Here is a 72,089-nt window from a genome sequence, read left to right as displayed (position 1 = left end):
TACTTTATTGTGATAAATCCTAAGTATATATATTTAAAGGAAGAAAAAAAAAGAAAGAAAGAAAGAAACCAGAGGAGGGATCAGAAATATTGGAGATGGAATAAAGTTTTCTTGCAGGCTGGCCAAGCAGGCCTCAGTGAGAAGATAGGAGATGAAAGGCCTGAGGGAAGGGAGGGAAGGGGCCCCACAGGTATCCAGGAACCTCCCGGGGAGACAAAAGGAGCTGGAGGCCAAAAGCAGTAACAACAAGGGGGCTGGACCAGCTTTAGAAAGGGAAGTGAAAGTAAGATGTAATACCAGAAGGGTAGCAGGGTGCCAGGTCATGTGAGGCTTTATAGTTTATAATGAGCTAGGCTTTCACTCTGAGTCAAATGGAGAGCCACTGGAGGGACTGAACAGAGTATTGGCATGTTATTTACATTTGGACAGGGCCACTCTGGCTGCTATTTTGAGGAAGTCCCCAGCAGGATCAATAATAGCAAGAAGGAAACAAGTGAGGGAGCCACTCTTGTCATCCAGGAGAGAGGTGGGGGCTTGGACGGGTTGGTAGCAGTGGAGGTGGTGGTTGGTGGTCAGATGTGGGATGTGTTTTGAAGAGACCACATCCCTACAGGGTTTGTTCCACACTGAATGTGGAATGTGGGAGGAAAGAGAATGCCTGCAACATATATTGGACATTTATCTAACTTATTAAAAGTATTTAAATATAGGAAGAGATGCCCTCTCCGTGGAGGATGTTCTTTACGTTATTCTTTCAAATCTTCTATATGTTTGAAATTTTTCACAATGGAAAGTTAGTGGGAAAATCTGTCTCATAAACATTTCCTAAGCAATGGTCCAATCAATTGCATTTTAATTTTCTGTGATATCATTTTTTTTTTTAATGTAACAGATCCTCAACAAAAGGCAAAACTGGAAAAGGACCAGATCTGTTCTGCCTACATCTTTACTTCCTCATACATAGATGTTTTCCAGGACATGACTCTTGCAAATTTTCAAGAAAAGACAACTAATCTAACAGCTTGAGATCAAAGCACCTCATAAAGACTTATTTCAGGTTGCTGATATAAACAGGAAGTTTTCAGAAAAGCCCTGGTAAGTTTCTAATCATTAAAGATACCTGCTTCATCAACTTGCTTTAAAAGTTTTCTTTAAAAACGCATTCTGAAAACTAAAGCAGAATTTTGAAAGTGAATATATTTTCAAGTGTACATGAACTACTTTTAATGAAACAGTTCTAAAAAGAATGAGAAATCTTGCTGTTTTCACGTTTATCTATCACTAGCTGTAACTTACACTGACTGTAGAATTCTTTAAAAAATGGGTGGCTCAGTCAGTTGGGTGTCAAACTCTTGATTTCAGCTCAGATCGTGATCTCAGGGGTAGAGTCATGCTCTGCACTCAGCATGGAGTCTGTTTCTCTCATTCTCTCCCTCTGCCCCTCCCCTACCTCCCTCTCTTTCAAATGAATATATAAATCTTAAAAAGAAAAAAAAAGGAAACCTTCCAGCAACTGTGGTGCAGAGTGTTTCTAGATTTGGAACACTCTGGAGATGAGGCTAGAAAGACCTAACCAAGACAACACTGGTTCTATTCCCACGTTCTTATACAATTAAAACAGGTTGGCTGAGAGGAGACACATTTGATCGTGATGTTATTTTCCTGATCATGACCCCTTCCCCTTTATTTACACTATGTAGCTTCTTGCCAAACATAAATGTCCCTCGTGTTTAAAAAATATGCCAACACTCCAGGATGTAAATCTAATCAAAGAATGTTCATGAAAGGCCTTTGAACAGTGAAACACATTAAATTCTATATAAATATTCACAAATCGTCACCCAAAACAAGGTTGAAGACACTGATTGGGCCACAGAGTTACACCAAAGCATTATTAAAACGTTTTTGCCCAAATCCTGGTCACCTTGAATTGAATACATAGTTCCAAGCCAAATATGGATCATAGATTAAGATGCCTGTATAACTGACAGAGTGGAAAATTCATGTGACGGTGTTACCAAATATATAGTAACCTCAAATCATTATGTATCTTCTCAGTTCCCATCAAAGCAGTGAGCAGCTGAGAAATGTTTTGATGTTATAAAGAGTCTTCATCTTTGAACAATGGGGGAACCTGTGAGATAGAGATAAAAAGACAGATTTGGGGAGGACAAATGCCATTCCAATTTGAGAAGAGTGCTCCCATCGCCCTGTGGTTCCTAACAGAATTCAAACAATAAAGGAGAAAACGAGGGGGATGCTGTCTCCCTGGGAGGTAGCACAAAGACAAGCCCTCCCACCATCCCCACATTAAACACACACACACACAAACACACACACACATCTCTGAGCATCTAGTAGCTGATAAGCAGGAAACCCTTCATATGTTGCTTCTTGGAGAGTGCTGGAGTCTAGTGGAATTACTGTAATCACTGGCCAAATCAGAAGCGAAAATCTACAGCTTTTCCTTATAATATTTGGGGTGCCCAGAGGACAAGGTGAGAGAGGACTCTGACTAAGAGAAGATATTGCCACAGACCTGGACAGAGCAAGTCTGTGGAGAGTGATGAGAACATCTCCAGAGGAGATGCCCAGAGATGTGCGGATCTCCTCTCCAGAGCAAGAGGTATGGACAGTCCACTCAGAGAACAGAAACTAAAATAGAATGTATGGACCTAGTAACAGAAGAAAAGTCAAGAAGCAGGACAGTGGTAGATATGGTTTTAAGAGCTCGGGGAAGCTCTCTCCTGATTGCTTTAATTTCCCAGTTAAAATAGGAAGCAGGGTTACAGTGGAAAATGACAACGGTGAGGAGGTGTTGGAGATTTGATGAGAGACGAGAATGTGTGGCAAGCTAGTTACAAAGGAGAGGCAGTGAGGAGATGCAGGGACAGGGGGACAGGAGTGAGAGAGTAATAGAATCTAGAATCAGTAAGTTATAGGTCTTGGTGTTAAAGAAATATTAGAATTTGAGCACTAAAGGCAGTGAGTCTAGGGGTGCCTGGGTGGCTCAGTTGGTCAAGCATCTGACTCTTGATTTCAGTTCAGGTCATGATTTCAGGGTCGTGAGATCCAGCCCCATGTGGGGCTCCCCGCTAGGCAGGGAGTCTGCTTGAGATTCTCTCTCTTGCTCTCCCTCTCCCTCTGCTTCTCCCTGCTCCCTCTATCTCTCTCTGTCAAATAAATAAAATCTTTTTTTTTTTTTAAATAAATAAAGGTAGTGAGTCTAAGGGGCAGGAGATCCTGATGAGAGGGAGATATTTGAATCTGAGATGCTGGAAGGCTGGTAGCCACTGGTGATTCTATTAGTTTCCTAGGGCTGCTGTAACAAAGTACCACAAACTGTGTGGCTTAAACCACAGAAATATATTGTCTTATAGTTCTGGGGGCTGGAGTTCTTCAAGATCAAGATGTTGGCGGGGTCGGTTCCTTCTGTGGGCTGTGAAAGAGAATGAATTCCCTGCCTCTCCTTTAGTTTCTGGTGGTTTGCTGGCAACCTCTGGCATTCCTTGGCTTAGCGATCACCCCCCAATCTCTGCCTTCTTCCACACGTGGCATTCTCACTGTGTCTGTGCCTCTGTGGCTAAATTCCCCCTTCCTATAAAGATACCAGTCATACTGAATTAGGGCCCACTCTAACAGCTTCATGTTAACATCTGCAACGACCCTATGTCCAAAAAGGTCACATTCCAAGGTACTGGGGCTAGGACTTCGTCACATCAACTAAACTTGGCAGGAGGTGATCATTAAGCAAGAGAGTTTATTTGGGATCAAAGAGTTGCAATTTGGAGTACACAGATTTGGGTAACAACCCAAATAGTGTCCCACTAAGCAAAAGTCAGGGATTTTTCAGACAAAAAGGGAATGCCTGTATACATGCTTACAAAGAATTTTTGATTGGTGTTGGCGGCAGAAAACTAATCTTGACTGAATATAATTGATTGCTGCGGCTATCACTAAGCAAAACCTCTTGCTAGCAAGTAGCAAATTGTAAGTGTTAGGACTGAGTCCTTGGAATATTTTCCATCTGGCACAGTTTAAAAGTTCATGGTTCAACCAGTGAGGACATGTGTAAGGCCCATCTCCTTAATGGCCTCCTGACTCCATCTTAAACCCCTTGACATAAGTGACTCCATTTCAGCCTATCACAAACACATGAGTTTGTGGGGGGGGGGGGTCACAATTCAACCCATAACAGTTTGCGATAAGGTCAATGGTGTGACCATAACAGTGAAACTGGGGCCAGGTCGAGATCATTGGACGAGAGGCAGTCAAGAGGGAGAAAGGCCAGTGTATTGAAGGATCATCTAGGTGTCTGTGGAACCACCAAAAATTGTGATGAGAATAGCGTCTGAAGCCATGAGTACCTCTTCCCCTCAGCTGCCTACAGAAAGGGGGTCAAAATATATTAAAAGATATAAAAAGCAAGTATTCAGCAAATTTTTAAGGTACGAGACATTTTAAGACTAAATTTAAAAATAATACAACAGTCATTTTTTTTTTTTTTAAAAAGATTTTATTTATTTATTTGACAGAGAGAGAGATAGCGAGAGCAGGAACACAAGCAAGGGGAGTGGGAGAGCGAGAAGCAGGCTTCCCGCTGAGCAGGGAGCCCGATGCGGGACTCGATCCCAGGACCCTCGGGATCATGACCTGAGCCGAAGGCAGACGCTTAATGACTGAGCCACCCAGGCGCCCCAACAGTCATTTTTTTATCCAGCCTTTTCTCCGAAGTGACTTCAAAAAATCTTTCATTAGGAATATGCTTATTAATAATTGTTTATCCTACTGGTTCCATATAGTACTTGTAAAGAGGTAAGGCAGAATCTCTCCCTTCAGTCTTATCCGAAATGACACTTAGGGACTCTGCAGAGGAGACAGGAGGATCAGGGATGAGGCTCCAGTCTCCTGGGTTCGAAGAGTCATCTCCTGGTCAGTAATTCCCTCTGCCCAGGAATTCTTTTTGGCAGGGCCAGCACCTGGCTCTGGGGGCAGAAGCAGGGACAGCCCACGGCGGAGCACCACCACACCCATTTCCTTGGACCCACTAGATAGGCCCTTGGAAATCCCACCAGGTAGACTATTCCTTATTCCCTTCACTCTGTCCCGCAGACTTGCTCCCTCTACCTTCCTCCTACCCTACTCCAGAAGCTCCACTTTAACTTCACCTGCACAGTGTCCCCACTTTCCTCCTAGTGACACTCACTCCTCCCCTCCTCACAGATCCCAATCCTTTGCCCCTTACTGTGTCTTACACAAAGCACTGTCGCAGTTTGCCATGATAAACTGTTTTGAATATATGTGTGTATGGTTCTTCTTTCTTTTTAAAATTTTCTCCACTGGACTCTAAGTCCTACGAAAGAACTTCATATCTCTTTTAGTCACCACTAGTTCTCTTGAGCATGATGCCTAATACGTGCTCAATAAATATTTGTCGAGTGAATAAACAAATGATATTTATCTCTGGTTGCAATATGTATGCTAATTCTAAGACCTCTTCCATCTACCGTGTAAGTGAATGGAATTGATAATCCGAAATATGTTTATAATGTTCATTGTGCCAGTTGCTTAGTTCTGCTAATTGGCTCAGGACTAGGTGTGTCCTGCAGAATGAAGCCAAAGTGACTAAGAGGATTCAGGATACTAAGGCACTAGGAAAAGTCTTATACAAGCAAGCAGAAGCTGCTATGCCCAGCGGTAGCATGCCTATAGACAGGGTAAATTATTCTGAAGTGCCTATGGTATTCACACCATAAATGACTGGCATGGGTTTCTTCTCTGGCTGGTCACAAGGCTATAGGCTGAGGCCTCAGTTTAGCTCATCCTTCACATACAACCTCAAGAAGACCTTCTGGAAAAGCTTCTGCAAGAAACCCCAAACACAGATGGGTCAAATTTACAATTTAGCTAGACTTTGTGACTTATTATATAAAAACCTAGGATCTATAAATCTTTCATTTAAAATGATCTTTTTTAAACTGGGATCTGTAAATCTTTCATTTAAAAAATTACAGATCTTTTTAAATGTTTGTATTTTCTCTTTATAGCTTAATATTTTTGTTTGTTTGATACTTAATACTTTTAATCTACTTATCCTCATAATATTTTCACCTTCTTGTTTTCCCTTATTTAAACCATCCTATTGATTCCCTTTTTAATTCTGATTCACTAGGTTGGGGGTGGGACCTGAGAATTTACATTTTTACCATGCTTCCAAGTAGTGCTAATGATGCTGATCTGGAGACTACATTTTGAGAACTGCTCTCACCTCATCTGCACAAGAGAATGTCACTGACAGATTTTAAAAAGTACTATGCTTGAACTCTACTCCCACACACTCAACCAATTAAATTATCAAAATGTGGAGTCCCAGGTGATTCTAATGCTCAGCCCAAGTTGAGAATCCCTGCTCTAGGGTGTTCCAGGATATTCAGTTCTTGCAATTCAGCAAAGTCCCACAATTATGTGGGACCTTCACTAGTCTCACATCAATAACTTTGGCTGAAATTGTTTTTTTTATTTTAGTTTAATTACAGTATAATTTTAATTCCAGTATACTTAACATACAGTGTTATATTAGTTTCAGGTATATACTATAGTGATTCAACAATTCTGTACATTACTCAGTGCTCATCATGATAAGTGTACTTTTCATTCCCATCACCTACTTCACCCATCCCACCTCCCACCTCCCCTCTAGTAACCATCAGTTTGTTCTCTATAGTTAAAATTCTGTTTTTTGGGTTTGTCTCTTTTTTCCTTGTTCTTTTGTTTTGTTTCTTAAATTCCACATATGGGTGAAATCATATTGTATTTGTTTTTCTTTGATTTATCTCACTTAGCATTATACACTATCCCCTCTAGATTTATCCATGTTGTTGCAAATGGCAAGATCTCATTCCTTTTTATGACTGAGTAATATTTCATTGTGTGTATATACCACATCTTCTTTATCCATTCAACTATCAATGGACACTTGGATTGCTTCCATAATTTGGCTATTATAAATAATGCTGCAATAAACATAGAGGTGCATATATTTTTTCAAATTAGTGTTACCATATTCTTTAGGTAAATACTCAGTAGTGGAATTACTGGATAATATAGTAGTTTTAATTTTTAATTTTTTGAGGAACCTCCATACTATTTTCCAGAGTAGCTGCACCAGTTTGCATTCCCACCAGCATTGTAAGAGGGTTCCCCTTTTTCCACATCCTGACCTGTTTCTTGGGTTGTTTTAACCATTCTGACAGGTGTGAGGAGATACCTCATTGTAGTTTTGGTTCCTATTTGCTGGTGATCAGTGATGTTGAACATCTTTTCATGTGTCTGTTGGTCATCTGGATGTCTTCTTTGGAAAAATGTCTATTCATGTCTTCTGCCCGTTTTTAACTGGTTAATTTTTTCACTGTTGAGTTCTGGAAGTTCTTTATATGTTTTGGGTACTAACCTTTCGTCAGATAGTCTTCTCCCATTCAGTAGGTTGTCTTTTAGTTTTGTTGATTGTTTCCTTCACTGTGTGGAAGATGAAGTCCCAATAGTTTATTTTTGCTTTTTTTCCTTTGCCTCAGGAGACATATCTAGAAAGAAGTTGCTACAGCTGATGTCAAAGAGATTACTACCTGGGTTCTCCTCCAGGATTTTTTGTGGTTTCAGGTCTCACATGTAGGTCTTTAATCCATTTTGAATTTATTTTTGTTCAGTGTAAGAAAGTGGTCCAATTTCATTCTTTTGCATATGGCTGTCCAGTTTTCCCAACACCATTTGTTTAAGAGACTTTTTCCCACTGGATAGTCTTTCCTGCTTTGTTGAAGATTAATTGACCATATAGTTGTGGGTTCATTTCTGGGTTTTCCATTCTGTTCCACTGATCTATGTGTTTATTTTTGTGCCAGTACCATTACTGTTTTGATCACTATAGCTTTGTAATATAACTTGAAGTCCAGAATTGTGATGCCTCCAGCTTTGCTTTTCTTTTACAAGGTTTCTTTGACTGTTCGGGGTCTTTTGTGGTTCCATACAAATTTCAGGATTGTTCGTTCTAGTTCTGTGAAAAATGCTGTTGGTATTTTCATAGGGATTGCATTAAATGTGTAGATTTCTTTGGGTATTATAGACATTTTAACAATCTTTGTTTTTCCAATCCATGAGCATGGAATGTCTTTCCATTTCTTTGTATCACCTTCAGTTTCTTTCATCAGTATTTTATACTTTTCAGAGTACAAGTTTTTCACCTCTTTGGTTAGGTTTATTACTAGGTATCTTACTGTTTTTGGTGTAAATGGGATTGATTCCTTAATTTCTCTTTCTGCTGCTTCATTATTGCTGTATAGAAATGCAACAGATTTCTGTACTTTGATTTTGTATCCTACAACTCTACTGAATTTGTTTATCAGTTCTAGCAGTTTTTTGGTGGAGTCTTTTAGGTTTTCTATATAGAGTATCATGTCATCTGCAAATAGTGAAAGTCTTACTTCTTTCTTAAGATTTGAATCCCTTTTACTTCTTTGTGTTGTCTGATTGCTGTGGCTAGGACTTCCAGTACTATGTTAAATAACAGTGGTGAGCGTGGACATCCCTGTCTTGTTCCTGACCTTGGAGGAAAAACTCTCAGTTTTTCCCCATTGAGGATGGTATTAGTTGTGGGTTTTTCATATATGGTCTTTATTATGTTGAGGTATGTTCCCTCAAAACCTACTTTGTTGGGAGTTTTTTTATCATGAATGGATGTTGTACATTGTCAAGTGCTTTTTTTGCATCCATTGAAATGATCATATGGTTCTTATCCATTCCTTTCTTTTGTTGCAGGGGGAGGAAGGAGGGGTAGAGGGAAAGAGAGAATTTTAAGCAGGCTCCATGCCCAGCTGAGAGCTCTATGCAGGGCTGGATCTCACAACCCTGAGATCATGACCTGAGCCAAAATCAAGAGTCAGACACTTAACTGACTGAGCCACACAGGTGCCCCAGGTATCCATTCTTTTATTAATGTGATGTATCATGCTGATTGATTTGCAAATATTGAACTACCTTGCAACCCAGGAATAAATATCACTTGATCATGGTGAATTATTTGGGTCCTTTTTGTTTTCTTTTTGATAAGTCTGGCCAGAGGTTTATTTTATTTATTAATTTTATTAATTTTTTCAAGGAACCAGCTCCTGGTTTCATTGATCTGTTCTATTGTGTTTTTTGTTTCTATAACATTTATTTCTGCTCTAATCTTTATTATGTCTTTCCTTCTGGGGCTTTAGGCTTTTTTTGTTGTTCTTCTTCTAGCTCCTTTAGATGTAAGATTAGGTTGTTTATTTTGAGATTTTTCTTGCTTTTTGAGATAAGCCTGTAGTGCTATTATTTCCCTCTTAGGACCACTTTTGCTACATCTCAAAGGTTTTGGACTATTGTGTTTTCACTTTCATTTGTTCCCATGTATTTTTTAATTTCTTCTTTGATTTCCTGATTAACCCATTCATTGTTTAGTAGCATGTTATTTAACCTCCAGGTATGTGTGATCTTTCCAATTTTTTTCTTGTGGTTGACTTCTAGTTTCATAGTGCTGTGGTCAGAAAAGGTGCATCGTATGATTTGAATCTTTTTGTATTTGTTGAGGCCTGTTTTGTGACCTAATATGTGATCTATTCTGGAGAATGTTGTGTGTACACTTGAAAAAAATGTGTGTTCTGCTGTTTTAGGTTGATTCCTGGGATATTTAGGATGATTTGATAATTATCCAGTTGTGTTCATGGGATCTGACAAACCTAGATCCTCCTATTCTGCTGCCATCTTCCTCTTCTTTCTCATTAGAGTTTTGATTTTCATTTCCCTGATGATGATGAGCATCTTTTCGTGTGTCTGTTGGCCATCTGTATGTCTTCTTTGGAGAAATGTCTATTCATGTCCTCTGCCCATTTTTATTTTTTATTTTTTATTTTTTTTAAAGATTTTATTTATTTATTTTGACAGAGAGAGAGACAGCGAGAGAGGGAACACAAGCAGGGGGGAATGGAAGAGGGTGAAGCAGGCTTCCCGCCGAGCAGAGAGCCCGATGCGGGGCTCGATCCCAGGACCCTGGGATCATGACCTGAGCCGAAGGCAGACGCTTAATGACTGAGCCACCCAGGCGCCCCCCCATTTTTAATTAGATTATTTGTTTTTTTGGTAATGAGTTGTATTAAGTTCTTTGTATGTTTTAAATATGAACCCTTTATCAGATATGTCATTTGCAAATATCTTCTCTCATTCAATAGGTTATCTTTTAATTTTGTTGATTGTTTCTTTTGCTGTGCAGAAGCTTTTTATTTTGAAGAAGTCCCAACAGTTTGTTTTTGCTTTTGTTTCACTTGCTTCAGCAGACATATCTAGAAAAATGTTGCTACATAGGCTGAATGGGTTTTAACAAAGTTAAAAACTCATATTATTTTCCTTATCTAATTTCAGTCAGGCCAGGCCAGTTTGAACTACAGCTAACTCTTTTGGTACCTCTGAGAGCCACAAGAATTAGCAAACCAAATTGATTATCCTGACATTTTGCTGCCACATCTCTTTCCACCTTGGTGGCCTAACAGCTTGAATTCCAAAAGACAGTGGGTGATGAGGTAACTGGTTGCTTCATCACTATGTAACAAAGATGGCCATCTTCCTAGTTGAGAAAGGAGGTTCCTGTTCTCCAACCCACCTCCACTTACCCAGTTTTTTTTTTTTAAGTTTTCTTTAATTAATCTCTACACCCAATCTGGGGCTCAAACTCACAATCTGGAGATCAAGAGTCACACACTCTCCCAACTGAGCCAGCCAGGCACCCCTCCCCCCACTTACCCAGTTTTATATTTTAAAGTTTATTTGCAATATTCAGCTATGGGAACCAATGCCTGTGGTACTTAAGATTCTGGGTTTAAGTTACAAAAACCCAACCTTCACCAAGTTAAGCCTAAACAGGAAAATTACTATGTGAATAAAGGTATATGTCACCCTAGTTAGCAGCTACTGCTCATTTCACAATCACAATTATAATCATCTAGGGAATAAGGGCACTAATTGGGACTATAAAACATTAAGAATAAGTACCAAGTAGTTTTAAAAGTCAGCCTTGAACAATATTTTATATATGTTGTTTATATCAAATTACATACATAATTGAATATGTGATTTCCATGATAAAGTATAATACTAAAATACTTATTGTATTACTTTTTCCAAGGAAGAAAATTGCAAGTTGACATGAGTGAACAAGTAAATCTACCTGAAATTATCAACGACTGGACCAAAGAGCATGTGAAACAATGGGTAACAAAAGACCTTAAGATTGATGAAAAATATGGGCAGATTCTGCTCACTGAAGAAGTAACTGGATTAGTCCTGCAGGAATTAACTGAGAATGACCTTAGAGAAATGGGACTACCCCGGGGTCCAGCACTTTTGATAAAACGTAAATATAACAGATTGAATAACAGTTCCTCTGAAAGTAACAATCAGGATTCTGGACAATTGGATCATACAAAACCCTCCAAAAAAGAACACCCAAAAAAGCCACAAAAGACAAAAAAGGAAGAGGAAAAATCAGTGTTATCCAATATTGATCATGATCTCAGAGAGACCAGGGATACCAAAGAACAAGAATCGATTCTTATGAAAGAAGATGCATTAAATGAAGGAGCGACCACTGAAGACCAAAATGAGGATAGGCTAGAAACTGAACAGTTGACTTGTATGCCATATCCTTTTGATCAGTTCCATAACAGCCAACGTTACATAGAACATAGAATTCTACAACCTGAAACTGGCCCACTCAATCTCATAGACCCAATACATGAGTTCAAAGCCCTCACAAATACAGAAGCAGCCACAGAAAAGGACATTAAGATGAAATTTAGCAATGAAGTCTTCCGATTTGCATCAGCTTGTATGAATTCACGCACCAATGGCACTATCCATTTTGGAGTCAAGGACAGACCCCACGGACAAATTGTTGGTGTGAAAGTCACCAGTAAGGATGCCTTCATTGACCACTTTAATATAATGATCAGACAATACTTTGAAGAAAATGAGATCAATGAAGCGAAGAAGTGCATTCGGGAGCCAAGGTTTGTGGAAGTCCTACTGCAGAACAATACACCATCTGACAGATTTGTCATTGAAGTAGATGTTATTCCAAAACATTCTGTATGTGAAGAAAAATATTTCTTAATTAAGATGCAAAGTTGTAAAAATGAAACATGGAAACCAAACCAAGATTTTTCACTGTTTGTGAGAGATGGGCCCAGCTCTAAGGATCTCCTGGCCAATGTCAAACAACGGGACGTAGCTCACAGAAATTTTTTACAAAATCTTAAGTCAGTAGTAGCATCTAGAAAAGTGGCTGAAGAAGAATATGAAATGAAGGCAAATAAGAAGGAGAGTGAAGGACAAAAGCTGGTTAAACTTCTCATAGGCAACCGAGACTCACTGGATAATTCATACTACAGCTGGTACATTCTTGTAACAAATAAATGCCATCCAAATCAAACGAAGAACTTAGATTTTCTAAAGGAAATGAAATGGTTTGCTGTGCTGGAATTTGATCCTGAATCTGTGAGCAAGGGGGTGGTCAAAGCTTACAAAAAAAGCCGAGTAGCAAATCTTCACTTTCCAAATCAGTTTGAAGAAAAGACAAATAACATAAGGGAGAAAATTTCTAGTTTGAATCTTTACGAGCAGACCAGCTGGATCTTCTGCAATGGCAGGTCAGACTTGAAAAATGAGAGCCATAAGCCTCTAGAACCAAATTTATGGCACAGAGAAAGAGCTTCTGAAGTCAGGAAGTTGATTTTATTTCTCACAGATGAAAATATAATGACAAGAGGGAAATTTTTGGTAGTGTTTCTATTACTCTCTCCAGTGGAAAGCCCAGGAGATCCCCTCATTGAAACTTTCTGTGCTTTCTACCAAGCTCTCAAAGGAATGGAAAATATATTGTGTATTTGTGCAAACCCACAGATTTATCAACGATGGAACGATCTGCTACAAACAAGACTGACAACAGCAGATGAATTAACAAACCACAGTATTTCCACTTTAAATTTAGAACTGATAAACAGTACTATCCTTAAACTAAAACCAGTGACTCAGTCATCAAGAAGATTTTTGCCCTCCCATGGACTTTCTTCGGTTATCTTAGAGAAAAAGGAAGAGGATATCTTGACTGCACTAGAAATCCTCTGTGAAAATGAGTGTAAAGACACAGACATAGAGAAAGACAAAACTAAATTCCAAGAATTTAAGACATCAAAAGAGGAACACTTTTATCGAGGTGGCAAAGTATCCTGGTGGAACTTCTATTTTTCTTCTGAAAACTATTCTTCAGCTTTTGTCAAAAGGGATATTTATGAAAAGCTTAAAGATCTGATACAGTGCTGGGCAGACTCTCCTAAACCAGTATTTGCAAAAATTATCAATCTTTATCACCATCCAGGCTGTGGGGGTACTACATTGGCTATGAATGTTCTCTGGGACCTAAAGAAGAATTTTAGATGTGCTGTGTTAAAAAACAAAACAACTGATTTTGGAGAAATTGTAGAACAAGTGACCAAATTGATTACCTATAAAGCAACCAGCCATGAAGATTACTTTCCTGTTCTTCTCCTTGTAGATGATTTTGAAGACCAGGAAAACGTTTATGTCCTGCAGAATGCCATCGATTCCATTTTAGCAGACAAGGGTTTGAGATATGAAAGAACACTGGTTATTATCTTAAACTGCATGAGATCCCAGAATCCTGATGAAACTGCAAAATTAGCAGACAGTGTTGCCCTAACCTACCAACTTTCTCCCAAGGAACAAAGAGCTTTTGAGGCCAAACTGGAAGAAATTGAAAAGCAACACAAGAACTGTGAAAACTTTTATTCCTTCATGATCTTGAAGACCAATTTTAATGATATGTATATAAAAAAGGTAGTCCAGAATATCCTAAAAGGACAGAATGTGGACAGCAAGGAAGGACAACTCATTTCTTTCCTGGCTCTACTCAACTCTTATGTCACTGATTCTACAATCTCAGTATCACAGTGTGAAATATTTTTGGGAATCATATACACTAGTACCCCCTGGGAACCCGAAAGCCTAGACCACAAGATGGGAGCCTATTCTACACTTCTAATAAACACGGAAGTCGCAGAATATGGGAGATACACAGGTGTGCGCATCATTCACCCTTTGATTGCCATCTTCTGTCTGAAAGAACTGGAAAAAAGCTATAACTTGAATACGTGTCAAATTGCACTGAAGATCTTAAAGGAGGATTTATTCTATGTTTCTGGAATAGGAAGAGAAAAATTTCAACATGACGTGGAAACTCTTCTGCTTACAAGACAGCGCAAAGAGTACGGGGATGAAACAGACACTTTGTTTGCTCCATTAATGGAAGCTTTACAGAACGAAGAAATTGAAATGGTCTTGACCGCCGGGACTCATCGATTCCCACAAAATGCGTTCATTTGTCAGGCCTTAGCAAGATATTTCTACATTAAAGAGAAGAATTTCAGCAATGCTCTGGATTGGGCAAACCAGGCCAAAAAGAGAGCACCTAAAAATTCCTATATCTCAGATACACTTGGTCAAGTCTACAAAAGTCAAATCAAATGGTGGTTGGATGAAAAGAAAAAAGCCAAGGATATTACAGTTAATGATCTAAAATACCTCCTGGAAGCCGCTGAAAACGCCTCAAAAGCTTTTAAAAAATCCCAAGAACAAGCCGAGAGGAAAGCCTATGAAACGGAGGCCTGGGCACCACAGAAGTTGCAAAGAAAATACGACACATACAACACGGCCGGTTTCCTGGGTGAAATAGAAGTTGGTCTTTACACTATTCAGATTCTCCAGCTCATGCCCTGTTTCCTCAAAGAAAATGAATTATCTAAAAGAGATATGGTAGACTTTTTATCAGGAAAGGGGATGATTCCCACAAATCCAAAATGTGAATATTATTTGGCTCTTAGCAAGTTCACATCCTACTTAGAAAATTTACAATCAGATTTGAAAAGGTGCTTTGACTTTTTTACTGATTATATTGTTCTTTTGAAAATGAGAAACACCCAAAAAGAAACAGTAGAAATCTCATTAAAAAAGAAAATCACTCGTTGTTTCAAGAAATATGGGGAACTTTTCTGCTCTTTGGATTTGGGTTTGCTACAAAGCAAAGAGAGTCAGTTACTCCAAGAGGAGAATTGCAGGAAAGGTTTAGAAGCTTTGAGAGCAGATAGGTTTTCTGGACTCCTGGAATATCTTAATCCAAATCACAAAGAGGCTGCAACCAACATGGAAAATATAGTGAGCAAGTATCTTTTCCTACTGAAGCAAAACCCAAATAAGCAGCTGACAAAGGAGAAACTAAATTTCATTTTAGCCAACATTATTCTTAATTGTCTAAAACCCCACTCCAAGAACATCCAACCGCTTAGCATGCTGAAAAAACAGCTCCGAGAAGTGTTGCGATCCATAGGACCAACTCATCAACATCCAGACCCTTATTTTTTGGCCTGCCTTCTGTTCTGGCCAGAAAATCAAGAACTAGATGAAGAGTCCAAACTCATGGAAAAGTATGTTTCATCCTTAAACAGAACCTTCAAAAGGCAGTACAGGAGCATGTGCAGGTCCAAGCAGGCAAGCACCCTGTTTTATCTGGGGAAGAAGAAGGGGCTCCACAGTCTTATTTGCAAGGCCGAGATAGAGCAATACGTTGATAAAGCACAAAATGTAAATTCCCTCTTGCCGAGTGGAGACGCGTGGAAAAAAAAAGAAGTCAAAGACCTCCTGTGTCGTCTAACTGGTCAGGCGGAAGGCAAGCTGATCTCTATGGAATATGGAACAGAGAAAATAATTAAAATACCAGTGATACCTGTTCATTCGGGTCCACTCAGAAGTGGTGGGAACATAGAAAGAGTGTCCTTCTACCTAGGATTTTCCATTGAAGGCCCCCAAGCATATGACATAGAAATAATTTAAGAAGCTACATTAACTTTAATATGTTTATTCATAATCTATGATTTTATTCCCTCTCTCTATTCCCTTGGCATTTGGATAACATTATTGGCTTACCTGTAAATCACAGATTTTGCTTTTGTGTCCCTGAATGATTTATAAGGTTTTTGAGGGCATGAAATTTGTCTACACACAGAGTTTGGCACACAGTAGAGTTGATTGCTCAATGTTTTAAAATGCATTTTCAGACTAACATATTCAGTTGGTATCTGCTGGTCACATCATAACTGATTATAGATCAATAAAATCTGTTATGAATATTCTGAATTGTGAATTATTTAGTCACTGTGAAAGCAGAGATTTAAATAAGATGAATACGGAAGGAAAAGCCCCTCCTCAGTTTTTGGAAATCAAACTGAGGAAGCCAGACCCGTGTGCCACTTACCTCATCTTGGTATCAATAAAAATGTATGGAAGGTAAGTATTTTGTTCTCTTCCTCCATCCACCCCTCCACCTATACACAAACATACACAATTCCTTGGACTCCTTACCCTTCTCCCAACTCCTTGCTTCAGGAGGGGGAAGAGAGCAGAAAACAAAACAGTCACAAGCCTGGACTCCCTCTGCCCTCTCCCTCCCATTTCCAGATACATCTCTTTCTTTGGCCATTCTTGCTTCCCATCAATGTGGTCTTATCTCCACCTGTTCTTTAGAGCCCATCTCTCCTGTCTTCTGTTTTCCGCTGCCCTCTTTTCCCTTTTTATTTCTCAACTTGTGCTATGTGCATGCTCTTCTCTCTATCAAATATTCCCTTATTTTCATCCTTTCACACTTTCCATATGGCTCTTCTGCTTTGTCCATCACAACTCAGTTCGAATCAGCTCCACCAGAAAATTTTCCCTGGCCCTTATAACCTATGCCTGACTTCCTAAGATGACTTCCTTGTGGCAGTATGCGTTCCCAACTTTCCAGTGCCAGGAATGCCATCCCAGAACCTTGTCCCTTAGACTTACACGAGCCAGAACAGCCTCGAGCTTGGATTTTAAAGAGATATCCATTGCCTATAAAGCGAAACACATGTTAATGTAGATTAAGTCAAATACTTGATAAATAGATGTTTATTTACCTACTTCTTCATATCTCCTTATAAGTAACTTAAGTATTTCAGATTTCAAATGCAATTCCTCCTGTCATCGAGATGTCTATTCCCTATCAGGGTTCTTCTCACCAGTATTTCTATGAATCTCTGGGGAATGCTCCCATGGTCCATGACCATGTCTCTGTTGCTGGAAGCCACATCTACTGCTGCTCTCGCTCCAAACTGCTGCCTCCCTCTTCCACGGCCCACCTGTCCATCTGGTAGCAGCCTGTCCCACATGGCCACACCCCCTGGACACAGGCCCAACCCTTAAACCTTCACAACTCAGCTAAGACTGGGCTACAACATTTAGCAAGACTAAACTAACAGCTTGACATAAAAGAAAAAGGTTATAATAAAAGGAGGAAAAATTGTTAAATATCCCTGTTATTCATGAATATCCTCCTAGTTCACAGGCCCAGCTCCTCTACAAGGTTTTTTAGGGAGCTTCTCTCTTCTCAGCCCCCTTTCAACAGCCACGTCATAGGATGGCCCTTGCTCAGCTCTCCCACATGAGACAACCCCTAAACAGGAATCATTGACTTAGAGATTAGGCTACCAACTTCTGAGGTCTCCAGAAAGAATTATGTTTTTTCTGAAAAGAACTATAGTATGCAGAGATGTCACCCACACACAAGGGGGACAGAGTTTTACATGATTATATAGAGAAGTTTAACTCTCTATTTCAGAATAGATTATTTGCTTTACCCTTCTAGAATCAAAGAGCCCATTAAAATGTTTTCCCCAAAATAAATGCCTAGTCTTCCTTCAAAGGTGAATTTGTGTTCTACCTATAGAAAATCATGAAAATTTATAGTAGCCTTAAATTCCAGTTTACCCCATATCTACCATCTATGTTTCAAATATACTGGGATCCAAGTTCTGCTCAGGGAAGTCCACTGAAAAATAAAAACAATAACTTTTAGCATATTCTTTTATTCAAACATCCTCCTTTTTTCTCTCTCTCTCTCTTTTTTCCAAGTTGCCATCAGGGAAAACTGAGTGTAAAAACAAACAAAAAAAAATGTTGGGTTGAGCACTTATCAGTTTGTGATACTGTGTGTTTCCTCAGCTCCCTACCTATGAGGACTCCGTGCCCTCATGTCATCTCCTGCCTGTTCAGGGTTCCACCTAGTTCATAAATCGCTAGCCCTACCCACATAGGTAAATTACCTCACCACTAGTAGCAACGCAACAAATGATTACCCAGTAGGTCTTATCACTTGGAAGGATGATTCCAAGACAGCCACTGATGAACCAAGACCGCCAACGGGAAAAGCTCATACTTAGAAAGTAGACAGGCTTTCAAAGCAAACCTCATGGTGCCAGTCATTCCTCAAGTCAGTGTATACAGGTGCCTCAGAACCTGATTTCTCATTTGTTTGTTTGTTTTTTACAGTTGATACAGATACATTTAATTAAAGGGAAGCAGAATTTTATTATTTTTTAAATATTTATCCATTTATTTTAGAGAGAGAACATGTAAGTGGGGGGAGGGGCAGAGGGAAAGGAAGAGAGAGAATCTCAAGCAGACTCCCCACTGAGTGTGGAGCCTGCCGTGGGGCTCAACCTCAAGACCTCGAGATCATGACCTGAGCTGAAGTCAAGAGTCAGCCGCTCAACCGACTGAGCCACCCAGGTGCCCCAAAGTGAAACAAAATTTTAAACAAGGTAAAGAAAATTCTGAGTTATAAACTTAAAAACTATGTTTAGGCCCCTGGATTTATATCTATTTTTGCTATGAATTTGTGGTTGATCTAAGACAAGTTATCTGCTGTTTTTAATTTCAGTATACCAATTTACAAGTTTATCTTACTGGGGTTTTATGAAAATTTCATAAGGATTTCAGGTTATATTTTTTTCGATAGGTGTGCTTATATTTGTATTTCTACATACAATAAAAATGACCAATAAGAAAAATGAAAAGTAGGGATGCCTGGGTGGCTCAGTCGTTAAGCGTCTGCCTTCGGCTCGGGTCATGATCCCAGGGTCCTGGGATCGAGCCCCGCATCGGGCTCCCTGCTCAGTGGGAAGCCTGCTTCTCCCTCTCCCACTCCCCCTGCTTGTGTTCCTGCTCTTGCTATCTCTCTCTCTCTGTCAAGTAAATAAGTAAAATCTTTTAAAAAAATGTAAAAAAATAAAATAAAATAATAAATTAAATTAAATTTAAAAAGAAAAAGGAAAAGTAAAGAAAATGATGAGTTAAACTAACCCAGTACTTGGAACTGAATTCAAACTTGAATTGAATGAAGTTAAGTCATTTGTACTTTTCATATACAATTAAACAAGCATATCTTTCCCCTCCTCTAGAAGACAACTGTTTCTCAAACCATGGGGAGGTGTTGTTTCATATCCCACCATTTTTCTTATTTGCAGTGTCCTTATTTTGTGTGTGTATTATTTTATCTTATTTTATCATTTGATCATACATACTTTTTTCATCATGATAAGTGTACTCTTTAATCTCCATCCCCCCACCCACTTCCCCTCCCCTCTGGTAACTATCAGTTTGTTCCCTAGAGTTAAGAGTCTGTTTCTTGGTTTGTCTCTCTCTCTTCCTCTCTTTCTCCTTTGTTCATTTGTTTTGTTTCCTGGTTTCCTCATTTGTAAGATGAGGAAAATAAACTTTGTTTGCAAGCATCTGATGAGGATTAAATTGGATAGCATAAGTCACATGTCTGGCACTTATTAGGAGGCAAATTAAACACTTTTATTAAAATAATTCACATACCATAGAATTCTCCCATTTAAAATATACAATTCAATGGTTTTTAGTATATTCTCATTGTACAGCCATCAGCACAACCAATTTTAGATCATTCTCATCACCCCCAAAGAAACCCTGTACCCAGTAGCAATCACCATCCACCCCTCCTCCAGCCCTTGGCAACCACTAATCTTCTCTCTGTCTCTATGGATTTGCCTATTTTGGACATTTCATATAAATGGAGTCATATAATATGTAGTAATAATTTTTTGTATGTGTGAATGGCTTCTTTCACTTTGCATAATGTTTTCAAGGTTCATCCATGTTGTATCACGTGTCAGTACTTCATTTCTTTTTACTATCAAATAAAATTCCATTGTGTGGATATATGACATTTTGTTTATCCAGTCACGAAAGGCCATTTATTTTTATGAAACACTAAATGAGTGAGGTTTTATTGATCTAAGATGGGTACATTTTACCAAGTTTGCATTATTTCTTTCCCTTTTTTTTTCCTTTGAGAGAGAGAGAGCAGGGGGGAGGGGCAGGGGAAGACAGAGAGAGAATCTTAAGCAGGCTCCATGCCCAACACGGAGCCCAACTCAGGACTTGATCTCACAACCCTGAGATCACAACCTGAGCCGAAACCAAGAGTTGGATGCTTAATTGACTAAGCCCCCCAGGGGCCCCAGGCCATCTTGAATTTAAATACTAGCCATCTTTGTCACTCTGCGTCAGTCTTTGTTTAAAGGAGCTTATCCAGGGCGCCTGGGTGGCTCAGTTGGTTAAGCGACTGCCTTCGGCTCAGGTCATGATCCTGGAGTCCCAGGATCGAGTCCCGCATCGGGCTCCCTGCTCGGCGGGGAGTCTGCTTCTCCCTCTGACCCTCCTCCCTCTCATGTTCTCTGTCTCTCATTCTCTCTCTCACAAATAAATAAAATCTTAAAAAAAAAAAAATTTATAAAGGAGCTTATCCAAAGACACTCTAATTCGAGCCCTTGCCCCTAATCATACAACCTGGGTATTCTCACACTGTATTGTTTATCTCTTTTCCAATATTCATCTTCACAAGTAGGTACATTGCAGGATATCAGTTTATATAATTTTAAATAAAAACATTTCCCCAATAGTTGAAAAACTGTCACATTGGGAAAAAGGAACTGAATAGTTAGATGAAAACAAAACAAAAAACAAAAAAACCCATAGTTCATTACTCATACCCAAGTCAAGTATGAACTGAAAAAAAATTATATCCCAGATGTTTCTTTGGACTATTTAAAATGTTTTATTTTTTCGTTCTTATTTGAGAGAGAAAATATTATTCCTGAGTATCAAATACGTATGAGTGATCTGAGTGGCAGAATGTCTTTAAACATGGTTGGCTTATACTGAGCACTGTGAAGCCACATTACACTATCTCATGAGGGGTTGATAAATGCTGACCCTTCAGATCGCCAAATCCCTTGGGGTACAATCATTCCGCTTTCCAGTATTAGCAATGCTTTTTGTATTTCCTCAGAACATAAGACTTGATAAACAAAGACATTGGATTAGAGAAAATTAAATTTACATTAAGCTAGGTATCGCTCTGAAGGGATTACTGGTATATTAGTTCGGAAACACCTATCGTATGAAATACACAACCAGTGTGGGATTTATAATCATGTGAATAGTACTAAAGTTACCAGACGCTTAACAAACAGAAATGTAACAAGCAGGAAGAAATTTTTAAAGAGAAGTCAAAGGTCACAGTTTTCTGCTTAAAGCTGAATAACCCTTGGGTAATTAAAGCATACTGATAGGCTCTGGCTCTAACTAATCTTTTTTTTTTTAACGTTCTGTGAAATAGAGACTCTGTTGTCCGAACATGACTTGCCCTTGTGGGAAAGTTGGGCCTTCTAAGATGGACAGTTGGCAATGTTGTATCTGATTCTCACAGGGCACAAGCCTGTTCCTAAAGGGAGTCAGCTCCTCAAGGAACCTCATGTGTCCAAAGACTGAAGGTATGTCCTGGCCATAAATAGCTACAGGAAAATACAGTCTTAGAAAAGTGGAAAGCAGCATTACAAGTAAGTCATGACACACAATTTATAGTTCCATCTAGAAAGTATAATCAGTAATAGCTAGAAAATAAATAGGCAATATCCATGCGGTCTGCTATTATTTAAAAAGTATCAACGGTGTACAAAGGAACAATATCTGCTTGGTAGGATACAATATCCATATGTGACCCTCATAACATCACTTTACCTTGTTCTTTCAACGAATTGTATTGTATAGTCACAGCAGGTTTATGTGTGACTGCCAAAAATGGGAATAACTCAAATGTCTAATCTAATAATAATCACAATGACATTATGTTGGACAAAAGAAACCAGCCACAGAAGAATTCATACTATATGCTTCCATGTATATGCACACCTGGAAACTAACCTATGGAGAAAAAAAATCAGAAGAGTGGTTTCCTCTGCAGGGGGTTAGTAGTAACTGGGGAGTGACATGCTATTACAGAAATGTTCTATATCTAGATTGGGGCATGGGTTACTCCAGTTTGTCAAGCCATTTGTCATAATTTTACATTTAATAAGCATGACTCCAATTTTACCTCAGGGGAGGTATAGCTAAAACAGGAGTAGAAGAATAAAAAAAGAGAGAGAATAGCAGAATATTAATAGCTTTGAAACTGGGTGATATATACAAGGGGGTTCATCATGCTATTTTCTTTCCTTTGCTTATATTTGAAATTTTCCAAAGAAAAGGGTTTTAAAATTATGCTGTAAAAGTCTATTTAATGATGTAAGAACAATTGAAGCTATATTATGCTGAGTAAAAATCTCAATATTGAATGGCCCATGCTTCTACTATTGGGTGAATATTTGCCTACTCATAAAAAACTGGGAGATTTTATACTAAAGTGTTAATAATTTTGAATGGGGAATGGGATCCAGGTGTCTTATGTTTTTCATCCTTTCTAGTTGTTTCTGATTTTTTTTAATTGAACACATATTAGTTTTTTTAATTAGAAAAATATACCATAAATGTTACTTAAAAGAAATAACCAAGAATATAGGCTAAGAGGTTTCTTGGTATTATAATTTGGCAATACTTCCTTCATCAAAGAGAAAGAGGAACATGATAAAATGCAAAACCTTTGATGGCTCTGTCTCCAAGATAAATTTCATATAAAAACAAGAGAAAGGAATAAAAGCAAGAGATATTCTACAAGGTCTTTCTAGGTCATAAAAAAAAATTTCTGTGCTTGCTATTTTATAATTTTGTAATAAGGAAACATATTATAAAATTATAATTTTATAATAAGGAAACACCTCCTTACACCAGCCCCCCCCAAAAGACCATAAATGAAATAAAAGAAAAAATTATCCAGGGATGTTATCCAGGGAGCTAAACTTTAAACAATCTTCTTTATGAAAGGGACCTCACTGTCTGGGTTAGGAAAATAATTTCTAAAAGATAACATGCACCCTATGTTTATAGCAGCGTTATCTACTGTAGTCAAATTATGGCAGCAGCCCAGTGTCCATTGATAGACGAACAGATAAAGAAGTGATATATAGGGGCCACTGGGGGGCTCAGTTGGTTAAGTGTCTGGCTATTGATTTCGGATAAGGTCATGATCTCAGGGTCGTGAGATTGAGCCCCACCTCTAGCTCTGTGCTGAGCATGGAGACTGCTTGGGATTCTCTCTCTCTTTCTCACTCTGCCCACCCCCCCCCCACTTTCTCTCTCTCTCAAAAAAAAAAAAAAGTGGAACATACATATATACAATGGAATATTACTCAGCCACAAAAAAGAATGAAATCTTGCCATTTGCAACAATGTGTATGGAGCTAGAGAGTATAATGTTAAGCAAAATAAGTCAGTCCGAAAAAGACAAATGCCATATGATTTCACTCATGTGTGGAATTTAAGAAACAAAACAAACGAACATAGGAGGAAAAAAGAGAGAGGCAAACCAAGAGACAGAGTCTTAACTCTAGAGAACAATAGAGGGCTACCAGAGGGGAGGTGGAGGGAGGATAGGGGTGATGGGGTTAAGGACTGCACTTGTGATGAGCACTGGGTGTTGTACGGAAGTGTTGAATCACTATATTGCGCACCTGAAACTAATAGTACCCTGTGTGTTAACTCTACTGGAATTTAAATTAAAACTTTAAAAAAAACCCAGGATAACAAAATCTCATTCCAACAAGTCGCTTATAAGACCTGGAAAAGGGAAGGAACTTCCCCTGATCCTTAACAGAGAATTTCCCTCAAACACAGAGCATGGGCATTAGCGAGACAAGCCACACCCCCAAATTAGGCAGAGGCTTACTCAAAGTGGGAAATGGCTGGTACTCCACTCAGGTGGAGTACCAGCCTGAGGTCCAAAACGGAGGGACAGTGCGGTGGTAGATAGCCGCAGAAGTCAACAGCAGAACCCATTCTCCCCCGTGGCAAGGCATAACTGGTGTTAGGACAAAAGGACACACTTTTCAGAATTCCTAAAAAAAAGGGAAGCGTTTTATTTGAGCCTCAGCTAGGATAGCTGCCCAGGATACACAATCTTCACAAAGAAGAGCGTGCTCTGACCAATTGCACTACTAGGAATTTACCCCAAAGATACAAATGTAGGGATCCGAAAGGCCATCTGCACCCCAATGTTTATAGCAGCAATGTCCACATTAGCCAAACTAGGGAAAGAGCCCAGATGTCCATCGACACATAAATGGATAAAGAAGATGTGTTGTATATGTATAATGGAATACTACCCAGCCATCAAAAAATGAAATCTTGCCATTTGCAGCTACATGGATGCAACTAGAGGGGATTATGCTGAGCGAAATAAGTCAGTCAGAGAAAGACAATTATCAAATGATCTCACTCGTATGTGGAATTTAAGAAACAAAACAGAGGACCATAGGGGAAGAGAGGAAAAATAAAACACGATGAAATCAGAGAGGGAGACAAACCATAAGAGACTCTTAATCATAGGAAACAAAACTGAGGGTTGCTGGAGGAGAGCGGGGTGACAGATGGGGTGGGATGATGGACATTAAGGAGGGCACATGATGTAATGAGCACTGGGTGTTAGGTGTTATATAAGACCGATGAATCACTGACTTCTACCTCTGAAACTAATAATACATTATATGTTGATTAATTGAATTTAAATTTAAAAAAATTTTTAAAAAGGAGAGTGCTCTGGCAAGGGAACGTTTGGTGTAGGTTACATATATTTTTACATAAAATGTTGCAAATCATTAGACAAAGGACATTCAGAAAGTTGCCGTTCTTAAGTTTCTAGTATATTCAGAGCTGTATGACTTTAATCTTATGGGAATGAGGGAAGTTTATTCCTTTTTCTTACCTTTTGTGTTCAGAATACTCCTTTTTGGTTATTTTCTTTAATGAAGCAGATGTTCAATGTGTGCTTGGGGCAGAATTAAGAGCCCATGCTTTGAGGTTTTGCTGAGTCATTTTGACCTTGGTAAATGTTGAAGTATAACTTCTCTGGAAGCCCAGGAGCAGGGCCCACAAACATTAATAGTGGGACATGTCCTTTATCACTGGTTTCCATTTCCTGCACGATTGCTTCAGGAAACAATTGCCCCAAGAAATTTATATGCAATAGCAGGATTGAGCCAACAGGGTGGGTGAAATAATAAGAAATCCCAACAGTCGATATATGCAAATCTAGATTATCCATTCTCAGCTGGGGCAGTATCAACTTCAAAGGGGTGAAAATTGGTTCTTGGGAGCAAAAAAATTTTGTACCTTTTTTTATAGACTTTCTTTTTTAGTATAGTTGATACACAATGTTACATTAGTTTCAGGTGTACAACATAGTGATTCAACAACTCTATAGCTTATGCTATACTCACAAGCAGAGCCACCATCGTTTACCATGCAATGAATGGTGTTACAATACCACTGACTACATTCTCTGTGCTGCACCTTTTATTCCCGTGCCGTGACTTATTCATTCCATAACTGAAGCTTGATCTCCAACTCCCCTTTGCCTATTTTGCACAACCTCTCACCCCCTTCCCTCTGGCAACCATCAGTTTGTTCTCTTTATTTATAGGTCTGACTCTGCTTTTTGTTTTTTTATTAAAAAATGGGCAGAGGATCTGACTAGACATTTTCCCAAAAAAGACATACAGGGTGCCTGGATGGCTCAGTTGGTTGAACAACTGCCTTCTGCTCAGGTCATGATCCCAGAGTCCTGGGATCGAGTCCCGCGTCGGGCTCCCGGCTCAGTGGGGAGCCTGCCTCTCCCTCTGACCCTCTCCCCTCTCATGCTGTTTCTCTCTCTCTCTCTCAAATAAATACATAAAATCTTTAAAAAAAACCCAAAAAACAAAAAAGACATACAGAGGGCCAACAGACACATGAAAAGCTACTCAACATCACTAATCATCAGGGAAATCCAAATCAAAACCAAAATGAAATATCACCTTACACCCGTGAGAATCACTAGTAGTAAAAACACAAGAAACAAGTGTTGACAAGGATGTGGAAAAAAGGAACCCACATGAACTGTGGGTGGGAATGTAAATTAGTACGGCCATTGTGGGAAACAGTATAAAGTTTCATCAAAAAATTAAAAATATAAATATGATATGATCCAATAATTCCACTACTGGATATTTACTCAAAGAAAACAAACACGAATTCAAAAAGACATATGCACCCCTATGTTTATGGCAGCATTATTTATAATAGCCAAGATATGGAAGCAGCCCAAATGTCCATCAATAGACAAATGGATAAAGAAGATGTGGTACACACACACACACACACAAACACATACACAACGGAATATCACTCAGTCATGAAAAAGGAAAGACTTACTTTTCAGAGCAGTTTTAGGTCCACAGCAAAATTGAAAGGCAAGTACAGAGATTTCATATACCCTCTGCCTGCCCACCACCCCCTGCACACACACAACCTCCTCCATTATCAACATCCAGCATCAGAGCAACATGCTTGTTATAGCTGATGAACATACACTGACACGTCATCATCACCCAACGTCCATATTTTACATTAGGGTTCACAGTGTTGTATATTCTATGGGTTTTGGCAAATATATACCATATATATGTATATATGTATGTGTGTGTATCTACAGACAGGTATCCACCATTAGTATCCTACAGAATAATTTCATTATCTTAAAAATCCTCTGTATTCCACGAATTCATCCCTGAGAACCACTGATCTTTTTGCTGTCTCCATAGCTCTGTCTTCTCCAGAATATCATATAATTGGAATCATGTAGTAAGCAACATTTTCAGATTGGCTACTTTCACTTAATAATATGCACTTAATATCCTTCCATGTCTTTTCATGGCTTGACAGATCAATTCTTTTCAGTATTGAATAATGTTCCATGGTCTGGATGCACCACAGTTTATTAATTCATTCCCCTACTGAAGGACATCTTGGTTGCTCCCAGGTTTTGGCCATTATAAATAAAGCTGTTACAAACATTAGTGTGCAGGTTTTTGTGTGGACATAAGTTTTCAACTCCTTTGGCTAAATACTGAGAAGTGCAATTGCTGGGTTGTATGGTAAGAGTACGTTTAGCTTTGTAAGGAACCACCAACTGTCTTCTCAAGTGTCTTACCATTTTGCATTCCCACCAGCGACGAATGAGATACCCTATTGCCGCACATACTTGTCATCACTTGGTGTTATCAGTGTTCTGGATTTGGGCCATTTTAATAGATGTGTAGTGGTATCTTGTTGTTTTAATTTGCTGTTCTCTGGTGACATATGATGTTGTCCTTTTTATGTGTAAAGCACAGATATATAGTCTATCTGTAGCATTAAAATTTCAAGGGGGTCAGGGAACAACTAAGTTGTTCCTTAAGGGGCAATAATGGGATTTTTAAAAAATTGAGAAGAACTGGTCTGGTGGTGAGAGAGGCAGCATAAGGAAAGAGACACAGGACAGAAAAGGGGGCTCGCTCATACTGAAGGCCTAGGACCTGGCTTCACAGGGAGCCCGAGCCACTGAATAAGCTACTGGAATAAAACTCAGTATGGAGAGCAGAGCAGATGTTAATTTTTATAATCTTGATTGTATTAGGGTTCTTCAGAGAAACAGAGTCCATAGGATAGATATATAGATATATGTGTATATATATACATAAATGCATAAACATTTAAACATATATAGAGAAAGAGAGAGAAAGAGAGAATCACATTATTTAACACCTCTGTGCCTCAGTTTCTTCTGCTATAAAATGGAGATAAGAGGAGCACCTACCTCAGAGGATGGTTGTGAACAGTGAAGATGTTCATAGAAAACACCTGGAACAGTGCCTGGTACATAGTAAGTGCAAGATAAATGTTTAAAATCCATATAAGAGCAGTGTGAATCAACAGTGGAATGCGGAAACCAAAAGCTAATTGAGCATGCACCATAAATGCTAGCACTTGATGTTAATCTTTAAAACATTGACTAGTTTCGTCGCTCTCATTCAGGCCATTCTCTACCTGGCCCTGAGGCTGACCTTAAAAAGAGAAATCCCTGAAATGTGGCCATCTAACCCTGGTCTGCCCTCCAGAACTAACACAGAGGACTTTAGCATGTATAGGGACCTCAAAGAGTCCCCAAAAGCCATTCCTTTACACTTGAAAACAAAGATGGATGATTAGTCCACTCTGGAAGGCCGATGATAAACCAACATATGCTGTTCCTTACCCGGAGCTCCACAGGCTCCCAAGGGCAAGGAAAATCATTATCCCAAAGGGATCCACTCAGAATATCTGGGACTTTGCAGCCAAGACAATAGGGCTCTCTGCAGTCCTCAAAAACTCTCAAAGAACAGATTTTAAAACCTTTGGATGTTGACCAAACAGACGAGACTGTGACAGAACAATTAATGACTTATTGAAAAGCATTTCATAGAGAAAAGTCACTTCTGTAAACTCAGATCTAGGAAACCAAAACTGAAATCAGCTCTGCAGGCTTCCTTCCCCCCACCTGCCAGTTTTCAGCACACTCATTTCTGAAACACACCCCGTAGTTTCTAGGCCAACTGACGTAGAAGCAGAGGATAAATAAACTTTCATAAAAACTAGAACGAAGAAAATATTTTCCTCTAACATTGTAGGAGGAAGAAAACACAGATGTTAGAGGTTTTCTGCACTGACATACATGGTTTCCCCCCTTATTTATGCAGAAGAAATTTGCAAGACAGTCTGGATGAGTATAACATCTATTATTAATATTATTGTTACTATTACAGCATTTCATTGAATAGGAAGGAGTCTACTTCTCAATTAGAAGATTGAAATACACCCCGAAACAAAAAATAATATTTTAAGCCTAGAAATTCTAGACTATTCATTACTGTGACAGGAATCTGCTTTGCATTAGTTGAAAAATGAGTCATAACATTCCATAAAAGATGTCATTGAAAACTACAGGCACTTTTATTGATGAAATCCCCAAGGCATTAGCAGCATCTTCAGAAAGAACATATGATGACAATTTAAAGATGTATTTCACATTGATCAAATGTATCTTCCACCATCTACTCTAAGGAGTAGGCAACCGCTGGAAAATAAAACTCCCCAATAGCTTCTCAGATGTTAGGATCATATGATATATAGAGAGGGACAGACAGATAGACAGAGGCAGAGACAGACAGAGACAGAGACAGACAGACTACCACAGGAAGTCCTTGAAATTATGGCAGCTTTCTCTTCCTGGTAAAAAGCCTAGGTTTATGTCTAACTTCCCCCAAAGCAAGGAACAAGGTAATGCAAGGGGATGAGAGGGTTACATTTCTGAACAAAGGCCTTATCTTCAACTGACTTTAGAAAAGCTAGCAAACCCTACAGTTAACACTAGAGTTAAAAAATGTATGGGGCAGTTGTCTAACAAATTGTGTGTCTTTTTTTATTTTATTTTTTTTTAATTTTTTATTAACATATAATGTATTATTTGTTTCAGGGGTACAGGTCTGTGATTCATCAGTCTTACACAATTGACAGCACTCACCATAGCACATACCCTCCCCAATGTCCATCACCCAGCTACCCCATTCCTCCAACCCCCCCTTCACTCCAGAAACCCTCAGTTTGTTTCCTGAGATTAAGAGTCTCTTATGGCTTATCTCCCTCTCTGGTTTCATCTTGTTTCATTTTTCCCTCCCTTCCCCTATGATCCTCTGTCTTGTTTCTCAAATTCCTCATATCAGTGAGATTATATGATAATTGTTTTTCTCTGATTGACTTATTTTGCTCAGCATAATACCCTCTAGTTCCATCCATGTCGTTGCAAATGGCAAGATTTCATTTTTGATGGCTGCATAATATTCCATTGTATATATATATATATATATATATATATATATATATATATATATATATACCACATCTTCTTTATCCGTTCATCTGTTGATGGACATCTAGGCTCTTTCCATAGTTTGGCTATTGTGGACATTGCTGCTATAAACATTGGGGCGCACATGCCCCTTCAGATTGTGTTTCCTTTTTTTAGACTGTATGCTGAGCTCAGACCCAAAATTTCAGGCCACTTCTAGTAAAGCATATAGAATTGCAAACAGTTATTTTAGGCACTCACTTTACTCTATGGCTTTCTTTCCCTTCCTAATTTCCCCCTTTAGCCTTTTCCTGATCTCATTACCCAAGGGTTTTCATATATGCGTGATCCCATATCCCTTCCTAAATTATATAAAAACTCTTTTGGGGACAAGAAGGGTATAAAGAGATCATGACTACGTGAAATACCTATGAGCAGTGGCATAAATGGAGAAAACCCAGATGGTAGACAACAGTTATTCTTCAAGGGTATATTCGCCCAGAGTGGCATCTTCAACAATTTCTTGAAAAGTTAAGTTATTGAAATGTAGGCCTATCAAGAAAGACTCTGACAAAGCCTATAAGGGAAGCAGCATGAAAGTGAAAGCTGTTTGATTGCAATGTAAAGATCCATAATCTGGTAGAGAAAATTGTCGAAAGTCATTCCTTTTTCATTTGCTCACATTCCCAACCAAACATTCAGGCCTAGCTCCCCATCACCCAACCCTTATTTGAGAACCTGGCTTTTTATGTTTACATGTGTATGGTATGCAGTTTGTGCATAAGGGCTGAGCTCATATAATTTCTCATGAGAGAAAGTCAGGGAGACCCCAAGAGATGTATACTGGTAGGATGGGGCAAGAGGTGGGGCATACAGAATACAGGAGTCTGATGAGGCAGCAGAGTGATCAGGCTCCCTGCTTCAGGTGTTACAGTGGTGTGGGTGCAACCGAAGTGAGCTGTATTTGATGGAGCAGAGTAGATGGCACTTAGCAGATGGACAAATGAAAATGACTTAGATAATAAGGATCATATGATCTCACTGATATGAGGAATTCTTAATCTCAGGAAACAAACTGAGGGTTGCTCGAGTGGTGGGGGGTGGGAGGGATGGGGTGGCTGGGTGATAGACATTGGGGAGGGTATGTGCTATGGTGAGTGCTGTGAATTGTGCAAGACTGTTGAATCACAGACCTGTACCCCTGAAACAAATAATACATTATATGTTTAAAAAAAAAAAAGAAGATAGTAGGAAGGGAAAAATGAAGGGGGGGAAATCAGAGGGGGAGACGAACCATGAGAGACTATGGACTCTGAGAAACAAACTGAGGGTTCTAGAGGGGAGGGGGGTGGGGGGATGGGTTAGCCCGGTGGATGGGTATTAAGGAGGGCACGTATTGCATGGAGCACTGGGTGTTATACGCAAACAATGAATCATGGAACACTACATCAAAAAAAAATTTTTTTTTAAAAATGACTTAGGGGCGCCTGGGTGGCTCAGTGTTTAAGCGTCTGCCTTCGGCTCAGGTCATGATCCCAGGGTCCTGGGATCAAGCCCCACATTGGGCTCCCTGCTCAGCGGGAAGCCTGCTTCTCCTTCTCCCACTCCCCCTGCTTGTGTTCCCTCTCTCACTGTGTCTCTATCAAATAAATAAATAAAATCTTAAAAAAAAAATGACTTAGATAGCAGAGTGAGTAACTGGAGGAGGGTTGGGTAAAAAGACAACTATAAGACCGGTATGAATCAACAGTGGTATGTGAAACCAAGAGCTTTCTGAGGCCACAACTATATCTGCATAATCTGAGGCTGCAATTATAAATCTCCAGGGAAACTTTTAGTCCTCAGATGCCCCAAACTGTATTAATCATTATCCTTGATTGCTAATACATCATCATTTTTTTTCTATGCAAGTACCTCTTTTATTTTATTCATCTGTTTATTTTATCATGCATTTTGGAGGATTGCTGCCTTTGAAATGAAGTATAATGTTTATGAAAGGAACAAATCTGCAGGATACAGCTCTACAAATTTTTTATATGTATTCATCAATGTAACCACTGACCAGATCAAGACATAAATATTTTTATCCTATCAGTTTTCCTTGTAACCCTTCCCAGAAAATATCTTCCTCCCGATAGGTAACCACTATTCTGACTTCTGTTACAATAGACTAATTTGCCTGTTCTTAAATTTCATATAAATGGAGTCCTACAATATGTTTTCTGTTGTTACTGGCTTCTTTTGCTCGACATCGTATGTGTGTGATTCAGCACTCTAATTTTTTTCTTTATAATTGCTCAGTCATAGGGTTGGTATACACTTAACTTTATTAAAACTGCCAAATCATTTCCCAAATTGGCTGAAACAATTTATATTCCCACCAGCACTGTGTGAGAGTTCCACTGACTCCACATTTTCACCAAGATTTGGTACTGTCAGTCTATAATTTCAGCCATACTGCTGGGTATAGAGTATTACCTCATTGTAGTTTTACTTTGCATTCTGTTAATAGTTAAAAATTTTGGAGCACTTCTAGATTCCAATCCATCATATCCACCCATGTGACTGTCAAAACCCTACTGGTTTCTCCCTCTCCCAGTAGGCCAAGTCTGGTCCTCAACTCTAGCCCAGAATCAACAAATGCTCTAAAGCTTACTTACCTAGGGAGGGATCTCCCCTCTCTGGAATTTTAGCTCATCCAGTCCTTGTCATCAAGTCTGTGATAACTTCAAAAATAAGTTTTATAATTTGTCTGATTTTTTTCTAGTTGTTGCAGTGGGAGTGTTGGTGGCCTGCTGTGATCTATGATATCACACTGGGAACTGCGACCTTTTCCATTTCTTCTTGGGTCAGTTTTGGTAAGTTCTATTTTTCAAGGAATGTTTTCAGTTCATCTCAGTATTCAGACTTATTCATAAAGTTGTTTGCAATATCCTCTAATCCTTAGAATTTTTACAGCATGCAATATTGGTTAGTTGTGTCATCATTTTTATTTCTTGGTTACTCTTTCCACAGATGTGTCAATTTTATTATTCTTTTTTAAATATATTTTTTGAATATTTTATTTATGTGAGAGAGAGAGAGACAGAGAGCACAGTGGGGAGGTGAGGGAGAAGCAGGCTCCCCACTGAGCAGGGAGTCCCATTGGGGGCTGGATCCCAGGACCCTGGAATCATGATCTGAGCCAAAGGCAGATGTTTAACTGACTGAGCCACCTAGGCACACCTCAATTTTATTACTCTTTATCAAGAACAACTTTTGGGCTTCTTTGATTCTATTGTAACTTTTCTCCCCATTCTGCTCTCATCTTTATTTTCTCCTTTCTCTACTTCCTTCAGGTTTTTTTTTTAAGATTTTATTTATTTATTTGAGAGAGAGAATGAGATAGAGAGAGCATGAGAGGGGGGGAGGGTCAGAGGGAGAAGCAGACTCCCTGCTGAGCAGGGAGCCCGATGCGGGACTCGATCCCGGGACTCCAGGATCATGACCTGCGCCGAAGGCAGTTGCTTAACCAACTGAGCCACCCAGGTGCCCCCTTTTTTTTTTTCTTCAGGTTTATTCTATTCTTCTATTCTATTCTTTCCTGAGCTTATTCAGTTGACATTTAGTTCATTCAGTTGAATGACTTTTCAACCATTCTTCTAAATTTATAAAAGCATATAGGCCATAAATTCTCTCCAAGTATTGTTGACGCTGTATCTGACAGGTTTTCAAATGCAGCATTTTAAATAAAAATTGTACGTATTTAGAGTGATCAACATGATGATTTGATATATATATACACAGTGAAATGATTATGACTGTCAAGCTAATAACATATCATCTCTTCACAGTTACCATTTATTATGTGTGATAAATGTACTTGAAATCTACTCTCAGCATATTTCCAGTGTTCAATGCAGTATTATTAGATACAGTTGTCATGCTTGTACATTAGATCTCTGGCATATTCATGTTACAGAACTACAAATTTATACCTTTGATCTACCTCTGCCCATCCCTTCTCCCTCCAGCCCCTGGTAGCCACTGTTCCATGATTTTTACTTTGTTTTGTTTTGTTTTTAGATTCCCCATAAAGGTGAGATCATATAGTATTTGTGTTTCTCTTTCTGGCTTATTTCTTATGTCTTCCAGGTTCATCTATGTTGTCACAATGGCAGGATTTCCTTCTTTCTCATGGCTGAGTAGTATATAGCACATCTTCTTTATCCATTCATCCACTGACGAACACTAAATTTGCTTCCATATCTTGGCTATTGTGAATAATGCTGCAGTGAATATGGGAGGACAGATGTCTCTTCAAGATCTTGATGTCATATCCTTCGGATATATACCCAGACGTGGGATTATTGGATCATATGGTGGTTCTATTTTTAATTTTTGAGGAATATCCATACTGTTTTTCATAGTGTATGTACCAATTTACATTCCCACCAAGAGTGCACAAGTGTTCCCTTTTCTCTACATCCTCACCAACACTTGCTGTCTCTTGTGTTTTTTCTTTTTTTTATTTGGCATGGTGCTGAGGCAGGCCATGTGCCTGGGTCCATGGGAGCCAATCTCGAGTCTGGATCCTATGGGCCCTGGCCCCACACTGAGGCAAGCTGAGAGCCTAAGTCCACAGGAGCTGGCCTGGCATTGGGGTGAAGCAGGAACCTGGGTCTGTGGAAGCCCTCCTGGAGGCTGGGTCTGCAGGGATTTTGCTATCAGGATTAAACTACAGTATAAAATGAATTTGGAAATATTCCCTCTTTTATTGTTTCCTAGAAAAGATTGTGTAGAATCAGTGTTAATTATTTAAATATTCAGTAGAATTCTCCAGTGAATCTATCTGGGCCTGGAGAGTTTTCTTTGGGGGGAGTTTTTGTTTTGTTTTGTTTTGTTTTAACTTAAAAAATTTTCTATGAAGTTATGGGACTATTCAAAGGATCTATTTCATATTGAGTGAGTTGAGGGAGTTGAGTTGTGGAAGGTTGTGGTTTTTGAGGAATTGGTCCATTTTAACTGGGTTGCCAAATTTATGTGTTTGAAACTGTTCATAATACTCCCTTATTGTCCTTTTGATGCCTACTGGGTTTTAAATGATACCCACTGTTTCATTTCTGGTGTTGGTAAATTGTGTCTATCCTTTTTCATTCTTTGTCATTCTTAGAGGTTTATCAATTATACTGATCTTTTCAAGAAAGCAAATCTTTGTTTCAGTTATTTTCTCCATTATTTTTCTATTTTCAATTTAATTGGTTTCTGCTCTTTATTATTTCCTTCCTTCTGCTTGCTTTGGGTTTATTTTGCTCTTCTTTTTCAAGCTTTTCTAGGTTTTTGAGGTAAGAACTTAGATGATTGTTTTGCAAGTTTTCTTCTTTTCTAATTTATCTAATTTCTATCTATCTAATCTCTTCTATCTAATTTATCACTATAAATTTTCCTTTCAAAACGGCTTTAACTGTGCCCCACAAATTTTGACATGTTATATTTTCATTTTTATTTATTGCAATGTATTTTTTAATTTCACTTGAGACTTTTCTTTGATCCATGAATTATTTAAGAATGTGTGGTTTTAGTATTTAGCAATTTTCCTCTTATCTTTCTGGTATCCATTTCTAATAAGATTCCATCATGATTGGTAAATAAATTCTGTATGATTTCAGTTCTTTTTTTTTTTTTAAAGATTTTATTTATTTATTCATGAGAGACAGAGAGAGAGAGAGAGGCAGAGGGAGAAGCAGGCTCCCAAGGAGCAGGGAGCCCGATGCGGGACTCGATCCCAGGACCCTGGGATCATGACCTGAGCCGAAGGCAGACGCTTAACCATCTGAGCCACCCAGGCGCCCCTGATTTCAGTTCTTTTAAATTGTTGAAATTTGTTTTATCATTTAGGATGTGGTCTATCTTGGGCACTTGAAAAAAATTATTTTCTGCTGCTGTTGGATGAACTATTCTATAATTGTGGTTTGGAACCTGTTGGTTGATGATGTTAAATTCTTCTATATCCTCACTTACATTCCGGCTTCTTGTTCTATCACTTGTTAAGAGAAAGGCGCTGAAATATCCAACTATAATTATGGATTTGTCTAAAATAACAAGTTTTATCACTGTTTCCTTCAAACATTTTGCAACTTCCTTCTTTGGCATATATACACTTTTAGGATTGCTGTGTCATCTTGTTGGATTGATTTATCATTAAATAATATTCTTCTGTCTCTGGTCATTTTCTTTGCTCTGTAGTTTACTTTATCTGACATTAATATAGCCACTCCTGTGCTTATTACATATCTTTATCTATATTTTTACTTTCAACCTACCTATATTGTTATATTTCAAGTGAGTATCTTACAAAAAGGATATAGTTGGATCATGTTTTTATCCACTCTACTAATTCTGTCTTTTAATTTCTGTCTCTAGGCAATTTATATTTAATATAATTGTTGGCATTTTGGGACTTATTCTACCATTTTATTTTTTCTTTCTATTTGTTCTCTCTGGTTTTCATTTCCCTGTCTTATTTTCCTGACTTCATGTGGTAACTTGAAAATTTTTTTACAATTCTACTTTTATTTACAGTGTTGTTTTTTTTTTAAAGATTTCATTTATTTATTTGACAGAGAGAGAGGCAGCGAGAGAGGGAACACAAGCAGGGGGAGTGGGAGAGGGAGAAGCAGGCTTCCCGCTGAGCAGGGAGCCCAACGTGGGACTTGATCCCAGGACCCTGAGATCATGACCTGAGCTGAAGGCAGACGCTTAACAACTGAGCCACGCAGGTGCCCTACAGTGTTTTTGAGTGTATGATTTCATATAGCTTTTTCCAGTGGTTGCTATAGATGCTACATTATATATGCATAACTTACAGCAGTGTAATGGTGTTATCTTACCAGCTTGAATGAAGTGTAAAAAACTTACTTCCCTTTTTATCCCCTTACACTATCCACTTACAGTTATCCCACATATATAATTATCTTAAATATTTCCACTACATACATTTAGAACCATATCAGATGGTGCTTCAACAAACATAATTTAGAAAATGGAAGAGGAGAAAGTTTATTGTAATTACCAACATTTTTGCTTAGTGTGTTCTTTTTTCCTGCTTCATGTTTCAAGGTTCCTTTTCTTTTTTTTTTTTAAAGATTTATTTATTTTGGAGAGAGTCGGGGGGGAGGGGCAGAGGGAGAAGGAGAGAAATCCTCAAGCAGACTCCCCGCTGAGTGTGGAACCTGATGTGAGGCTTGACATGGGGCCTCCTGAACCGAAATCAAGAGTCTGACGCTTAACTGGACTGAGCCACCCAGGTGCCCCTCAAGGTTCCTTCTCTTATCATTTCCCTTCTGTTTAGAGAGCTTCCTTTGACCATTCTTTTAAGGTAGGTTGTGTCGATTACACCATTTTACATTTCCACCAACAGTGCACAAGGGTTTCTTCCAGTTTCTCCATATCCTAACCAATACTCATTATTTACTGTTTTTTAATAGGAGTCATCATAATGGATGTGAAATGATATATCATTGTGGTGTGAGTTTGCATTTCTCTAATGATTAGTGATGTTGGTCATTTTTCATATGCTTGTTGGGTATTTGTATATCATTTTTGGAGAAATGTTTATTCAAGTCTTTGACTATTTTTAATTAGCTTATTTGTGTTACTGAGTTGTAGGAAGTTTTTTAATATATATATTCTGGATATTAACCCCTTATTAGATATATAATTTGCAAATATTTTCCCCCATTCCGTAGCTTGTCTTTTCATTCTGTTGTGTCTTTTTTTTTATTATGTTATGTTAGTCACCATACAGTACATCATTAGTTTTTGATGTAGTGTTCAATGATTCATTATTTGCATATAACACCCAATGCTCATTACAACATGTGCCCTCCTTAATACCCATCACTGCTCTACCTACCCCCCAACCCCCGAAACCCTCAGATTGTTTCCCAGAGTCCATAGTCTCTCACGGTTTGTCTCCCCCTCTGATTTCCACCCCCTCTCCAGTTTTCCCTTCCTTCCCCTAATGTCCTCCATGCCATTCCTTATGTTCCACATATTAGTGAAACCATATGGTAATTGTCTTTCTCTGCGTGACTTATTTCATTTAGTGTAATCCCCTCCAGTTCCATCCATGTCAATACAAATGGTGGGTATTCATCTTTTCTGATGGCTGAGTAATATTCCATTGTATATATTGACCATATCTTCTTTATCCATTCATCTGTTGTGTCTTTTGCTGAAATTTTTTAAGTTTGATGTAGTCCTACAAAAAGGGTTTACTTTAAAGATTAGTATACCTAAAGCAATTTTCCTCCCTTCATTTTCTTTTTTCTCTTCCCAGCCTATTTTAAATGTGAGCTTCCTGATCTCTATAGGCCAAATTACTGAAAGAAATTTCACCTAACTCACTTTTTTTTTTAGAAGGCATTAAATCTTCTAGGTTTCTGGTTGTCATAGTATTGTAGGGAATCAAATTTCCACCCGTTTTGCATATCTTGGCCTATTTGGCATTAATGTAGCTGTAAGGTATGTTTTTTTATTCACTTTCTATGCATACGGGAGTTACTAACCAAAGAAATAATAGCCTTTAGCTTTGGACAATTGTTGTGTTACAGGAAGGTAAATCCTAATCTGAATTTATATCTACCACTGGGAGGCAATATTCCTATATATTATTTCATGGAAGTGGGCTTATATAATCTATTTGCCATAATTCTCCAGGCTTATCTCCTCTGTTAACTTGATTTCTCTCATGACTGATTCATTGGAATGGCTCATATTTTTTGAGCCATTTTTGGATTATACTTAAAGCTAACTATTATTATTTGGATTTTGTTTATTCTAACCATTGCTATGTTTCTATAACCCTGAATGCCACTAATTTTCCAAATAGCAGACTGCCAATTTGCAGACCAAATATTGCCCAAGAATCAGCCATTATCAGTTATTATGTGAAAAAAATAACTCTGATATAGTAGTAGCCTCCAAGACCACTACCCAAGAAGCTATCTCAGAAATCATGGGACAGAATGGCTCACAGACCAAATTAAGATGCTTGAGACATACGCTTTTTTAAATCAATTAAAATACACAGCAAAAAGTAGAGGGGAAGATATGGGTAACATGCTTTGTATAAGGCACAAGAGGGGTAGAAGAATCTTATTACCAGAGTTATGCAAGTTCATATATCCTCTCTCTCCCTCTCTGCTGTATCAGCATTCTCCACTGATTGTGAAATTTTGAGAGTTGAGGTCTGTCCAAGGAGCTTCCACAGGTGGAAGTCAGTGCATACATTTGTCCTAATCAGAGAGATGCAGAGAGGCACATATGCCTGACCACAGATATAATTCATCAATTAGCCTGATAAGCTACCGTGGATCTTGTCTATGTTCCTTGAGTAGAGGATACAAGGGATCAGAATGGGTGTCACCAATGGGTAACCCAATTAGGACTTCAAAAATATCAAATGCTTCAAGTGTGTCTTATGAAAATTTGATATCTATTTGGTGCTTCCATCCCTTCCTAATTATGTTTAACACTCATGCTCTATTTACTTTATCTACATCTACCATAATATAATTCACAAACTATTTGCTTCTATACTTAGTTTCTATATCCTCCTTACTTCATACAACCTTCTCTATTCAGTTTCATATATCTTCCTTCGTTTCTCTTATTTTCCATAGCTGAAATGAGTATTTTCAAGTAATACAGCTAACACACATTATAGCAAACAACCATTAATAAGGATAAAACATCTCTCTATTTATATTGACTAGAAGTGTCCCCAAGGTACAGTTAGTGAATAAAACAAGTAAAGGGAATTGTGTATAGCATATTGCCATTTGTGTGGGGAAAAAAAAAGTGCTTATGTATTTGTTTGGAAGTATTTTTCTGATAAGATATAGAAGAAACCAGTAATGGTAATTTCCTCTCAGGAGGAGAAGTTGATGGCATGCATATCTTTTAAACATTCTGAATTTTACAAGAAAATTTTATAATTATACATATATTTATATATAACCTATTAAAATTAGTTAATTATTTGAAATTTTACTTATAAAAATACTAAATCATTTTTCTTTTTCTATATACAGCTCTCAGAATGGCAGCACAACTGAACCTGGCAGAAAACACAGATGACTGGACAAAAAGAGATGTAAATCCATGGTTGGAAAATCATAGAATTCATCAAAAGCACAGGGAAATGTTGACTGCAAAAGATGTGCATGGAGCAATCTTGGAGTGGTTAACTAAAAAATATCTTGTTGCTATGGGCATAACACATGGATGAGCTATCCAACTAGAACAGCTATTCAAAGAATTGCAGAAAACATCCTCTGAAGATCTTATTCAGACATGTAAGATGAAAAAGGTAGTAGGGGCGCCTGGGTGGCTCAGTCGTTAAGCGTCTGCCTTTGGCTCAGGTCATGATCCCAGGGTCCTGGGATCGAGCCCCGCATCCGGCTCCCTGCTCAGCGGGAAGCCTGCTTCTCCCTCTCCCACTCCCCCTGCTTGTGTTCCCTCTCTAGCTGTGTCTCTCTCTCTCAAATAAATAAATAAAATCTTTAAAAAAGAAAAGAAAAGGGGCGCCTGGGTGGCTCAGTTGGTTAAGCGACTGCCTTCGGCTCAGGTCATGATCCTGGAGTCCTGGAATCGAGTCCCGCATCGGGCTCCCTGCTCGGCGGGGAGTCTGCTTCTCCCTCTGACCCTATCCCCTCTCATGCTCTCTCTATCTCATTGTCTCTCTCAAATAAATAAATAAAATTTTAAAAAAAATCTTAAAAAAGAAAAGAAAAAGGTAGTAAAACATAAGTACAACTAAACTAAAATACAACTTTGGTGCAAGAGGAAAATGGAGAAACTTCAAAGCAAAATGATAAAGAGAAATCAGCGATCGCTAATGCCTCTACAATTAGTACAGTTACTAAAGGTTCTCAGCCACTAAAAACTAAATTTGTGAAAGATTAAATAGATGACATGAAGGAAAAGCAGTCATCCGGAGAACTGACATGTGTATCATACCTTTTTGATGAATTCGTGACCCATATTACTACAAATTGAATTTTAGTCTACAGCCTGAAACAGGACCACTACTCAATCTCATTTATCCAATACATGAATTCAAAGCCTTCACAAATAAACACCCACAGAAGAAATGTTAAGGTGAAATTTAGCAATGAAGTTTTTCAATTTTCTTCAGTTTGTAAGAAAATTCACTTACTAATGGCACCATTCATTTTGGAGTCAAAGGCAAACCTCATGGAAAAACTTTTGACGTGAAAGTCACCAATTGCACCAAGGAAGCTCTCACTGACCACTTCAAACTGATGATCCACCAGTATTTTGAAGACCATCAGGTCCCAAAAGCAATGAAGTACAATTGAGAGCCAAGATTTGTAGACATTTTACTGCCAAACAGTAAGTATTCTGACAGATTTGTTATTGAAGTGAATGTCATTCAAAAGTACTCTGAATGTGAACATGATTACTTCCAGACTAAAATGCAAAATCACAACAACAGAACATGGAAACAAAATCCAAAATACTTAGTCTTCATTCAAGAGAGGGGCAGCTCTAAGGACATCATGAAAAATAATGCAGATTTCAGAACATTTAAATTAGATTTAAAAGCACTGGCAGATCTAGAAAAGAGGCAAAAGAAAAATGCAAAGTAAAAATGAATAAAAAGGAGAGTAAGGGACCAACACTTGTTAAATTGTTGAGAGGAAATCAGGGTTTGTTTGATAATTCATACCACAACTAGTACACATTCTTGTAACAAATAAATGCCATCTGAATCAAATAAAACAGCTAGATCTCCTAAAGGAAATTAAATTGTTTGCTCTGTTGGAGTTTAATCCCAAGTCTGTGAGCAAGGGGTCAGTCAAAGCTTACAAAAAAAGTCAAGTAGCAAACCTTCACTTTCCAAGTCTGTACATGGAGGGGAAAGCTATACAAAATGCAAAGATTTCTAGTCTGAATCTTTTCAACAATGCAGCTGGATTTTCAGCAATGGCAGGTTAGACCTTAACAGTGAAAAATATAAATCCTTAGATCCAAGTTCCTGGCAAAGAGAAAGACTATTACTCTCTATTACTCTATTATTCTCCTCCATGGGTGACCCAAGAGACCTCCTCCTTTCTACCAAGATCTCAAATGACTGAAAAATATATTGTGTATTTGTGTACACTTACACATATGTCAGGGATGTAAAGATCTACTTGAAGCAAAATTAACAAACCAGTAAAATGAATTATCAAGCTAATGTATTTCTGACTTAAATCTTGAAGAGATAAATGGCACTATTCTTAAACTAAAATCTGTCACTCAACCTTTAAAGAGATTTTTGCTCCATTGATTCATCTAACTGTCCTTCTGAAAAAGGAAGAAAGTTGTCATGACCACTCTGGAAATTCTCTGTAAAATGAATATGAAGGTACAGTCTTAGAGAAGGACAAAAATAAAGTATTTGAATTCTGGCATCAAAAGAGGAAGACTTCTATCGAGATGGTAAAGTATCACGGTAGAACTTCAATTTTTCTTCTATAAAATGAATAAATAAGAAAGGCTTGAAGCAACTACTGGGTATTTACCCCAAAGATACAAATGTAGGGATCCGAAGGATCCTATAAACCCAATGTTTATAGCAGCAATGTCCACAATAGCCAAACTATGGAAAGAGCCAAGATGTCCATCGACAGATGAATGGATAAAGAAGATGTGGTGTATATATACAATGGAATATTGTGCAGCCATCAAAAGGAATGAAATCTTGCCATTTGCAACGACGTGGATGGAACTGGAGGGTATTATGCTGAGCGAAATAAGTCAATCAGAGAAAGACATAGGGGAGGGTATGTGCTGTGGTGAGCGCTGTGAATTGTGTAAGACTGTTGAATCACAGACCTGTACCTCTGAAACAAATAATACATTATATGTTAAAAAAAAAAAAGAAGAAGAAGAAGAAGAAGATAGCAGGAAGGGAAAAATGAAGGGGGGGAATCGGAGGGGGAGACAAACCATGAGAGACTATGGACTCTGAGAAACAAACTGAGGGTTCTAGAGGGGAGGGGGGAGGGGGATGGGTTAGCCTGGTGATGGGTATTAAAGAGGGCACGTTCTGCATGGAGCACTGGGTGTTATATGCAAACAATGAATCATGGAACACTACATCAAAAACTAATAATGTAATATATGGTGATTAACATAACATAATAAAATTTTTTAAAAAAGAAAGAAAAGCTTGAAGCAATGATTCAAAACTGGACAGATTCTCCTAAACCAACATGTGACAAAATTATTCATCCATATCATCATCCAGGCTGTGGTGGGACTGCCTTGGCCGTGCACATTCTTTGGCAAATAAGGAAGAAATTTAGATGTGCTATGCTGAAGAACAAAACAGGATTTTTCTGAAATTGGAGAACAGTGACTAATTTAATCACCTTTGGGGCAACCAACCATTAGGAAAACTTACTTGGACTGCTCCTTGTTGATGATTTAAAGAACAAAATAGGGGCACCTGGGTGGCTCAGATGGTTAAGCGTCTGCCTTCTGCCCGGGTTGTGATCTCCAGGTCCTGGGATTGAGCTCCGAGTTGGGCTCCTGGCTCAGCAGAGAATCTGCTTCTCCCTCTCCTTTTGCCCTTCCCCCCACCCCCACACTTATGCACACACATGCTCTCTCTCTCTCTCCTCCCCTCAAATAAATAAATAAAATCTTTAAAAAAGATAAAGAACAAAATAATGTCTATCTTCTCCAGGCCTCTATTAGCCGTAGCTAATAAGTACATTTGGTATGAGAAACCTCCAGTGATCCTCCTAATTTGCATGAGATCACAGAGTCCTGAAAAAAGTGCCAAGATCTCATTATAACATCCTAATATAACAACTATCTCCCAAAGAACAGAGCTTAAATAGAAAAAAATTGAAGCACAACATAAAAAAATTTAAAGATTTTTATTTCTCCATGATTATGAGAAACAATTTTTAATAAAAAGTACATAGAAAATGTGGCCAGAAAAAAAAATAAAAAGAAATTTAAGAAAGAAAATGTGGCCAGGAACATCCTGAAAAGACAAAATACTTCCACCAAGGAAACAAAACTCTTTTCTTTGCTGGCTCTTCCTAATTCATATATGCCTGATAGCACTATTTTACTATCATAGTGTGACAAAGTCTTAGGAATCACAAACAAGAAGGTTTTCTGGGGAACAGAAAAACTTGAAGACAAGATAGGCACTAACTCTACAATTCGGATAAAAATTGGAATGTGGGAAGTACTGTGTAGTGCATATTATTCGCCCTTTGAATGCCATTTGCTCACTGGAAGAACTGAAGATAAGCTATCATTTGGATTAAAGTCAAATTATGCTGGATATGCTAACAGAAAATGTGTCCTATGATACTGGTATAGGAAAAAGTAAATTTTTCCAAGATGTGCAAACACTGCTGCTCCCCCGACAGCATAATGAACATGAAGGTGAAACTGGAACTTGATTTTCCCCATTTATTAAAGCACACATAAAAATGAGGGAAATATGTCAATCAAATAAGCGTTGCTTGAAGGTATTCGGTCAAAATACATTCATTTACCAAGCTTTGCAAGACACTTGCACATTAAAGAGGATTTTGCAATACGCTAAATGAGGCAAATCAAAAAAAAAGAGAGAGAGAGAGATAGAACCCGAGAATTCGTATACCTCAGATACACTGGGTCTTATACCTCAGATATACTGGGTCAAGTCTACAAAAGTAAAATAAGATGGGGAATAGAGGATAATGGAAGAAACAAGAACATTTCACTTGATGATTTAACTGATCTTCTGGATGTAGCTGTATATGCCTCCAGTACATTCAAAGAATCTCAACAGCAAAGTGAAGATAGAGACTATGAAGTGAAGGAAAGGTTTTCAGAAGTAAAAAATATGGTACGAAATTTACAATATAGCTGGATATCAAGGGGAGATAGAAGTTGGGCTCTACACAATCCAAATTCTCCAGCTCATTCTTTTTTTTTTTTTTGACAATAAAAATGAAATGTCTGAAAGAAATTTGATCAATTTCATGTCAATACTGACATTCCTGGAGATCCAAAGAATGAATTTAAATTTGCCCTTAAGAACTTTATTCCTTATCTAATTAACTTGCAATTTTCTTTGAAAGAATCCTTTGACTTTTTTTGATGGTTATTCTGTCCTTCTGAAAGTGAGGAACAACATTAAGCACAAAGAACAGGCCAAAACTCAGAGAAAGATGGCTGTATATTTTAAAAATTTGCAGATATATTTCATCCCTTAGGGAAAGCACAAAACAAAGATCTCAAATCAAGGCTTAGTTTGCCACTTCAAGTAGAACTGTATCAGAGAAGTCTATAAGTTTTAAAAGCAGACAAGTTTTCTGGGCTGGTGGGATAGATGTCTTATTGAAAGTGAAGAAGATGCTATGAATGTACACTCTTGTCCATTTCTGATCCTTTTTTCTGATAGGGCTAGAAAACAGGCAATAGCTAAAATACCTGACATCATTTTAATCTTCTCTAGCAAAGATGCCACAATTGTCAAAGAAGTTGCAATTAGGGCTAGTATTTGGTTGAGTTTGTGGTAATTTATTGCCTAGAGTTGAAGTCTTAATCAGCTTCAAGTAATAAGCTTAATAGAGACTCACATGCTCTGACTGTAATGAAAGAAAGTTTGAAATGGATAATAAAAATAACTAAATAGAACGACCACTATATATTTGGAAGTTAAAAAGAGCTCATGAGGTAAAGAGAAAATCAAAAAGGAAATTTTAAAGTGCTTATAGCTGAATAAAAATTTAAAAATTACATTTCAAAATTTATGAAATATAGCAAAAGTATTGCATGGTGAGAAATGTATGGCCTTAATTATTTATTCCAAATAATAAGAAAAGAATGAAAAATAATCAATTAGGTATAAACTTTAGAAATTAGAAAATATAGAATAAACTCAAAGAAAATAAAAGATAGATTATAATAAGGATAAAAGCAGAAATTAATGTTACAGAAAAGAAGAAAACAGAAGAGCTCAATAAAGCAAAAACTAGTTCTTTGAAAAAACTAATAAAATAGGAAAAATTCTGATATAATTAATCAAAGACTATTAAAGATACAATGAATGAAGAAGAAACATAATTACAGTTAAAGTGAAAAAGATAGATTTCATCTTCTAGGAAGATGGAGTAAACATACTTTTTCTTATTCCTTCCACTGAGTATAAAAGGTGGCTCTGAAAGGTAGAGAAAGAAAGGTAAACTAACTAGACACTTAGAGAGCAAAGAAATAACACAATGCCAGGGCGTTATCAGCACTTATTGGGAAACCAGAACTTTCACCCTTATTCAGTAATAATGTCCCCAATCAAATGTCAATGGAAACCAAGGAGGAAAGCTGGATCTCCATCCCCACTTGGGAGTAATGAGGCAAGGGACACCCCTCTTTCTCTGACAGAGTGGTATCAAAAAGCCAACTAAAACATGTTTAAATAAGATTTAAAGCCTCAGGACATAATACCCAGATACCAGGTTTTAATGTAAAAATTATTCATCATACCAAGAACCAGGGAAACATTAACATGAATGAAAAACTACAATTGGTTGATGTCAACACCAAGATAACAAAAAGATTAGAATGTTCTTTCTTGGGGCGCCTGGGTGGCTCAGTCGTTAAGCATCTGCCTTCGGCTCAGGTCATGATCCCGGGGTCCTGGGATCGAGCCCGCATCCGGCTCCCTGCTCTGCAGGAAGCCTGCTTCTCCCTCTCCCACTCCCCCTGCTTGTGTTTCCTCTCTCGCTGTCTCTGTCTGTCAAATAACAAATAAATAAAAGAATGTTCTTTCTTTTTCATTTTTAAGTAGGCTCTACGCCCAACGTGGGGCTTGAACTCATGACCCCGAGATCAAGAGTCACATGATTTATCAATAGAGCTAGCCAGGTGCCCCCCAAATTAGAATTTTCTAACAAAGATTTTAAAACAGCTATCATAAAAATACTTTAATGAGGAATTATGGAGATGCTTAAAACAAATGAAAAAAATAGAAAGTTTCAGCAAAGAAATAGATTCAGGAAGGAAATGGAAGATATAAAAAAGAACCAGATGGAAATTTTAGAGCTAAAAACACAATACTGAAAATAGAAAACTAAACGGATGGACACAACAGTAGAGTTCAGGGGACAGGAGAAAAAAATTAGTGAACTTAGAGATAGAACAATAGAAATCACCCCCTCTGAATAAGAAAGAGAAAATAGACTGGGTGGGGAGAGGGTGGGTGCAGAGAGACTCAGGACCTATGGGACCATAACAAAAATATCTATTATTTCTTTAATGGGAATCCTGGAAGGAGTAGAGAAAGGGGGTGATACTGTAAAAGCGCTGGAAGAAATAATGGTTGAAAACTTTCCAAATTTGGCAAAGCGAAGAAATCTACAGATTCAAAACACTGAGCAAACTTCAACTGAAAACCCAAAGACAACCACAGCAAGACATACTATAGTCAAAGGTAAGAGCAGAATTCAGTGAAATTGAATGCAGAATAAAAATAGAGGCAATCAACTTTTTAAAAAAGCTGGTAATTAGGGGTGCCTGGGTGGCTCAGTCAGTTAAATGTCTGTCTTCAGCTTAGGTCATAATCTTAGGGTCCTGGGATAGAGGCCCCCCACCCCCACTTCCCTGCCCCAGTTGAGTCAGGCTCCCTGCTCAGCAGGGAGTCGGCTTCTCCCTCTCCTCCCTCTGCCCCTCTCCCCAACTCATGCTCTCTCTCAAATAAATAAATAAAATCTTTAAAATAAATAAATAAAATTAAAAGCTGGTAATTAGAAAAGATCCATTAAATGGACAAAACTCTAGCAAGACTGACAAAGGGGGAAAAAAAGAGAGAAAAGAAATAAATCACCTATATCAAGAATGAAAGAGGCATATCACCACATATTCTGAAGACATCAAAAGAATAATAAGGGAATACTACAAGTAAAATAAGGGAACACATAAATTGGACAACTTAGATGAAGCAGATCAATTCTCAGAAAAGCACAAACTCTTATATCTCACTCAATGTGAAATAGATCATTTGAACAACCGTATAACTCCTAAGGAAATTGAATGTATAATTTGGAACTCCCAAAATGAAGTCTCTAGGCCGAGATAGTTTCACTGGAGAATTCTACCAAGAAATTAAAAAAGAATTAACACCAATTCTGAACAGTCTCTTTTAGAAAATAAAAGATAAAGAAGATGTGGTCCATATATACAATGGAATATTACTCAGCCGTCAGAAAGGATGAATACCCAACTTTTACATCAACATGGATGGGACTGGAGGAGATTATGCTAAGTGAAGTCAGTCAAGCAGAGAAAGTCAATTATCATATGGTTTCACTTATTTGTGGAACATAAGGAATAGCATGGAGGACATTAGGAGAAGGAAGGGAAAAATGTGGCAGGGGGAATTGGAGGGAGAGATGAACCATGAGAGACTATGGACTCTGAGAAACAAATAGGGTTTTAGAGGGAGGGGGGAGGGGGGATTGGTTAGCCCGGTGATGGGTACTAAGGAGGGCACGTACTGCATGGAGCACTGGGTGTTATACGAAAACAATGGATCGTGGATCACTACGTCAAAAACTAATGATGCATTGTATGGTGACTAACATAACATAATAAAATTAAAAAAAAAAAAGATAGCACTCAAACATGAGAGCTAAGAAGGGTTTCAGTTAAAAAAAAAAAAAAAAGAAAAGAAAAACTCCCAATTTATTTTATGAAACTGAAATTCCCCCAACACCAAAACCAGACAGAGAGAATGCCTTCCTCCAAAAAAGTAGACTGATATTCCTCATGAACATGAACACAAAGATTCTTAACAAAATATAAGCAAATACAATCCAGCAACATATGAAAGAATCATATACCATGGCAAGTGTGGCTTATGCCAGGGATGTAAGGCTGATTAAATACTCGAATATTAATCAACTACCAAAAAACATGAATCAATTGCCATTATTAGCAGGCTATAGTGGAAAATCACATGATCGTATCAACTGACAGAAAAAGTATGTGATAATATTCAACATTCATTTGTGATAATCTCACAGAAAACTAGGAATAGAGGGGGACTTCCTCAACCTAATGAAGATCATCTACCAAAAAAAAAAAAAAAAAGCCTACAGTTAACACCATACTTAATGTAAAAGACTGAATGAATCCTTTCCCCCTAAGATTGATAACAAGGCAAAGATCACTGCTCTTACCACTCTTATTCAGCATTAAACTAGACACCTGAGCTAATGCAATAAGGCAAATAAAAACATACAGATCAGAAAGGAAGAGAGAGATTTGTTACCATTTGAAAATAACATGATTTTCTACATACAAGATCCAAAGGAATCTATTAAAAAAAAACATCTTGAACTAAGAAGTGAGTTCAGCAAGGTCGGTCACAGGATACAAAATAAACCTACAAAAATCAACATCACTAATCATCAGGGGAATGCATATTAAAATCACAATGAGACCTTACACTTGCCGGAATGGCTAAAATAAAAAAGATAAGAAACAATGAGTATTGATAGAGAAGTGGAGAAAAAGAACCCCTCATGCACTGTTGGTGGGAATGTAAATTGATAGAGCTGCTATGAAAAACAGTATGGAGATTCCTCAAAACTTTAAAAATAGAAATACCATATGATCCCATAATTCTACTACTGTGTATTTGCCCAAAAAACATAAACCTTAATTCAAAAAATATATGCATCTCTATGTCTATTGTAGTATCATTCACAATAGCCAAGATATGGAAGCAACCTAAGTGTCCACTGGTAGATGAGTGGATGAAGAAGATGTGGGGGCGCTTGGGTGGCTCAGTTGGTTAAGCGACTGCCTTCGGCTCAGGTCATGATCCTGGAGTCCCGGGATCGAGTCCCGCATCGGGCTCCCTGCTCGGCAGGGAGTCTGCTTCTCCCTCTGACCCTCCTCCCTCTCATGCTCTCTGTCTCTCATTCTTTCTCTCTCTCTCAAATAAATAAATAAAATCTTTAAAAAAAAAAAAAAAAGAAGATGTGGGGGGTAGGGGCGGTGCACAGGAACATGATGGAATACCACACAGACATAAAAAGGGGATGAGATCTTGCCATTTGTGACAACATGGATGGACCTGGAGTATGTTATGCTAAGCAAAATACATCAGACTAAGAAAGTCAAATACCACATGATTTCATTTACATGTGGAATCTAAAAAACAAAACAAATGAATAAACAAAGAGCAGAATCAGACCTATAAATACAGTGAACAAACTGATGGTTTCCAGAAAGAAGGGGGTGAAGGTATGGGCTAAATGGGCAAAGGCAAGTGGAAGACCCAGGCTTCCAGTTACGGAATGAATAAGTTGCAGGAATAAAAGACACAGTACAGGGAATATAGTCAACGGTATTGTAATAGCGTTGCATGGTGACAGATGGTAGCTATACTTGCGGTAGGCATAGCATAACATACAGAGATGTTGAAAGACTATGTTGTACCTGAAAATAATGTAACCCTGGTCAACTATACTCAAAAAATTATCTTTCTATATATGAAATCTATATCTTTCTATACATGGACACTAAAATAAAACATCAATACCTTTTGTAATCACTCAAAAAAACTGAAACACTTAAATGTAAATCTAACAAAATATGTGCATAACTCTTACGCTGAAAATTATAAAATGCTAACAAAAGAAATCAGAGTTCTAAGTAAATGGAAAGACACACTATGTTCATGAATTAGAAGACTGAACGTAGTATATGTATGTATCTATTCTTCCCAAATTGATATATAGTTTTTTCTATCAAAATCTTAGCAAGATTCTTTGTAGATATAGACAAGATTGTTGGAAAATTTATATGGAAAGGCAAAGGAAGTAGCTAAAACAATTTTTAAAAAGAAAAAAAGAAGGTGGGAGAAATCAATATATCTGATTTCAAGACTTATACAGTGGTCAAAGCTGTGTAGTGTTGGCAGAGAGAGAGATACATAAATCAATGGGACAGAATAGAGAACTTATACATAGACCAAAATAAGTTTTTGACAAAGTTGTAAAAGTAATTCAATGGAGGAAGGATAGCCTTTTTAGCAAATGGTGCTGGAGTGATTGGACATCCATAAGCTGAAAAAAATGAGCCTCAACCTAAACCTCATACCTTATGCAAAAATTAACTCAAAATGAGTCAAAGGTTTAGGTTTAATAATAAATACTTTAACTTTATAAAATTATAAACTTTTAGGGAAAAAAATAGGAGAAAATCTTTAGTATCTAGAGCCAGGCAAAGCATTCTTAGACTTGATATCAAAAGCACCATCCATGAAAAGAATTGATAAATTGGACTTAATCAAAATTTAAAAAACTTTGTATATGAAGGATGAAAAGACAGGATACAGAATGGAAGAAAATATTAGCAAACTACATGTCTGACAAAGGACTATTATCCAGACTATATAAAGAACCCTCAAATCTCAACTGTTGAAAAACAAAACACCCATTTCAATTAGAAACAGACGAGGGACATAAAAAGACATTGAGACACTTCATTCAAAGATGACATACAGATGGTAAATAAGCACATGAAAAGATGCTCAACCTCATTAGCCATTAGGGAAATGCAGACTAAAACTACAATGTTTTATCACTACATACCTATCAGAATGTCTAAAATAAAAAAAAAAATAGTGCCAACACCAAATCCTGGCAGAATGCAGAGAAACTCATGCATCACAGATGGGATATAAAATAATAGCTACTCTGGAAGACAGCTGGGTAGTTCCTTAAAAATCTAACTGTGCAACTATTATGCAATTCAATAACTGCACTCCTGGGAAGTTATCCCAGAGAAACAAAAACTTACTTTCATCCCCAAACCTGTACATAAATGTTTAAAGCAGCTTTATTCATAATATTCCCAAACTGGAAATAACCCAGATGTCCTTCAATAAGTAAATAGCTTAACAAACTATAGAACATCCATACTATGAAATATTACTCAGCAATAAAATGAAACAAACTATTTATACACTCAACAACTTGGGAGAATTGGCAGAGTATTTTCTTAAAAACCTGATCCCAAAAGCTTATATACTGAGTGATTCGATTCATATAACATTCTTGAAGTGACAAAATGATAGAATTAGAGAACAAGTTTATTGGTTGCCACGAGTTAAGTCCCAGTCTGGGGAAGTAGAAAGAAAAACGGGTTATAAAAGGGTAATAGAAGTAATCCTTAGAGGGATAAAATTATCTGTATCTTGACTATATCACTGGACTCTCTGTATTATTTAACAACTGCATGTGAATCTCTAATCTTCCCCTCCAGAGTTTTTTAATTAAAAAAAGTTAAGAGAATACTATCAATAATTTACACCAACTGTGAAAACAATTAATAAATTTGTATATATAAATTTATATTTACAAAACTTATTCACACACACATAAGTTTATATACATATGTATATAATTTATAATTTCCTGAAATTGTACGTAAGCCTGTTTGGCTTATCAGTTGTCTTAGTAGAAAGACTTAAAACCATGATTTCCGTTTCCTTCGTGGTCATAAGACTTTTCAAACTTACCTTTTTTAGTCAATTTTGTAAGTTTTCTATAACTTAGGTAAGCTCAAGTAAGTGAATAAATGTGTATATAATTGCACATACATGTGTGTATATCACACATGCATAATATATATATGGAATATGACTTAAAATAACTATTAATAGCCGCTGGAATGTTATAGCACTGCAGTTACTTTCATCTGTGGTAAATTTGGATGGGATACAGTGGAAGGAGATCCACTCCCCTGTATCATACTTTTGCATTTGAGACGTAGCGGGAAAACAGTAAGGATGAAGCTTGCAGGATTAGTTGGTGCTCCAGGCTCTATTGACGCAATGAGAATGGCATGCTCACGTCACCGCAGGGTTGTAGAAGCTGGGAAAACTCAATGATTCATCTGAATCATTGCTGAAGGTTTTGGAAAACTGAAGAATAATTTCCTCCTCTGCTCTATATATAGTGCATTCTTTTGGACTAGCCAGCATTCAAACCCTGTTTGTTAGTCAGTAGATTTTATTCTCCAACGGTTTTTATTGTTCTGATAACTTCCATTTGCCCCATGGGTCTGCTCTCCACCTTCTTCACCCTCCTTTCTGCCCAAGATGCTCACCTGTATGGACCACATCAAGAGGTGTACTCTCGGGCGCCTGGGTGGCTCAGTTGGTTAAGCGACTGCCTTCGGCTCAGGTCATGATCCCGGAGTTCTGGGATCGAGTCCCACATCGGGCTCCCGGCTCAGCGGGGAGCCTGCTTCTCCCTCTGACCCTATCCCCTCCCATGCTGTTTCTCTCTCTCACTCTCTCTGTCTCTCAAATAAATAAATAAATAATTTTTTAAAAATTAAAAAAAAAAAAAGAGGTGTACTCTCACCCGCTGGTCTCCAGTTGGGGTTGGCTATTAGGATGCCTCAATAAGAAACTAGGGGGAACGTCGAGAGTAAGGGTATTTATTACCCTGCTTCCTCTTTGCAAAGTCACCTTTCTGGCCTGTGTTCCTGACTAAAGGGAACAACTTTCCAGTGAGCCTGCTTGACAAGACTCTCTCCTTTTGGGTTCTAAAACCTTCTCCTGTATTCATTTCTTTAGGCCTCAAGGGGAACAGCTCTGTTGACATTAAGTCCAGGACAGTGCTTATGGTTTCCTATACTAACACCTCTGTATATGTTCCCTTTAATAATCTTCCCCAAATTATCCTAGTTTGCATGTGTCATCCATTCCCTCCCGGGATCTTACCGATGCATGTACACTCTTTGCCTTGCCCTGAAGCATCTCCTAGGGGTTGGATATGATTAACTTGGAATGAGCCAGTTCCAAAAGGGATGCAAACATTAAAGCAAAGTCTCGTTCTTGGTACTAGGAAGCCTAGAGCCTCAGGCTTACCAAAATGAGAAAACAGGAAAAATTTGCATCTGGCTTTTTTCCTCCTCCCCACCCCTCATGTCAGACATTCTGTATTACCCTCCCTTAACTGATTGCTGGCAGTAATTCTGTAGACTGTTTTCTAATCTTTACCCTGAAGAACTCAAAATTTTGGTGGAGGGTCTTTCAAGAATAAAGTACAGTGAAAATGAAGACAACCTCAGTAGGTAGAGCTTTCCATTTTATCTAGAACACTTCTCATTTTTTAGAAAAATATATATGCTATTGTCCCATATAAATTTTTATTTGAAAAAAATTTTCATTCCACCAATTAAAAAATTTTTAAGCACTGGTTTAATTCACTTTAATAAGTAACCACTGATGAATAAAAACTCTTTAAGATTTAAAAAGAAACTTTAATGGTAGAATTTCAGGTAACAGTGGATCTGGTGACAATGTAGAGATTTAGAGTCAGGTTATTCCAGTCCAGTGTATTTCAAGTTATGTCTCATAAGGGGCTGCTTATTAGGAACAGCCACTCAAAAGCTCTGATGATCCATTTCTTTGTCAACAGAGATGCCTCCTTGGTTATTTACAAATCCTGACCTCCAGCTGAGTTGATTTGAGTCCAATAATTTTTATCTTCCTCTAGGAACCCTACCTAGGCTAAGTGGTAATTAGGCTTAAGCATACCATCTGGTATAATTTAGTGGCTTCCAATTTGTGAGTTGTCGAATCCCAGAAACCTGGAGGTAGAACGGGTTTTTCAAGACCACTTAGCCCAATTTCCCTTCCCTGCTGGAAGCCCTGCTCTCATTTCCATGACAAGTGGTCATTCAGCTACCTGAATGCTTACTTTGGCATTATTTTGCCAGGCACTCCACGTGTGAGAGAGTTTTTCCCTATATGAAGTTCAAAATGTATGATCCTGTGTATGACACCAGCTAGTACCAAGCATTCCTTCTAAAAACAAAGAACAGGTCCCCTCCTTATTTACAGGGCAGTTTAAATATTAGCCAACAGTATCATGTCTTCACTTAAAATCATCCACAAAAATCACCCATCATCACCAGATCTCAAACTATGAGGACACGGGATAGTTTCCAGACCCCTCACTATGCTTGTAGCTCTTTCCTGGCCGCGCTCCAGGGTTCCTTCATTCTTAAAAATTCATGCTCAGTGTAAAACACAATTCAGGAGACATGTTTTAACCAGTTGAACCCACAGGCTACCTTGCTATACAGACATTAAACTGCTTAATGTCACCAAGACTACACAGGCCTTCTTTTTTAGCAGCCAGTCCACACCATCATCCTGACTGATACTGAACCAACTACAACACTCGCATCTTTTTCATGCAAATCCTTACAAAGCCAGGTAACTCCTGTTCTATATTCATATCTAAATTCAAATCTCACAAGGTAGATACACTCATCCTAGTATTCAGGTGGGGAAAATGGCACTCAAAGAAGCTAAGTACTTCGCAAGGGTCACACAGTTACTAAGTGGCTTAACAGAGATTGATTACAGATCAAAATCTGTGTATTTTTTGCTAGGTCATACAGACTCTTCATTCATTTACACCACTCATTATTCCAAGCCCTGAGTTTAAGTGGTGTTGAAGACATGTCCCTTATGGAAAGTATATTCCAGTAGGGAATATAATTTATAACCTTGAAAACATTTAAATGCATGTAGGAAAGATATCCAAAAAAACAGGAGAGAAAATGAATAGTAAAAAATGTAAACAGGGGCGCCTGGGTGGCTCAGTCGTTAAGTGTCTGCCTTCGGCTCAGGTCATGATCCCAGGGTCCTGGGATCGAGCCCCGCATCGGGCTCCCTGCTCGGTGGGAAGCCTGCTTCTCCCTCTCCCACTCCCCCTGCTTGTGTTCCCTCTCTCGCTGTGTCTCCCTCTGTCAAATAAATAAATAAAATCTTTAAAAAAAATGTAAACAGCCAAAACACATCAAATTTTATACTTTAAATGTGTACAGTTAATTGCGTCACTTAACCCTGAATTTAAGGGGGGGGAAAGTGCAAGGGAGTTCTACTTTCAGTTTAGATATAGGATATAGAAGACCACCCTATGCACGGTAACAGGAAAACACCAGAAAATTTAAGAGTATTCTTCTCATTAAAACTATAAAGAGCAATGGATGCTGTTACTCTTAATGAAGTATATTCTTCAGAGGAACAAGCCCTAATAGGTGAGCAAAGAATAGCAGTCACTTCCACACCTGGGGAAAAGTGATTGGGCCAGGTACAGTCAGAGAAGCAAACTTTCCAAAGACAAGGAGAAACCAGTCATGTTTTCAATGACAATGTGGAGGAGCATGACAGATTAGAATCTGGAAGACCTCCAAAAGCAAAAAAATAAATAAATTATTCCTTCCCCATGGTAATTTTTGCTGAGTAAGTGGCAGTAGAACTAGAGCAAAGAGCAGAAACCAGTTTTTCAGTCTCATGTAGTCTTGCTGTGTTTAAATTCCTGGGCCATTCTGAAACTGAACTCCATTTTTTTGTGCTAATAACATTTAAGGTTTACTATCTTAACAACTTTTAAGTATCTTGTACCTGTTGAGGTACATTCCTTCTATATCTAATTTGTTAAAAATATTTATCATGAAATATTTATCTATTGATACACTCATGATTTTTATCTTTCATTCTATTATTGTGGTATATTTTATTTTTGATTTGTGTATGTTGAACCATCCTTTCATCCCAAGGATAACTCCCACTTGATAATGATGTATAATTCTTTTAATGTGCTGTTGAATTTGGTTTGCTGGTATTTTGTTGAGAATTTTTGCATCTATTTTCATCAAGAATATTGGCCTGTAGTGTTTTTATAGTGTCCTTATCTGGCTTTGGTATCGGGGTAATTCTGGCTTTGTAAAATGAGTTTGGGAGTGTCACCTCCTTTTCAATGTTTTGGAAGAGTTTGAGAAGAATTGGCATTAATTGTTCTATAAATGTTTGGTAGAATTCACCAATGAAGCCACCTGGTCCTGGAATTTGTTGGGAGGTTTTTGATTATTGACTCAATCTCCTTACTCATTATTGGTCTGTTCAGATTATCTATTTCTTCATGATTCAGTTTTTATAGTTTCTAGGAATTTATCTCTTCTAGGTTATCCAATTTGTTGGCTTATAATTGTTTGCAGTAGTCACTTATGATCCTTTGTATTCTGTGGTATCAGTTGTGATGTCTCCTCTTTCACTTCTGATTTTATTTATTTGAGTCTTCCTTTTCTTTTCTTAGTCTAGCTAAAGATGTGTCAATTTTGTTTATCTTTTAAAATAAGCAAAATCTCTTTGTTTTATTGTTTTTCTGGTCTCTATTTCATTTATTTCTACTCTGATTTTTGTTATTTCCTTTCTTCTGCTAATGTTGGACTTAGTTTGCTCTTCATTTTTTAGTCCCCTGAGGAGTAAAGTTTGGTTGTTTATTGGAGATCTTTCTTTTTTCTTAATATAAGCATTTATTGTTATAAACTTCCCATGTAGAACTGTTTTTGCTGCGTCTCATGAGTTTTAAATTTTTGCATGTTATATTTTTGAATTTGCATGTTGAGCCTTTGAATTTTTTATGTTGTGTTGCCAACTTCACTTATCTCGAGATATTTTTTGATTCCTTTTTGATTTCTTCTTTTACCTCTTGGTTGTTCAGGAGTGTGTTGTTTAATTTTGCCTTATTGTGAATTTTCCAGTTTCCTCCTGTTATTGGTTTCTAGTTTCATACCATTTGGATCAGAAAAGATACTTGGTATGATTTCAGTCTTCTTGTTTTGTAACCTAGCATATGACCTATCCTTAAGAATGTCGAACGTGCATTTGAGAAGAATATGTGTTTTGCAGCTGTTCGATAGAATGTTCTGTATATGTCCGTAAGGTTCATTTGGCCTAAAATATATTTTAAGTCCAATGTTTCCCTATCAATTTTTGGTCTATATTATCTGTTGATTGTTGAAAGTGATATACTGAAGTCCCTTACTATCACTGTATTATTTCTCCCTTCAGATCTATTAGTATTTGCTTAATATCTTTAGGTGCTCTGATGGTACGTGCATATTTAGAAAAATGAATTTCAAAATAATAAAAATGTTTTTAAAAATCTATGAGAGTAGGGCGCCTGGGTGGCTCAGTCGGTTGAGCGACTGCCTTCGGCTCAGGTCATGATCCCAGGGTCCTGGGATCGAGTCCCGCATCGGGCTCCCTGCTCCTTGGGAGCCTGCTTCTCCCTCTCCCACTCCCCCTGCTTGTGTTCCCTCTCTCGCTGCCTCTCTCTCTGTCAAATAAATAAATGAAATCTTTAAAAAAAAAATCTATGAGAGTAAAAGTGCTATCTAAGTGGGAGGAAATCTTAAGACAGGAAACTAGAAGCTATAAAAGAAAATATGCATATATTTGTTTGTATAAAAGCAAAATATTTTTTATTTACTCATTCCAAGATTGTTGAATTCCTACTCTGCATTAGTTCTAGATGCTAGGAATATAACAGTGAACAAAACACAAAATTGTCAGATGAGTGGAATAGAGAACCCAGAAATGGACCCTCAACTCTATAGTCAACTAATCTTCGACAAAACAGGAAAGAATATCCAATGGAAGGGAGTCCTGGGTGGCCCAGTCGGTTAAGTGTCTGCCTTCAGCTAGGTCATGATCCCAGGGTCCTGGGATCGAGTCATATATCGGGATCCTTGCTCAGTGGGGAACCTGCTTCTCCTTCTACCTGCTGCTCCCCCTTCTTGTACGCTCTCTTTCTGACAAATAAATAAAATCTTAAAAATAAAGAGTAAAGAAGAAAAAATATCCAATGGAAAAAAAGACAATCTCTTCAACAAATGGTGTTGGGAAAATTGGACAGCCACATGAAGAAGAATGAAACTGGACCATTTCCTTACTCCATATCCAAAAATAGACTCAGAATGGATGAAAGACCTCAATGTGAGACAGGAATCCATCAAAATCTTAGAGGAGAACACAGGCAGCAACCTCTGTGACCTTAGCCACAGCAACTTCTTACTAGACACGTCTCCAAGGGCAAGGGAAACAAAGGCAAAAATGAACTATTGGGACTTCATCAAGATAAAAGCTTTTGCACAGCAAAGGAAACAGTCGACAAAACCAAAAGACAACCAACAGACTGGGAGAAGATATTTGCAAATGACATATCAGATAAAGGGCTAGTATCTAAAATCTATAAAGAACTTAACAAACTCAACACCCAAAGAACAAACAATCTAATCAAGAAATGGGCAGAAGATATGAACAGACATTTCTCCAAAGAAGAATCCAAATGGCCAAAGATACATGAAAAATGCTCAACATAACTTGGCATCAGGGAAATATAAATCAAAACCATAATGAGATACCACCTTACACTGGTCAGATTGGCTAAAATTAACAAGTCAGGAAACAACAGATTTTGGCGAGGATGTGGAGAAAGGGGAACCCTCTTACATTGTTGGTGGGAATGCAAGCTGGTGGAGCCACTCTGGAAAACAGTATGGAGGTTCCTCAAAAAGTTAAAAATAGAGCTACCCTACAACCCAGCAATTGCAGTACTAGGGATTTACCCCAAAGACAGAAATGTAGTGATCTGAAGGGACACCTGCACCCCAATGTTTATAGCAGCAATGTTCACAATAGCCCAACTATGGAAAGAGTTCAGATGTCCATTGACACACAATTGGATAAAGAAGATGTGGTGTATATATATATAATGGAATATTACTCAGCCATCAAAAAAATGAAATCTTGCCATTTGCAACAACGTGGATGGAACTAGAGGGTATTATGCTAAGCGAAATAAGTCAATCAGAGAAAGACAATCATCATATGATCTCACTCACCGGTGGAATTTAAGAAACAAAACAGAGGATCCCAGGGGAAGGAAGGCAAAAATAAAACAAACGAAATCAGAGAGGGAGACAAACCATAAGAGACTCTTAATCATAGGGAACAAGCTGAGGGTTGTTGGAGGGGAGGTGGGTGGGGAATGGGGTAACTGGGTGATGGACATTAAGGAGGGCACATGATGTAATGAGCACTGGGTGTTAGGTGTTATATAAGACTGATGAATCACTGACTTCTACCTCTGAAACTAATAACACATTATATGTTAATTAATTGAATTTAAATTAAAATATAAATAAATCTTTTAAAAAAGAACAAAGTTGGAGGAAAAAATTTAAAAAATTTTTTAAATAAGGATTTAATTTTTGTTATTATGGTTTATAGTTTGCTATATTATTTATGTCATCTACCTTATTTATTATATTTTAGTCTTTTTATAGCTTTTTTGAGGCATAATTAATATATGAAACACTACACATATATAATGTATACAATTTGATGAATTGGGACATATGTCCTCACTTGTGATACCATCACCACCGTCAAAGTAATAAACATAACCATCATGTACCAGAACAAAACCCCACAAAATTGTCCACCCTCTCAGTGCTTGGGTTTTAGTAGAAGGAGTCAGAAAATAAACAAATAAGTTAATTATCTAGTATATGCTTAGTGTAAGTCTAAGGAGAAAACTAAAGCAGAGAAAGGATATAAAGAATGGCAGGCCAGAGAGTGTGGGTGGAAGGTTCATTACAATTTAAAACAAGGTGTTCTGGAAAGGCATCACTGAAAAGGTGATTAACGTAAACTGAACCCAAGCTTTGCAGGAAATAAGAGAGCAGGTCATGTGGGATCTACAAAGCAGAAGAGATGATAAGTGCTAAGGCCATGAAGCGGGAACAGACTGGGCATATTTGAACAACAAAAAGGAAGCCAGTGTAGCTGGAGCAGAATAAGCAAGTGGGAAAGTGACAGGGCATGAAGTTGGATGGTAGACAGAGGCCAGACCTGAGGAGTTTGCATAAGCCACGATAGGACATTGGATTTTACTCTGAGTAAGATGGAAACCATTTTGCTTTTAGCAAAAATTATCATATTAGCAAAGCTTTGTTGAAATTAGCCATCTTTTTTATTTTCCCAAACCTTTATTTTGAGAGTAGACTGGATTTAGAGGAGAGGGTGTGCAGGAACAAGGAGGGAGAGAGACAGGGAGACAAGCTATGGGCTATGGACTACTGTGATTATCCAGGCCAGAGATGATGGTGACTAAATGTAGTCAGATTCTGGTATATTTTTAAAGTATAGTTAATAGAATTTGCTGCCAGATGCAATATAGACTGGGAGAAAATGAGAACAGTAAATGATAATTCTAAGAGTTTCAGCCAAATTGGAAAGATGGAGCTTCCAGTAACTGAAATGGGAAAGACTGCAGATGAAGTTGGTATTGAGGGAAGATCAGGAATTCCATGTTGGCCATAGTAGGTCTAAGATGAATATAAAAGAAAGATATCCAAGTGAAGATACTGAGTAAGCAGGAGGATAAATGAGGCATATATATGTTTGTATATATGTAAAGGTATAATACAAGAATATTTTACACATTGACAAGAAAAAGACCCCTCCCCCCAAAAAAAATCGGTGAGAAAAAGGGACAAAAGAAACAACAATTTACAGAAGAAATCTGAATGCCCAACAAAGACATGAACAGATGCTCCAACTCAGTAGCAAGGAGAAAAATGTGAGTCTTACTATAACAAAGAGATAATAAATCACACCTATCAGATTGGCAAAAATTTTGAAAGACTGCTAATAGTAGGTGTTGGCAAGGATGTAGGACAAAGGGAATGCTGGTTCACTGTCAATGGAAGTGAAAATTGGAACAAACACTAGTGCAATCATTTAGCAATATACTACACAGGTGAAGATGTGCATGTTCTAATCCAGCAATTCCACTTCTAATTATATTCTCTTGAACTGTGGATTTTCAAACCAAGGTACTTGTGTTTTTTGAGGGTATATGGAAGCCTTTCAATGCATACCTGGGCATGGAAAAAGAAATTAGTTTTAGACTTTCAATTTTCCTATCTATTCTTTCCTAAAAGTGATCTACCTAAAAACAATGCCTGTTTCACTCACTCTAAGGCCCATTTAATGTTTCCTGTTCTTCCGACCCTTTTACAAACGTTCTTCCCACTTTACAATGCTCGGAGCATTGACTTACCAGAGCAAACCACTCCAGAGCAATTTTTCCTTTGCTACAATAACTGGCGACACCCCAGATGGAAGTGGGGAAGCAGCTATATCAGCTTGGGGCCCAGAGTGGGGATAATGTACAGCAGAGCCCAACTAACCCAAGACGGAATGTGGGAGGGGAAATAATGAAACTTTGTTGTTTTAAGCCGCTGAAATGTGGGCGTTGTTTGTTACTGCACCATAAATGGACTATCCTGGCTGATACAGAGACATGGCTCTTCCCATTCTAAACTTTATTATGGTGTCGGGCCCCCAGTGTAAAAACCTCAGGGGCACCAAACAAAGAAGCAATTTGAGTTATTGGTTTCTTCTTTCATAACTGACTAATGTACCATAACCCAAAGGTCTTTTAGTGCCTTCTACATATTTGTTTTAAGATAGAGAAGCAGAGTGTAAAAAACAGGCTCTTTTGGCCCATGCTGGGATATTGTGAACTTAAATTGTGGCAGAGGAAGATGGAAGAAATGACCTCCATTTGACGACTTCATCTCTTTAGTCACGGTCCCGTCACCACACAATCCTTCTCGAGGAAAGTCCCATAAGAGCAGTGCAAGGAGAACATTAGTAAGAAAGAATGAATGCCAAAAAGGGTTTTCTCACATATTTACATAAAGTTAACTCTTTTTTTTAAAGATTTTATTTATTTTATCTGAGAGAGCATGCATGCCCATGAGCAAAGGGGTGTCGGTGGGAGGGGCAGAAGGAGAGGGAGAGAATCTTAAGCAGATTCCATGGTGAGGAAAGTAGGGCTCCATCTCAGGACCCCGAGATCATGACCTGAGCCGAAATCAGGAGTCAGATGCTTAAAGGACTGAGCCACCCAGGAGCCCCACATGTAATTAACTCTTATCAGCTAGTCTCAAAATCCTAGGAAGTGCCTTCATCTGAAAAGAAACGAGTCTTTGAACAGCTGAAGCAGAACAAGTTAGTGATGTTGCTTCATTTACAAGAAACTGGAAATATATTTAAATTACCTAATATTTCAAAATATACTGCAAGGAATCAGGAATGACAATTGAATGGCTATCTTTCAGATTCAACGCACATTGTTCAATATAAACTTACTGTGACTCTCACTACCTGTGTAAGTGTTCAAGGTACTTCTCTGTGTCTCTGTCTCCTTGGCTACAAAATGGGAATAAATACAAGAGCTATCTCGTAAGATTGTTATGAGAAATAAATCAGTTAATATTTGCAGAGCACTTGGAATAGAATAAACACTATTTTCTCTTAAACAACAAATAAATTAGTAAAGAAATATTCCATAAGATAGTTAAAAACATATTTATCAAATTGTATTATGAATTATACCACTTAATAATTGTATAATTATTATATAAGATTATATAAGATGATCTGATGTCACCTTATAAAATGTTTCTGGTTCCTATTAAATTGTGGTTCAATGTATTTACAACAAATATACCCTTTTTTTTAAAAGATTTTATTTATTTGAGAGAGAGAGAGTGTGGGCAAGCAGGGGGAGGGGCAGAAGGAGAGGGAGAGAATCTCAAGGAGGCTCCGCACTGAGTGTGGAGCTGAAACCAAGAATCAGACACTTAACCAACTGAGCCGCCCAGGTGCCCCAAACCTTATTTTTTTAATAGAGAGAAAAAACATGATGTCTATTGAAAGTATTAAAATTATTTCTAATTTTTTACATGATTCCTAATTATTTCCAGAAGATAAAAATGGGAGTTTCAACACACACACACACTTTCTTACCAAAAGAAGTCCCATGTCTTTGCTTACTCCTTCTCACATATATCATGTTATTTTGGCTACATATTACATTGTGTTACTTCAAATTAAATAATGAAAAACATTGCTACTGTCCTACTTTATATTATGACTTATGAAAATAATAATTTATATTAGAGCTATATATATATAGTTATATATATCACCGTGATATGTATATATATCACATTAACCTCCTCTTCTTCTATTAGTCTATTTTACAGGATGCATTTTTATGTCTCATTGGCTTTCATAATATACCTTGAAACGCGTATTAACACACTTATAAATTTTTTAAAATGAAGTCACATTTTTCTAACAGAAGCTTTAATTGGCTGATAGCTTTGCAAATTAAATTTCAGGTTGCCATTTTCAATGAATTGCATTAGATAAATAGATATTGATGAAAATATCTTTAAAACATGAAATTATAGCTGTTTATAAAAATTACCGTAATAGCAAAGCTGTACTGAAATTAACAATATATTTATTTTCCCCAAACTTTCTTTTTTTTTTTTAAAGATTTTATTTATTTATTTGACAGAGAGATAGAGAGCGCAAGTAGGCAGAGGGGCAGGCAGAGGGGCAGGCAGAGGGGCAGGCAGAGGGGCAGGCAGAGGGGGAAGGAGAAGCAGGCTCTCTTCTGAGCACGGAGCCCGATGCGGGGCTCGATCCCAGGACCCCGGGATCATGACCTGAGCCGAAGGCAGCCACTTAACCAACTGAGCCACACAGGCGCCCCTATTTTCCCCAAACTTTCTGATTATATTGGTTTAAACAAGATGTCTCTAAGTAAAACAGCAACAGGTATGATTTTTCCATAGGACCACTAAAACCTTTCTGGTATATTTCCCAAAATCTGAGAAAGTAAATGACTATAGTAACTGTATGACAAAATATTTTGTAAGTCGGGGTGTTTCCAAATCTTTGCTTCAACAAAATTGAAGGCAGATCTAATTGAGCTGTCAGCTGATAGACCATTAACATTTATGATAGATAATTACATTATTTTTTACAGTATAACTCATCGTAAGTTCAAATAATTGACATAGTTTTGGCAAAATACTCCATTCTCATCCACTTCTTTATATGAACAAGATTCTCAGCAGCTTCAGCTATAAAAATAAAAAGCAGGAATAGGATTGATGCTGATCTCATAACTTCCTAGCGATAATTATTATTTTTTCATAGATATATAAACTAATGGAAAAACACTCAAATATATTTTATCAAATATGCTTTTAGTAAAATTTTAATATTTTTGCTTAATAACCATTCACCAAAATAATTATTTTGTTGCCTTGATCAATTTTGTATTGCTTATAATGGTGCTAATAACTCAATTCAGAGTAAAATGTTTTAATATTCAGAGTTTTTGGTCACAGAGAAAAAAACATTTTTAAATTTTTGATGTATATTTTGTTGTAGAGAAATATGATAGGGCAATAGAGAAAATATTTTCAAACAGCAAAAAATGTATTAGGATAAAACTCTGTAGCGTGCATTGGAAACCTGAGTTGAAGCTGGAAAAGGAGCAATGTGAAATTTCAGATTATATAATAGAACTTCTTACGTTTCTTTATATTGGTGGTGATGGTGCCTATCAATCTGCTTTGACATTTATATATTTTGAACAGTTGTATTTTAAAATAGTGATATTTACAATAAACTGAAAATCACCTCATTTGCCACTATTCATATTTTAAATGAAAACATATAAATACTATCTTTAAAATGTCCAAGAAATTACATAGTTTGTCAAGACTATTTTAGGGGTACAGAGACAAAAGCAGATGCTTTAAAGAAATTCTCACACGTGTGCACATGGAGAAAGGTGAAAGAACATCATTCTAACATTACTTGAAATAAAAACTTAGGGAAAAACTATCCATCAACAGGAGAAAAGGTAGAACAAAAATGTGTATATAACAAATAGAATACTACAACTTAGGAATTAAAGGGGTAAAACAGATGCGTATCAATGAACACAAATGGATGTCAAAACCATAATGTTGATAAGAAAGATATTCATGTAGATGTTTAAACCAGAAAAAAAAAAACATTTAAAACTAGAAAATACAAAATAAAATTTTAAAGCAAATGTAGAATTAATAAACATCAAATTCATAATAGAGGTGAGTTCTTGAGAGAGAGAAAAGGAAAAATGAGATTGAAGAGGGATATACAAAGACTTTAACTGAATCTGTAATTTTTTTCTTATTTAATAAACCTGAGGCAGTTACAGCCAAATCCTAGGGCTATTAAAACTTCTTCAACCTGGGAGGAGGGCACGTGGGGTGTCATATACTTATCTTTATAGTTGAACCATTTCATGTTAAAAAGAGCTAAAAGAGGGGCACCCGGTGGCTCGGTCAGTTGAGCACCTGACTCTTGATCTCAGCTCAGGTCTTGATCTCAGGGTCATGAGTTCAAGCCCCATGTTAGGCTACACGGTGGGCATGGAGCCTACTTAAAAAAAAAGACAGCTAAAAGAAAACTACTAGTACAATGTATCCTAAAATGGTAGAGAAAAGAATACACACACATACACACACACACACACACACACACACACACCCAACAGATCATAGGAAAAAAAAAATAAAGTACAAAGAAAAAACAGTAAATAAAAAAACCCACAAAAATAAGGTGATGGAAGTAAGTTTACATATATCAGTGACCAATATTTGTAAAAAGAATAAGATCACTATTGAAATCACAGTATTTGTAAAAAGAATAAACTCACTGTTGAAAAACAGATCCTCAGATTTTTTTTTAAAGTCAGCCATGTAAGGCTTACAAGAGACACAAGTTAGATAAAAGGGCATAGAAAGGTCAATAACGATAAAAGCACTTAAATAGAGGCAAATGATTTCCCAAGGGAAGCTATTGTAGCAATACTAACAATATATAAGATGGAATTTAAGGCAAAAGGCAATAATGGGGATAAAGAAGACACTACATAATTTAAAAGACCATTTCATTAAGATTTAAAAACCATGAATTTGGGGCGCCTGGGTGGCTCAGTTGGTTAAGCGACTGCCTTCGGCTCAGGTCATGATCCTGGAGTCCCGGGATCGAGTCCCGCATCGGGCTCCCTGCTCGGCAGGGAACCTCCTTCTCCCTCTGACCCTCCCGCCTCTCATGTGCTCTCTCTCTCTCTCTCATTCTCTCTGTCTCAAATAAATAAATAAAATCTTAAAAAAAAAAAAAAACAACCATGAATTTAGGCGCATTTAACAATGCACATACAAAAAGCAAAAGACCTGACAAAAGTGTAATGAGATTTGGATAAATCACAATCATGGGGGAAGACTTTTATCTTATTTATATCACAATATAATAAATTGAGTAAGTCCCTCACCCCCTGCCCCATCCTTAGGATATAGAAAACCTGAACAACCAAATTAGTATTTAGACTGCATGGTTATATATAAGAACTCTGCAGAAAACAAAAACAAACAAAAAGAAACGAGTATATTTTCTTTCAAGCGCACATAGAACAATGACAAAAAGCTAGCACAGGTTAGCTTTCAAAGGAGTCTCAACAAATTCCAAGTCACTATCACATAGATCACATTCTGTCCCCACAGTAAAATTAAATTAGAAAACAACAATAAAATAACAATTCTTAAGTGCTAACATATGTTTGGAAACTTTTTTTTTAATGTACTCTTAAAACAAGGAGAAGGGACTCTCAGGTCCAATCCAGTCCAATTTCTGACACTGGAGTTCAATTTGAGTTTAAGCTCCACCTCAAACAATGGCAGTAACACAGGGAATCCACTAGATGTCAGTGTTACTTCATATTTATTTTCATTTGCCCCCATGGCGGAGTAAAATTACAGGTTAGACGACCCAGTCCAAAGAATTAGGTTTCGGACCCAGTCCAAAGCCCTTTTAGGTTTCATTCAAATATCTATAAATAATAACATTTATAATAAATAATTCTAATGTGCTATACAAAAGTAAATTTTTACCACACAATACTTTTCTAAATCTCTCCCTGTGTATTTCCCGTGGATTATTTTTTAGCTTGCTAAAGCTGTTTTGTATGATTTTATAGGCCTTTAAAGAGACCAAGTCAAGACAAAAAGTATTTCCTATTGCTTTGGGAACAAATATCCCTCTATATTCTTTAATTCATAGATGTGCATAAAGTGAGTGCCTCTTAGAAACACAGCCTGTGACCAAAGTAATATTAATATTAAAAGAGATCTTGCAAAACCGTCTCTTCTAACTGCCTGCATCTTAAAAACTGAAAAAGTGGGCAACTATTGTATTTTTAAGGACTGCAGGGAAGGAAATCATCAGTCAGGAAGTTCTTCTTCCCGTCTAATCTAAATCCCTCCTGGTGAAAATAATCCCATTTCCTTTAGCGTGAACCTTTCTAGAGAGGTTGCAGGAATAAACTGCCCACCATCCTCAGGTAGAGAATAACCCTTTACATTCTGGAATAGGTGTACATTAGTCCTCTCACCCCTTAACCATGGGGGATACGTTCTAAGACCCCCCTAAAACTGCGGACACTACTGAACCCTATACATACTGTTTCTTCCTACGCATACATTCCTATGATAACATTTAATTTATAAATTAGGCACAGTAAGAGGTTAAAAATAATAACTAATAATAAAATAGAACAATTATAATAGTCACTATCATAGAAGTTATGTGACTGTGGTCTCTTTCTCAAAATATCTTATTGTACAGTACTCTCCCCTCTTCCCGGGATGTGAGATGATAAAATGCCTACGTCATGAGACTAAGTGAGGGGAATGACGTAGGCATTGCGGCCGGAGCGCCTCAGTAGGAGGATCATCCGCTTCCGGATCGCGGTTGTCCGGAAGTCCGCAAGTCCTCGGGAAATTGAAACCACGGAAAGCCAAGTGGCGGATAAGCCGGGACTACTGTATATAAGGCTCTCAACTACAAAGTGGGTCCCAACGCGGGAGGCAGCAATGAGCAACGGTCCGGTAAGGTAGTAATAGCCAGAAAGTTACCGTGGTCAAAGAGACTCTCTAACAGAAACCCTGTAATGTAGAGACCAATCCTTGACGTAAAGAGATGTGAGTTCTTATCTCCACTCTACTCCACTAGCACTCTTTTTTTTTTTTTTAGATTTTATTTATTTATTTGAGAGCGAGAATGAGAGAGAGAGAGAGAGAGAGAGAGAGAGCATGAGAGGGGGAGGGTCAGAGGGAGAAGCAGACTCCCCGCCGAGCAGGGAGCCCGACGCGGGACTCGATCCCGGGACTCCAGATTCATGACCTGAGCCGAAGGCAGTCGCTCAACCGACTGAGCCACCCAGGCGCCCTCCACTAGCACTCTTGGTTACCTTAGAGGGTTCCCGATGGAGCGCCTACTACGAGCAAGGTGCTTTAACTAGTTCTCACAATTCTTACAACTGGCCTGCAAGGTAGAAGGGATTATTACCACCAGCACCATCGCCATTATGATTGTAATCACTTCCAAATGAGGAGACTGAGCTTTAGGAACGTTAATTACTTTGCCCAAGGGCACACAGGTGGCAGGAGACAGAGCGGGACTTTCAGTTGTGTGGGAGTCCAGGGCTGGGCCTGTGCAGCGCACCTCTGTTCTTCAGGTTCTTGAGCTTTACAGTGATGGACTCTAAAAAAGGAAACATGAAAATAGGAAGTGGGGGTGGGTTTCCTTATCCAAGCCACTGCTCCTCCCTTAACCTTAGTATGGGTAATTGAAAGTTAACAGTGTGTGTTAACATGTGATGATCAGCTGTTCCGTTTCTACACTAGGGACAGAGGTACTCAGATATAAGAAAGTGATATTCATTGTAAAGATCATTACAAATGAAAATGGTGACCAGGGTGCCTGGGTGGCTCAGTCAGTTAGGAATCTGACTCTTGGTTTCGGCTCAGGTCCTGATCTCAGGGCCGTGAGATGGAGCTGCGCTCCCTGCTCAGGGGAGAGTCTGCTGCAGGATTCTCTCCCTCTGCCCCTCCCCCACTCACTCTCGCTCTCTCTCAAATAAATAAATATTTTAAAAATAAAAAAAAAATGAAAATGGTTACCAAGGGAAGTTGTGGGATCTCCTATTCTATCTTTAAAAACAAGAACTATTTGCAATTGGGATAGAATCTGGCCCTACCTGAAGTCATTCTTCCAAGGCCTGGTCAATCATGAACACTGACGATTAGGGGGTCCTTTGGCTCTGCAAGTACAGATAACGGTTGTCTCCTTTCCTCCTTCCTTCCATCCTCTCCCTTCCTTTCCTTTTCCTCCTTTCTTTTTGAAACAACCAGAGGTGATGTGGGGCCAGGAAGAGGGGGTGATAGGGAAATGAATGAAAGTGGTCAAAAGGTACGAACTTCTAGCTATAAGATAAATTAAGTTTTGGGGATGTAATGTACAGTGTGGTGACTATAGTAAAGAATACTGTATTGTATATTTGTAAATTGCTAAAAGAACAGATCTTAAAAGTTCTCATCACAAGGAAAAAAAAGTCTAACTATGTGAGCTGATGGATGTTAACTAAGCTTACTGTGGAAATCATTTTGCAATCCATACATAAATCATTCTGCTGTACACCTTAAACTAATACAATATGTCAATTACATCTCAAGAAAATTAGAAAATTAGAAAAATGTTCATTACAAAGCAACCATACATTCATTGAGAAGAAAAATTAAACTATGTAGGCATATAGAAAGTAAAACAAGATTAAAGTTCTCACCTGCCGTCTTTCCACTCCCTTTCTCCAGGTGGTAACCACTGATAATATTTTGATGTGTATCCTTTATGGCATTTCCTATGCATTTACAAAGAAAAAGGAAGAGAGAAGCAAAGAGAAGGAAGGGAGTTATTTTTACAGAACTGAGATAATATTATTCATGTTGTTCTATAGCCCGGTTCTTTCACATGAAACTATCTCACACACATAATATTTATACTTTCTTGTAGCAGCTGCACAGTATTTATTAACCTAGATGGCCACAATTTGTTAACCATGGCCCTATATTTTTTAAAGATTTTATTTATTTATTTGACAGAGAGAGAGACAGCGAGAGAGGGAACACAAGCAGGGGGAGTGCGAGAGGGAGAAGCAGGCTTCCTGCCGAGCAGGGAGCCCGATGCGGGGCTCGATCCCAGGACCCTGGGATCTTGACCCGAGCCGAAGGCAGACGCTTAACGACTGAGCCACCCAGGCGCCCCAACCATGGCCCTATTGATAGACATTTAACTGTCTCCAGTTTGTTCTTATTCCAAGCCAGGCTACAGTGAGGTCATTGCCCATATTTCTTTTTGTACTTAATGTGAATATTTCTAGGGACAGGTTTCTGCAAGGGGGATAGCTGGGTCAAAAGTATAGCAGTTACAGTTTTGATAGGCCCTGTCAAAGTGTCCTCCCAAGTCTCTAAGAAGTTACAGATCTACCAGTTATTAGTTTAGGGGTTTTTTTCTTTTTAATTCTTTCTGTGTAATAGAAACAATTCTTACTTCCACAAAACAAGCAAATGGAAGTGATGAATAGAGAATATACAAAGGCTTAAGGATCATCATTTAAGAATCCCTTTACAGGGCGCCTGGGTGGCTCAGTTGGTTAAGCGACTGCCTTCAGCTCAGGTCATGATCCCAGGGTCCTGGGATCGAGTCCCGCATCGGGCTCCCTGCTCTGCGGGGAGCCTGCTTCTCCCTCTCCCACTCCCCCTGCTTGTGTTCCCTCTCTCGCTGTGTCTCTCTCTGTCAAATAAATAAATAAAATCTTAAAAAAAAAAAAAAAAGAATCCCTTTACATCTTTCTTTTAATGTTTTATGAAATTGTTACTTCATCTCATAAAGAGTGGCAAGGAGGAAACTGGTTTGTTTCTTGGCTTTTTTTTTTTTTAAGACTTTATTTTTTTTTTTCAGAGTAATTGCAGGTTCACTGCAAAAGTACATAGATTTCCCATATATTCCCTGCCCCATAGACTCCCCCATTATCAATAGCCCCAACCAGAGTGGTACATTTGTTAAAATTGATAAACCCACACTGACACATTATAATTACCCAAAGTCCATAGTAGACATTAGGGTTCACTCTTGGCGTTGTATATTCTATGGGTTTGAGCAAATGATAAATATCCATCATTATAATTTCCCCCCTCCCCAATCCCTGGCAACCAGTAATCTTTTTATTGCCTG

The 72,089-nt window shown here is 37.9% G+C and overlaps 2 protein-coding genes across 2 annotated transcripts; both read left to right on the top strand.

Moving 5' to 3' along the window:
• Positions 1-1,088: 1,088 nt before the first annotated feature.
• Positions 1,089-16,266, top strand: SAMD9L (sterile alpha motif domain containing 9 like). Its single transcript, XM_021689624.1, has 2 exons — positions 1,089-1,095; positions 11,195-16,266. Exon 2 carries the CDS (start codon positions 11,215-11,217, stop codon positions 15,970-15,972), a length of 4,758 nt encoding a protein of 1,585 aa, XP_021545299.1. The 5' UTR covers positions 1,089-1,095; positions 11,195-11,214; the 3' UTR covers positions 15,973-16,266.
• A 23,957-nt stretch (positions 16,267-40,223) lies between these two features.
• SAMD9 (sterile alpha motif domain containing 9) lies at positions 40,224-71,458 on the top strand. The gene is given in 26 exon segments (XM_021689530.1): positions 40,224-40,493; positions 40,605-40,623; positions 40,947-41,156; positions 41,159-41,258; positions 41,260-41,329; positions 41,332-41,758; positions 41,761-41,888; positions 41,891-42,107; positions 42,110-42,256; positions 42,259-42,540; positions 42,543-42,596; positions 42,599-42,706; positions 43,359-43,623; positions 43,853-43,891; positions 43,893-43,985; positions 43,987-44,119; positions 44,157-44,383; positions 44,385-44,638; positions 44,641-45,028; positions 45,030-45,190; positions 45,193-45,296; positions 45,298-45,388; positions 45,391-45,533; positions 45,535-45,570; positions 68,717-68,905; positions 71,393-71,458. Coding segments are annotated over 26 exon segments (4,221 nt in total).
• Positions 71,459-72,089: the final 631 nt, after the last annotated feature.

This window comes from Neomonachus schauinslandi, chromosome 12 (assembly GCF_002201575.2).
Source record: "Neomonachus schauinslandi chromosome 12, ASM220157v2, whole genome shotgun sequence".
Taxonomy (NCBI): domain Eukaryota; kingdom Metazoa; phylum Chordata; class Mammalia; order Carnivora; family Phocidae; genus Neomonachus; species Neomonachus schauinslandi.
This window is presented reverse-complemented; position numbering and strand designations above follow the sequence as displayed.

Excerpts from the sequence above, each read along its gene's own strand:
- SAMD9L (XM_021689624.1), top strand. The coding sequence starts at position 11,215 with ATGAGTGAACAAGTAAATCTACCTGAAATTATCAACGACTGGACCAAA.